The following is a 71,115-nucleotide window of genomic DNA, read 5'->3' on the forward strand; positions in this document are numbered from 1 at the left end:
AGGGCATTCGCAGAGAAGACAGGGGATGACAACTCAGGACCCAGATCTTGGAACTTTTGGTGAAAAGTGACAAGCTCCTTGCTCACCTAGCAATCGTTTATTTGCTGTCGGAAGGGCCGAAAGGTGGAGTGAGGCTGTGAGATGCTGCGAGAGGAGAAGGACGATCTCTGGCCTGGGACCCTCTACAAAAATCTGTCTCTGAGACTGAAGCTACACACAGGAGACTCCCCAGGTTCTCCTGGGCTCAAGAAGATTTGTTACTCTATATTTTTTTCGCTAAATAATTTTTTTAAATATAATTTCTTATCAAGTTGGTTTCCATGCAGAAGCTTTGTTACTCTATTTTTTTAACTAAATAATTTTTTTAGGGGCGCCTGGGTGGCACAGTCGGTTAAGCGTCCGACTTCAGCCAGGTCACGATCTCGCGGTCCGTGAGTTCGAGCCCCGCGTCGGGCTCTGGGCTGATGGCTCAGAGCCTGGAGCCTGTTTCCGATTCTGTGTCTCCCTCTCTCTCTGCCCCTCCCCCGTTCATGCTCTGTCTCTCTCTGTCCCAAAAATAAAATAAACGTTGAAAAAAAAAATTTTTTTTTAAAATATAACTTCTTGTCAAGTTGGTTTCCATGCAGAAGATTTGTTACTCTAAACTCCAAAGCCTGAGCGCCACCGAAAAGAAGGTCACGTGCCAGTAGAAAGTGTCATCTTTACCCATGAAAAATGGCTGTGGCATAAGACGAATTTGTTTGGATTCTTAAACGGCAGTATTTATCATACTTGATTCTGGGATTTGGGTTTGTGGCACTACAGCCCGGGTGGGGTTTTCAATGCTTTGCCTTGTTGTCAATGACTGTCAATATATATAGCACCCCAGAAATGAGAATGTGGGTGAGAGGGTCCAAACAAGGGGGGTGAGATGAGCCACAGGAACCACTGAGGACGCCGGGAGCAGTGACAGAATTGCAGAGCAGGGAGGCGGGACAAGGTCCAGCGGGGCAGTTAAACCCAAAGCATCCTTCTAGATTCAGGAGAGCCGGAGGAGTTATCCACCATTTCCCCCTTATTTAATGCCGTGGAAGGACCTGCGTGGGGAGGTGAAATGGCCCTTCAGAACCACATGGGGGTGGGGGTCTTCCGAGGTAAGAAGCAGAAAGGGAACTGGCCCGCGGGAGCCAAGGAGACAAGAAACCAGACGTCAGATCGGCTGGGGTGAAAACGAGCGGTGAGTGGGAGGCCCGGGGCTGCGGGAGGGGCGGCCCTTCTCTGCTGGGCAGCCTGAACCAGGAAGAGATCTGCCAGGTGGGAGACAGAGGAAGTCACCTCTGAGCGAAACTGCTGAGCCAGAGCCAGAAGAGCGGCTCTGAGAGGCAGCAGCTGGGTCCCCGGGGAGATGCTGCTTCCGTGGCTCCTGTGGCTTGTGGTCCTCTGCCCGGGGGGCGGCAGCGAGGCAGGTGGGCGACTGGCCAGCACCAGGAGGGGCTGTGGATAAAGCCCCGGAGGGTCGGGTGATCCTAGCACCACTGCTCCCCCCATCCGGAGGTGGGGTGGGCGCCCAAGGCCTTGGGGGCAAAGGTCTCGGGCTCTGTGTCGCTCCTCAGACTCCGGGTTCCTTTTCTCTGGATCTTTCCAAGTTTCATTCTTTCGTTGTCCCCGGCTTCTCCCTTTCTGCTCACTTTTCTTAACCTTCTGTCGCCCACAGCCTTTCAAGGGCCCACCTCTTACCACGTCATCCAGATCTCGTCCTTTGCCAACAGCAGCTGGGCGCAGAACCAAGGCTCAGGATGGCTGGGTGACTTACAGCTCCAAAGCTGGGACAGCAATGCGGGCAGGGCGGTTTTCCTGAAGCCCTGGTCCAAGGGCAACTTCAGTGAGGAGGAAGTGACCGGGCTGGAGGAGGTGTTCCAAGTCTACCTCAACGGGTTCATCCTGGAAGTACAGGACCATGCCCATGAGTTCCAGATGGAATGTGAGTCCAGGCCTCTCATCGAGGGAGGTTCTCAATGACTTGTCTCTCTCCTGTTGTAGGCCACTACTGCCTCTGACCTTGCCCCTCCTTCCCTCGGTGCCCAGCTGCACCCACAAGCTGGCCTGGAGTAGCCACAGCCTCTGATTCCACACCCCACAGAGCGTTCACACGCTCTGCTGACGGGTGAAGGTCCCCTTTGCAACATCTCCTGGTTGGTTTGGGTATAACTTGCATCTCTCACACCCCAAGCAAGAAGCCCCACTTCCCTGCCCTGATGCTTGAGCCATCTTTACCTGCAATCCCTCTCCTCGAGCCTCCTGCCTCCTCCCTGGCACTCTTCCCGTTCACCCTGCCCAGCTGCCCCCCTTTCCCTGTTCACACACACACCATCACAACTGCCTCACCACCGATGGTGACACGTGTGCTTCTCCCTGGTCCTAAGCTCTCCGAGACCCTGGCTCATCCTTTTACGCCTCACACCTTTTGCCCCACCCGAATCGCAAATCCCAGGTTCTTCTCCCGTCTCTCTCTTGGGTGCGGCTTAATAACCGTTTCTCTGTTTTCCTTCTTTCCAGATCCCTTTGAGATCCAGGGGATAGCAGGCTGTAGTCTGCATTCCGGTGGGGGCACAGTGAGCTTCCTGCGGGGAGCGTTAGGAGGAGTGGACTTTCTGAGCGTCAAGAATTACTCCTGTGTGCCCGCCCCGGAGGGTGGAAGCCGGGCACAGCGCATCTGCGCGCTCATCCATCAGTACGCGGGCATCCGGGACATCGCGGGGAAGCTTCTCTTTGAAACCTGCCCTCAGTATCTCCTGGGCGTCCTCGATGTGGGGAAGGCAGAACTGCAGAGAGAAGGTTAGTCCTGTCCCCCCCACTGAGGCTTTTCTGTTTCACCTGCTCCCACTTTCTTTAAGTTCAGGAGTAGGATGTATCCAAGAGAGGGGCTTAATCAATAAATTATCTGGTTTCCAAAGGAGGAGAAAGGGCCACCGTCCAAACTTGAGTTTCCAAATCCCTCTAGACTAGAGTCATAATCCATCGCTCTCCCTGTTCCTTCCTGCCCCAGTGAAGCCCGAGGCCTGGCTGTCCAGTGGCCCCAGTCCCGGTCCTGGCCGTCTGCTCCTTGTGTGCCATGTGTCCGGCTTCTACCCGAAGCCAGTGTGGGTGACGTGGATGCGGGGTGAGCAGGAGCAGCCGGGCACCCGACGCGGCGACGTCCTGCCCCACGCTGACGGGACGTGGTATCTTCGGGTGACCCTGGACGTGGCGGCCGGGGAGGCGGCCGGCCTGTCTTGCCGAGTGAGGCACAGCAGTCTAGGAGGCCGGGACATGGTCCTCCACTGGGGTGAGAAAGGGCTGGTGCCCCACAGGGCACGGACAAGAGGGTCCTCAGGCATAGAGGGAGGCACTGGCCGGGGGTGGGGCTTGATCCATGACCAGGAGGGAGAGGGAAGGAGGGACACGGCGAGGGAGGCATGGAGGGCTTGAGCATCAGGAGCACGTGACCATCAAGTAGGCAAAGGAAGGTCAGGAGAATCAGAGAATGGGTTTTCAAGGGACATCCTGTGTCCTTCCCCCCTTTTCAGGAAACCCCGTCTCCATCGGCTTGATATCTTTGGCGATAATAGTGCCCTTGTGCATCCTTTCGACAGTTCCTACATTGTGGTTTTTGAGGCGCCGGTGAGTTTTTACTTTTAGTCTTTCTTTTCTGTGCATCTGTCCGTCCTCCCATTTTATTGATTTACACATTAGCCTCAGTTCTTTTCCACCAGACCCTCCCCTTTCTCCCCAGTCCCATCTCCTTTATGTAAATCCATTGTTTAAGTTGTGGTGAAATGTGCACGACACAAAACCTGCCTTCTTGGGACGCCGGGAGAGGGAGGGTGGTGGTCAGTGGGTTGGCGTCCGACTGCGCCTCAGGTCAGGATCCCACAGGTCTTGGGTTCGAGCCCCGGGTCGGGCTCTGTGCCGACAGCTCAGAGCCTGGAGCCTGCTTCCGAATCTGTGTCTCCCTCTCTCTCTGCCCCTCCCCTACTTGCTCTCTCTCTCTCTCTCTTAAAAATAAATAAACATTAAGAAAAAATTTTTTAAAAATCTGCCTTCTTCACCATCTCCAAATGCACAGCTTAGAATGTACGAAGTGTGCTCGCGTTTTTGTGCAAGCAATTTCTAGAGCTCTTTTCACCTTGAAAAATGAAACCGCTACCCAATGAACAAGCCCTTCTCAGCGCCTGCTCCCCAGGCCCGGGCAAACACCATTTTGTGCTGTGTCTCTATGAATTTGGTGACTCTGGGGACCTCACCTAAGTGAAGTCATTAGTCGTTGTTCTTTTGTAACTGGCTTCTTTCTCTCAATACAACACCCTCACGGTTCATGCGTGTGGTTGCACGCGTCAGAATTTCCTTCCTCTTCAAGGCTGAGGAATGATGTTCTGGGGCATGAACAGGACACATTCTGTTTGTCATTCATCTGTCGACAGACATGGGGGTTGATGTCACGTTCTGGCTACTGGTGAACAATGTGGCTATGAACATGCGAGTGTGAGTACCTCTCACGTAGAGCTAAGTTTTGGTTGTGTTCTTCATAGGTCGTATCAGAGTATCTAATGGACTCCTCTTCCATTTGGAATAAACGCTCAGAAGCCCAGAAGCTCAAGTTGTCAGCCTGGGAGATGATCGTGTCATATTTCAGCAAATAATCCTCTTGGTTGGTCACATCAGAGTTCCCGTAGGATGCGAGATAAATCACTATTCATAACTGGCAGACAAATATAGAAAACCACAAATTTATTATGAGATGGTGTCAATAGAACGATTCACCCTGATCTCCTACGTGTGAGACGTGGGAAAGAATGTGTTTCAGAATAAATGACACGTGGTATACCCCTTACTGGTGACGTCCCTTTGGTTTCCTATTATAAAACTTTTTTTCTGCTTCTGCTGAAATGTCATTTGCCAAAGGAAGCTAACTACAATTATGCTGGGATCATCGTATTTGCAGAGATGCTGAGCATGTTTAACACCGTTTCTCTGTCTCCACCTGGATGACTTTCTAACCCTCGAGGTCCAGCTGGGACGTCTCTTCCTCTAGGAAGCTTTCCTTAGCAGTAGAGTGGAAATGACCCTCCCTTGTCCGGTGTCATGCAGTGACCTACTCCACTCTGTGCCCACAACATTGAGTTATTTTTGGTTTTCTTCCCCCTTTACTTGTGAGTTCTTTGGGAGAAGGGCTTGCTCTAGATGGATCTCTGGCATGATCTCTTCTGTGCCTACACATTTGCTCAGTAAGAATGGTCTGAGTGGATATAACTGCCACGTTGATGGTATTTTCCCCATGCTTGTCCCCAACCCCTTAGTTAATATTCTAGATTTCCCTCTTTCTAAGATATTTCTCACTGAGCAATCCTCTCATCTGCGCCGAAGCCTTCTAGAGAAAACCCCTTGCTCCCTTGCTGTGACTATAGCCCACTGGCAAAGCTTCATCTGGACAGGATCCTGCTCCTCGATTTTCCAGTGAGAATGATTAGGCAGGATGGGGGGGGGGGGAGGGTAATAGCACAGAGGGGCTGTTAAATATTCATGCAAAACGATCAAGAGGGCTTTTTAAAAATACCTGCGCTGTCACAATTTAGTCATATTTCTATTTACTTTTATATTTACTCATTCTTTTGCTTATTCCATAGTTTTCAAGAAACTCCATTAAGAAAAAGATTAAACTCATTTTGATTAAAACAGCAGGAGGAGGAGGGGGAGATTTTGAGGATATTTTTATTTTATCATGTTTATTTATTTTTTAAATGTTTATTTTTTCTTGAGAGAGAGAGAGAGAGAGAGCATGAGCAGGGAAGGGGCAGAGAGAGAGGGACAGAGGAGTCAAAGCGCAAGCCAGATGCAGGGCTCCAATGCATGAACTGTGAGAGCATGACCTGAGCTGAAGTCAGACACTCAACTGACTGAGCCACCCAGGTGCCCCGAGGATATTAAAAAAAAAAAAAATGTTTATTTATTGATTTACTTTGAGATAGAGGGCGTGAGTGGGGTGGGTGGAGAGGGAGAGAGAGAGAATTCCAAGCAGGCTCTGAGCTGTCAGTGCAGAGACCCACATGAGGCTCGATCTCATGAACTGCAAGATCATGACCTGAGCTGAAATCAAGAGTCAGATGCTCAACAGGTTGGGCCACCCAGGTGCCCCAAGGATATATATATATACATATTTTTTTTAGGACTTTGGGAGGGGAGGTCAGAGCAAGCAGAGACCTTGGCGAAGTGGAAGGTACTGGAAGCAATTCTCCCATATGGAAATGTTAGGACAATACAAACTTTAGGATTGAACAAAGATAGGAAATGGCTGAGGTATATAGCTTTCTCTCCTCTCCTTTAGCACAACTGGTTACTTCTCCAGAATGCGTTAAACCTTACCTCACCTTAGAGCAGAGGCACCTTCAGCTATCACCCAGGGCCCTGATGCATGTGTTTTTGGTGTGGACTGTGAATCAGCAGCAGGAATAGTGCCTATGAGCTTGTTAGGCAAAAGAGGTTCTCAGACCCACCCTAAATCTATTGAATCAGCAAAGCCAGGAATGGGAACCAGATTATCTGTATTTTCAACAAGCCTTTCTGGTTATTCTGGTGTATATATTTAAGTTTGAAAAATCCTTCTCTAAAGGTTTCTCAACCTTTGCACTATTGACATTTTGGGCCAGATAATTCTTTGTTATGGAGGGTTGTCCTGTGCACGGTGGGACTTTTAGTACCATCTCTGGCCTCTACCGGGTAGATGCCAGTAAAAAATCCCCAGTTTTAATGACCAAATGCATCTTCAGACATTGCCAAATGACTCCTATGGGGCAAAACTGACTATAGATGAGAACCGAGGTCTAAGATAATGAATGCAATTTCATCCCCCTGCTTAGTTAGAATAATTGGTTCATAGTGTGTATGTGACCTAATTTCATCCAATCCAACTGAAGCCTGAGTTTCTGTTTAGTGGTTGAGCGAAGAGGGGCTCTCTCTTTGTCTGGATGGTACGTTGCCTTCAAAGCTCAAGGTTGCAATGGAGTTTTCTTCCCAAAGTTAGGCTGGCCCAGCGTTGAAGTTCACAAATAAAACTGAACAATGAAAACAGGGCCAAAGACCAGATCAGCTGTGCCTGCAGATTGACCTCCCTCTGGGTATGACACCTGTAGGAGAAGACAATGGTCTCGAATGCTGGGTTTACCTCCCAGGACTTCTTTCCTTTCATGGATCATAGTCTTTCCATGCCTCACTGTCTTGAGAGTTCTCAGATGTCTTTAAATAGATTATATTTTTCAAAATCCGTCTTATGAGCTGTTCTTACGAGCAGGGTAATTTTCCCTAAACAATATAACTCATCATTGTCAGTGTTATTCTAGAAGTCAATAAAATTGGTTAGGATTGGCCTTGAAAGAACAAAGATTTAGTAATCAGGGAGGCAAATGGAAACTGATTGATTCATGACATGAGCACATTTGGGGGAGACATTATTGTTTTCTCAAGCTGCAGAGATCATCCTTGATGATGATTGTGATGGTGATGGCGATGATGATGATGGTGATGGTGACAGTGATGGTGATGGTGGTGATGGTGATGGTGATGATGATAATGGTGATGATGGTGATGATGATGATGATGATGGTGATGATGGCGATGGTGATGATGGCGATGGTGATGATGGTGATGATGGTGATGATGATGATGATGATGGTGATGATGGCGATGGTGATGATGGCGATGGTGATGATGGTGATGATGGCGATCATGATGATAATGATGGTGATGTTGATGTTGATGTTGATGATGATGATGGTGATGATGGCGATGGTGGTGATGATGATGGTGATGATGATGGTGATCGTGATGATGATGGTGATGATGGTGATGGTTTTGGTGATGATGATGATGGTGATGATGGTGATCGTGATGATGATGGTGATGATGGTGATGGTTTTGGTGATGATGATGATGGTGATGATGGTGATGGTTTTGGTGATGATGATGATGGTGATGATGGTGATGGTGATGATGATGATGATGGTGATCATGATGATAATGATGGTGATGTTGATGGCGATGATGATGATGGTGATGATGGCGATGGTGATGATGATGATGATGGTGATCATGATGATAATGATGGTCATGTTGATGGTGATGATGATGATGATGGTGATGATGGCGATGGTGGTGATGATGATGGTGATGATGATGGTGATCGTGATGATGGTGATGGTTTTGGTGATGATGATAATGGTGATGGTGATGATGATGATGATGGTGATGATGGTGACGGTGGTGATGGTGGTGATGATCATGATCATGATCAAGATGGTCCTGATAATTTTTATTGTTTCATGTGTGCTTTTTGCCCCCCACATTCCTCATTTAATCCTTACAATAGCCCCATGAGGGCAGTAATGTAATTGTTCTCATTTCACGTGTGGATGCTGTAATTCACGGAATTGTGCAATTTGTTCACGTTACATCCACACAGAGCAAGATGGCCTAATAATTCTCTTGTTTCAATTCTTTTTTTTTAATGACTCTTGGGGAAAAGATGAACTTACAACATGTTTAATGTAGGATTGGAATAAGGATAGAGATGGTTCTAGAGCTTTAATCACTCTCAGTTTGGGAAGGTGGTTTACAAGGGAAAGTATGGAAATGGATAACAGAGACAGGAATGGTCACTGACATGGGTAGGAGAAGAGGTGATAGCAGGTCTTAAAAATCCTAGTGAAACCCAGGGTGTCTGGGTGGCTCAGTCAGTCAAGCATCCAACTCTTGGTTTCAGCTCAGGCCATGATCTCATGGTTCATGAATTTGAGCCCTACTTTGGACTCTGCACTGGCAGCATGGAGTCTGTTTGGGATTGTCTCTCTCTCTCTCTCTCTGCCCCTCCCCACTCATGCTCTGTCTTTAAAAATAAACAAATAAACATTGAAAAATTCCTGGTGAAACCCAAAGTGCAAAATAAATATGCACAAGGCCCAGAAACATAACAAGTTATGAATAAAATTTTAAATGGGAGAAAAGGGATGCATCTTCCTTCCAGAAGAATTCCAAATTATCTATGTAGATATTTCCTTTCCAGAAGGTGGGGCTTGGTTCCCTGCCCTGGAACGTGGGCTGGACTCACTTCCAATGGACAGAGTGTGGACGGTAAAAGAGTAACTTTACAGTGGAAAAACCTGGCAGATGACCTCAGTCAAGTGATCAACGTGAACATTACCAGTCACAAGTCATGTTGATAGCACATTCCTCTAAGATCACGTGAAGACAAGGGCATGCCGCCTCTGTGGTAGTCTTCCTTCAAACCCACAAACCCAAACTGGTCACGAGAAAAACTTCCAATATTCCCAAAGTGAGGGAAATTCTACAAAATCTGACCAGTACTTTTCAAAATCATCAAAGTCGTGAAAACAAGACCAGTCTGAGAAGACTAAGGAGATGTGACATTGAATGCAGTGTGGCTCCCTGGATTGAAACTTTGAACAGAAAATAGAAATTAGTGGGAAACTTGGTGAAATCTGAGTAAATCTGTCCTTTATTAATTGGGAAATTAATTAGGTTAATTTCTTAGTTTAGGCAAATTTACCACAGTTACGTAAGATGCTCATTTTAGAGGAAAACAGGTAAAAGATATATAGGAACACTCCATATGATCTTTACACCTTTTCATTAAATCTGAAATTATTCTGAAATAAAACATTAAAGAAAGTTCTAGTACAGTCTTAGGAAAGCCCTGAGAAATCCAGAGTTCAGTTCCTAAAGTATATTCACTGATAAGATGTCTTACACAAGTGTAAGTGTAAGTGTCTCATGAAATAGCACTTGCTTGGAGAGTGTATATACTCTGGGTTATGAAAACTAAGAACAACTGAAAAAAAATTTCCTAAAACATGACCAGTAAAAAGAAACATTTAAATTAGAAATAGATGGACAACACATTGAATTAATTGGAACAAAAACCACACAAGTTGAACTTCAGTATTAAACCTGTTATTCAAGTATTTTGTCATTGGAGGGGTGCCTGAGTGGCTCAGTCAGTTGAGTGTCCAGCTCTTGATTTTGGTTTATGTCATGCTCTTACAGTCGTGAGATCAAGCCCTGCATCAAGCTTTGTGCTGAGTGTGAAACCTAAGATTATCTCTCTCTGTCCTTGCCCCCCACTAACATGCTCTCTTTCTCTTTCTCTCTAAAATATAAATAAATAGGGGCGCCTGGGTGGCTCAACTGGTCAAGCATCTAACTTCAGCTCAGATCACGACCTTGTGGATTGTGAGTTTGAGCCCCGCATAGGGCTCTCAGTGCAGAGCCCACTGCGGATCCTCTGTCGCCCTCTCTCTCTACCCCTCCCTGCTCTCTCTTGCTCTCAAAAGTGAAAAAACATTAAACAAAACCCACTAAAACAGGGGCACCTGGGTGGCTCAGTCGGTTAAACGTCCAACTTTGGCTCAGGTCGTGATCTCATGGTTTGTGAGTTTGAGCCCGCGTCGGGCTCTGTGCTGATGGCTCGGGGGCCTGGACCCTGCTTCGGATTGTGTCTCCCTCTCTCTCTGCCCCTCCCCAACTTGTGCTCTGTCTCTCTATGTCTCTCAAAAAAATAAATAAATGTAAAATAAAATGAAATAGCACTAAAACAATAAAAATAAAAAAAAATAAGAATAAATAAATGAATGAAATTTTGTCATTGGAAGTGTTCATGAGCCTACTGAGAAGTATCAGTTGTCCTGGCTGGAGATGGTCAGAGAAGCAGGAACGAAAGCAGGGTCGTGAAAAACCAGCTTTATGCAATGGTCACTCTGTCTTCTACTCTACTTGACTAACTGTGCAGGGGGTGAAGAAACAGTCATCGTTAGCTATAGAGTATGAGATATCATGAACTTAGTGGTGGGGATGGAGAAATATAGGATGTTGTGGTGATGAATCCTACAGACTCCTTAAATGAAGCACTGTGGTTACTGACTAAATTTGGGTGATGTGGGGGGGGGGTGTCTGGAGCCAACAGCCAAGAAAGAATTCTTGAAGATGTCTTTGGAGCAGAAAGGTGATTTTATTAAAGTACAGGGACAGGACCCTTGGGCAGAAAGAGCTGCACTGGGGTTGTGAAGAGTGACTGGTTATATACTGTGGAGTTGGGGGAGGGAGAGGCCAAAGGGAAGCCTCCAGAAGGACTTTATTCTGCTAAAGAGGACTCATAGGATGCCAGGGGCCTTGCTATTATCAGGCTAAGGTTGTTTTCCCTCTAGGAAGGCATTAATATTACGACAGTAGGGGCTTCCTGGAGGAATGTTACGTTCTGCATTTGCCACAAGTATTTGTCAATGGGCTGCAGGTCAGAAGGAAATTTAACTTCACCTGCCATTTCCTTCTAGCCTTTGTTCCCACATCACTATGGAGGGGAGGGGGATGTTGGGGCTCTAGGAAACCGAGTCTATAAGTTCCAGGAGATTAGGCTATTGATAAGATTGCCTTTTTCTTGTTATTTACTAAGACATTTGCAAACGGATGGAGTCTCCTGCATGACTGTGATGTCTGTCAGTTAACCATTTGTTTTCTTTCCTCTCCTTTGTTCTTGGGCAGCTGGGAGTGCCCGAGGAATGTCACGTGTCTCCCACCTAACGGGGAGGGTGTGCTAGCGCGTGCTTTGCCTTCAGCCTGCCTTATGGTCCCTCGTCAGTTCCCATGCCTGTCTTCAGGGGGCTCCAGTTTGGGCTGAACAGTGGCAGGACTCAGGATTCAGATGTGACGGGAAGGTCTGGTTGTTCTGTGAGCTGGACACCTTTGAATCATCGAAAGCCATAGCGACGTGGATAAAAACTGCAAAATCTTACTTTGTACTTTAGACCCTAAAACTGCACTTTCCAGAGTGAAATCAGATAACGTGGCATCCTAGATAGCACAGAGCAGAACACGGCCATTGTGAAAGTAGTTCTATTAGAGACCACTGCTGTAAGATGCGCTTGGCATAACCTAAGACCTCTTAAGATGCGTCAATAGAATGCAACTGAAAGTGCGGAGAAAGACAGATTTCCATTTGAAGCGAGCACTTGGAGGGCCTCACGGTGTACTGTCCTTTGGAGCGTGTGAGCCCAGTTCGTGTCAATGGCCACCACTGTCTTGGCGCATGACAGGTGGTGGCCGAGGGAGACGGGGCTGAGGAGCTTGCACCCAGGTTTTCAAAATGTGGGGGCTACACGGACACATTGGTGAGCTCACAGAAAATCGCCACCCTGCTCTTGGGAGACCTGAAGGCACGGCACCAAGAGGTAAGGGCAGTGATCTGAGCCATGTGGATGAATACGGCCAGGGTCCTTTTCATGTCCTTTTAACTGCGGTTACCTGAGACAATGTTGGCTTCCTCAGTTCACGTGAATGGAATTGCTATCGAGGGGACTCTCTTTGACAAAGAAGCAGACTCAGACAGAAAATGTCCCTGGGCTTTAGAATTCGATTAGGGAGGAAAAGAGCCGTAAGCTATAAACCTCCTGGAAATTAGCCATCGGAAGGAGCTGGCTAGCTGTGTGGGCAGCTAGAAGATTAAGCGTTTGCTGATACCTTATAGGTAAAGAAGGCTCAGGAAAGGCTTAGCTAAGTGACCATCTAGGGCAGTCTGCACCCTGGTCCACCTTCCTCTTGTAGCTGGGACGGAAAGGCAGCCCCTCAGGATGGAAAGATGAGATTTTGTTACACAAAACTGTGGGTGGCGACAGACATCAGTAAGGATTGATGTTATTTTATATTTTCTGTTAACGTTTTCTTAAGTTTGCATTGCTGATTCCAAAATCACTGAAGTTGTAAATCAGACTTCTTTGCAGGAAAAACAGGAAGGTCATCAGACGTTGGCAGAGTTTCCAGAGTAGATTTAACATTTCCACAAATGTATTCCCAAATACTATTTTAAATCAATTCTAGGTGATTCCCGCTGCTGCCCTCCAACCATTTTCTTACTTAGGAAGATTAATTTGTCTAGAATGTTTCAGTTTGGGCAAGAAGGTTAACAAAAGGGATCTGGGAGTTTGAGGGACAGACAGAAGTGTAGGAGGGGAAATTTCTTCTTAAGAGGGACCTGGCCCCAAACAGTAAGTGTTTTTAGTCAAAAACTGTGGTTACACACTAAGGAAATTTTGTCAAGCGAGGAGGAAATAATTATACCATCTTATGTAGCCCCAAAATAAAATTAATGTTAGATATTTTTCCTGCGGAACTTATCTCCTGCATGATTTCAATTTAGAGGAAATCTCCTTGATAGTTTTGTTAACTGTTGTTGGATTGCTAACAGGAATTTACTTCTATGCTCGGTCCATTGCTGTGACTTGTGGATTTGGTAACCCTCAAATTGCAGACTGGTTTGTGGTTATTTTCACCCATGTAATTGATGAGGTTCTGGAGTGGTGGTGGGGCCCCGAGCTGAGGGCCAACAAAGAATTCCTGAGCTGTCCGTGGTGCCAAAAAGGTGATTTTATTAAAGTACGGGGACAGGACCCCTGGGCGGGAAGGGCTGCACTGGGGTTGTGAGGAGTGAGTAGTTACCTACTATGGAGTTGGGGGAAAGAAAGGCCAAAGGGAGGCCTCCAGAAGGACCTTCATCCGCTAAAGAGGACTCTTACGATGCCCGGGGCCTTGCTGTGGTCAAGCTAAGGTTGGTTTCCCTCTAGTGAAGCATCAACATTAAGACCAGAGGGGGTTCCTGGAGAAATGTTACCCTCTGCATTTGCTAGGGCTGCAGGTCCTAAAGAAATTTAATTTCGCCTGCCATTTCCTTCTTGTCTTTGTTCCCCACAACACTATGGAGGGGAGGGTGATGTTGGGGCTCCAGGGAACTGAGTCTGTAAGTTCTTGGAGATTTAGCTATTGATACGATCGCCTTTTTCTTGTAATTTACTAAGATATTTGTGAACTGATGGAGACTCCTGTCCCCCATGACTGTGGCCTCTGTCAGCTAACCATTTTCCCCCCTTTCCTTTGTTCTTGGGCAGCTGGGAGAGCCTGAGGAATGTCACAAATCCCTCCTGGGGGTGGGGGGGCGGCTAGCTTGTGCTTTGCCCTCAGCTTGCCTTATGCTCCCTCATCATAACTGTGAGTTCCAGTGGGATATTGAAATTGTTTTATCTCTAACTTATTTTTGCTTCATTTTACTTTGTAAGTGATCCTAAAATCCCTCCAATTAGTACAGTTACTCATAACACGGGTGGTTGGCATGTCATTCTAACCTCTCAGAGGTAGATTTATTTGTATGAGTCTTTTTATTCACACTAAACTCTACCAGGACAAGGAGGTGATAACTTGCTTTCCTGCTCTTTTTTTATTTTTAATTTTTTTAAATGTTTACCTTTGAGAGAGAGAGAGAGAGGGAGAGAGAGTGAGCAGGGGAGTGGCAGAGAGAGGGGGAGACACAGAATCTGAAGCAGGCTCCAGAGAGAGAGGTGGGGGAGAGAGTGAGCAGGGGAGTGGCAGAGAGAGGGGAGACACAGAATCTGAAGCAGGCTCCAGGCTCCGAGCTTTCAGCATAGAGCTCGATGTGGGGCTCGAACCCAGGAAGTGTGAGATCTTGACCTGAGCCAAAGTCGGCCGCTTGACCGATTGAGCCACCCAGGCACCCCGAGACTTAAAAGATCTTCTAAGACACAGATAATAACACTCATTAAATTTAACTTCAAGATATAATTTGAAAGAGGGACAGATTTCTAGACATCTACCTACACCTCTTTGGATGGTGGCACATGGTCAGCAGGTTTTGTGAGGTCCGAAACCGCCCCGTGCAACAAGGCACACGCTGTGAGCCACCCCAGCACCTGCATCCCGAGCCTCAGTCTCCACGTGCCCCAGACTGAACTGTCCACCTCCACACGGTCCGTCACACCTGCGTCGTCTGCCTTCGTGAATGGCACTATCTCCCTCCTCCCAATCACATCCCCGGTTCGGTTAATCCTGTCACCCCCAGGCTATCTCTATTATCCCCACGCCTCTCCATACTCACTCTTCCTGCCTGTGTTCAGGTCACTGACATCGTCTGCCATCGTGGTGGCCTCAGGCCCTGATACACTCTCCTGTGACTCTCATTGGGGTTTAGGGAATTTTCCTAAATGCCATTCAACCACATCCCTGTCACATTCAAAATCCTTCCCTTGCTGGAGAAACAAGACAGATTTTCAGTGAGGCACACGTCATAGGGGCTTACCAACCAACGACTGCTGGCTTGGCTCCTTTTGCCCTTTGGTGCCCAAGCTGTAGTACCCACCTGTCTCATGGAACACGTTTCTATACATCTGTGTTGACGCTAACTTTCTAGTATGTGCTACTGTGTGGTAAGGCAAATACGCTCTTCATTACTATTTAGCAGAAATATGTAGGCTCTTACACTTAAAAAAACTTTTTTTTTTAATGTTTATTTTATTTTTGAGAGAGAGAGACACACACACACACACACAGAGTGTGAGTGGGGGAGGGTCAGAGAGAGAGGGAGACACAGAATCCGAAGCAGGCTCCGGGCTCCGAGCTGTCAGCACAGAGCCCGAGGTGGGGCTCGAACTCACAAACTGTGAAATCATGACCTGAGCCGAAGTTGGCCGTTTAATCGATTGAGCCACCCAGGTGCCCCTAGGAGCTTACATTTTTATTTTTTAAGATAAAATGTATTAAAATTTGTTTAATGTCTATTTATTTTGGTGGGGCGGTGGGGGGTGGGGGAGACGGAGGGGCAGAGAGAGTGAGAGAAAGAGAATCCCAATGCAGGACTCAAACTCACGAACCGTGAGATCATGACCTGAGCCGAAAGCAAGGGTGGGACACTTACCCGGCTAAGCCACCCAGACGCCCCTATGATAAAATTTAAATAAACTTGTCAGATCCACCTGACTTTCCGTAGAACGAGGAGGCTGCTACTCAGATTACACCCCACCAATTTCCACTTTGCTGCGTTTGTGATGCAACAGATCCTCGGGGTTCTTGAAAGAACAAAGGAGCTGCTGATGGGGGGTCTAGTTACCCTTGTCCCCGAAGGGCTTGTGCGGTGCCCCTGCGCCTCCCCGGGCGGACATGTGGCTCTGCTAAGAGAGCAGGTCCTGGGTCACTGTCCTACGACCAAGTGCTTCTCCAGCAGGAAGGCTCAAGAAAGCTGGTGTTAGGAATTCTCTGTCAAGTACGACCAAGTCCTGTGTTTGTTACCACATTTTACAGACACATTCTTCCGGGTGTGTTGTGTTTCTTCCGCGTGTGTCTTAGGCTCGGCACGTTGAACCCCTTTCTCTTGCTTTCTTTTTCGAAGGACTTTCAAGTTTCTCTTTGGAAGCTGGGCCTTTTCACCATTTTCCAGCATGATAATGGATTTATGTGTCTTCTCCTTACATACATTTTTTCAACATTTTAAGTGTCTCGGGACTAGGAGCTAAGAGTTTGTGCTCCCTGCCACTCGATGCAATCTAGTTTCCCATAAATGTCATGATTTCCCCAACTTTTCTGACTCCATTTTGCATTGTGCTCTTGGCCAATAAGATATGATTTGAAATAAGCCTGCTTCTCTCTTTCTTTTCATCTCTCTGTCCCGGTTCTGGTGAGGTAATATGGAACTCGGTCCTTTGATTATTACCAACTTTTTTTCTGAAATATTCCACGGAGGTGTTAAGTTTTGCAATCATGTTTTAAGCAATTATTTAAAGTTCAGTATATATTTTTAACACACTCTGACACTGGTATGTCTTGCATGATTTCTTGGGTTTTCCATTCAGGTTGATTGTGGTTTCACTCAGACAACTGGTTTTATGAAAGGAGTATGTGGCATATTTTTTGCGTTTTTGAGTGTTCAAATGTGGGTTAATTTTGGCCTTGTCAGAGAATGGTAATTTACCTGAGTAAAAAAACCTTATGGGTGATCTTATTACCTCAGAGTTCTGAAGTATTTCCCCGTGGCCTTGCACGTGACGTATCTGAAGCCAGGACGATTCTTCTATGAAGGTAGCGAGCATTTTGTCTGAAACTTTGCCAGATTTTTCTTCACCCTTAGAATTCAGAAATAATACCGGGATGAAAGGGGTGTGTGTGGGGGGGCCTTTTCCAATCATTGGCGGCTATTCTCTGGTCCTCTCTATAAGAAAAGTAGAGCTTTTAGGTTGTGTTTGTTTTGTTTCCTCCAAAGGACTTCTATCTCCAACATCTTTGTGCCTGGCACATTTCTTGGCCCCAGCTGGGCTCTGACACAAAGTCAGTTGGCGAATATAGGAAAACCAAACAGAGGAACAGAATTCCAACTGCCTCCAGGCTGCCCCAGCAAGCATCAATGCAGGCAACAAAAACAGAGACCGCACACAGTAGTCAGTTCTCCCAGTAACACGCCAGGCCCCTAGCGTTCCTTCCCTGCTCTCGTCAGACTCCTCCCAGGGATCACCAGTGCTCCCAGGCCATGAGCTGAGAGCCCTTCACACCCAGAGTGAGGCTTGCCACAGACCTGTAGACTAATCTGGAGTGTGGGAGGGCTCCAAGGCCCCTGTGTGTTCCCTCCAGACCCACTCACTCCCCAGTGCCAGGGCAAGCCCACCCTCAGACCCCCGTCAACAGCCACCGATGGTCTGATGGCAGAAGCCGAGCACGAGGGCCTTCTCTTGGGTTATTGGGTCGCCTGCATGGGCACTGATGCCCCTCTTCACGGTGGTGGTACAGCTGCACCCGAGGTGCCCTGTGTCTTCTGACAGTGGCTTGAGAAGAGCAGAAGGTGGAGACAGAAAGGGAGAGCGGGCAGGGCAGCAAGAGGGGCGAGAGCAGACTGGAGAGGGGAAACCGGGGTTCGTAGAAGATGGGGGTCGGGGGTCATGAAGAGGGAGAAGCTGCAGCTGCAGGACAAGGGGCCGAAGGCCACGGCCGCTCAGATCACCTGCCATGCCCTCTCTCCACGGGGGTGGGTGGGGGGCGGGGTGACACAGAGAACCCAAGTGTGGACTGGGTTTCTGCAAGGCCAGAAAGGTCTACGTTCTCCAGCGGGACCACAGGCTGCAGCCTGGAGTCCTGTGACGGTGGCTGTGCCCAGGGGTGGGGAACTCGGGGAGAAAAATCTGGAAGCCAGAGAGTGGCAGAGAGGGAGGGGAAATGAGAGCCCCGTGGGCCCACGGTGGGGAGGCGGGAGGGTTTCTCAGACAGGGAAGTGGGCAGAGGGTGAGGGTTGCCTGTGCGGGCGGCAGGGGAAGTCAGATGAAGGCAGGAGGGCCTGGAGGGCAGCACCATCCGTGTCCTGCTGAGGCATCCTTCTCCTGCCGTGCCGCAATGCTGCTCCCGCTGCTCCTGACTTTCCAGGGACTTCTTCTCCACCGTGCAGCAGGCACCGGGGGTAGGAAGGGCCCTGGGAAGACCCCGGGGGCCGGGGGCTGCAGGGTGACCTTCTGGGGGGCCCCGCGGGTGGGGCCTGTGCTCCCGCAAGATGCCCTGGGCGTCCGCGCGCCAGTCTGGCTCCTGACACCTTCTCTTGCCCCACCTCGCTCTCTCCTTCTGGTTTTGGGGAGGGCTGGCTGGCCCGGGGAGCGGCTGGGGTAAGGGAGTGCGTGCCATCCGTGCAACGGTCTCCATCCCTCCCCCCCGTCCCCATCCCCATCCCCAGCATCCCAGGCCCCACATCCCCCTGGTCCGGCCGCAGAGGAGCCGCTGTCCTTCCACGTACTCCAGGCCTCCTCGTTTGCCAACCACAGCTGGGCACACTCGCAGGGCTCGGGCTGGCTGGGCGACGTGCAGACGCACGGTTGGGACACATCCTTGGACACCATCCGCTTCCTGTGGCCCTGGTCGCGGGGGAACTTCAGCACCCAGGAGCTGAACAACCTCCAGAGCCTGTTCCGGCTCTACTTCCACGGCTTCACCATTGAGGTTCAGGCCTTTGCACACGAGTTCCAGTTTGAATGTGAGTTCGGGGTTCCCAGCTGGGATCTGCCTCGAGGCTCCGGCCCCCTTGCAGAGGGGCTCCGACCTCCTCCGACCTTCCAGACTTGTTCCCTATCCCTGCCCCCTCCCCCCGGGGGTGGGGGGGGGCTCACGCTCTCCCTTCCGTGCCCCCCCACCGTATGCCCCTGACGCCTTGCAAGGACACAGCCCGTCCCACCACCGCACACGCCTTTGCGTTCTGGTTCCTTGGATGGCTGTCTCCTTGTGATCTTCTGCCCTACACCCCTCCCATCCCCACCCCCACCCCTCACCCCCCAACCTCAGAAGACTTTCCCAGTCGGAACTCTGCCCTCTTTTCTCTCTGGCCTGAGAGTCCACCAGGCCCGGGTGTATCTAACCCCTTCCGAGTGAGCCCTCCCAGCCCAGCCCCCAACTTCCAGCACCTTCCCATCAGGCACCTGCACGTTCGTCATTCCTCAAGACCTTCTCACCTTCACGTTTTCTTCCCACAACTGCCTTCCCTTCCCTGACCCAACTCCAGTGTGCTGTGTGATTCCCTAGCAGATTCCCCTTCCCTTGAACCCTTTACTTCTAGACGGCTTACGCTTCCTCCCCGGGACGCTTTCCACATAGATTCTGTCCTCCTTGTCCACCCCCAGACCCCTTCGAGCTCCAGGTGTTAGCTGGCTGTACATGGCGCGCTGGGAAGCCCTCGGGAAGCTTCTTCAACGGGGCCTATCAAGGCTCAGACTTCCTGAGTTTCCAAGGAAACTCCTGGCAGCCATCTCCGGGAGCGGGGAGTCGGGCTCAGAAGGTCTGTGCTGTGCTCAACCGCTACCGAGATATTAAGGAGATCGTGCTGAGCCTTCTCAGCCACACCTGCCCCCGGTTTCTGGCGGGAATCCTTGAAGCAGGGAAGTCCGAGCTGGGACGACAAGGTGAGCATCCCCAGGGCTTAGAGCTTCCTATGGGACCTTGCACTCTTTACTGTCCCTTCGAAACGTATGACAAGAGGCGAGAGAGTGGGCTCTGTGGGTTTCAGGTTGTTTCCCAGATGAGAGAAGGAAGTGATCAATCCACCTGCTATGACCACTGAGTCGCTCAGCTCAGTCCCAGATGCCCCCTAAGATCCACATCTCCTTATCTTGTCTCTAGTGAAGCCCGAGGTCTGGCTGTCCACCGGCCCCAGTCCCGGTCCTGGCCGTCTGCTCCTTGTGTGCCATGTGTCCGGCTTCCACCCGAAGCCCGTGTGGGTCATGTGGATGCGGGGTGACCAGGAGCAACGGGGCACCCGGCGAGGCGACGTCCTGCCCTACGCTGACGACACGTGGTATCTTCGGGTGACCCTGGACGTGGCGGCCGGGCAGGCGGCCGGCCTGTCTTGCCGAGTCAAGCACAGCAGCCTAGGAGGCCAGGACATAATCATCCACTGGGGTGAGAAGGAGCCGGGGCCTGGCTGGGAAGTGACAGTCGTCCCCGGGTCCTGGGGCCGCTGAGTGAGGTGCTTGGGAGACAGGTGGGGGTGCCACGCACAAGAGAACAGAAGCAGGAGGATGGATCCAAACACGGGCAGGGAAAGGCTGCTGTCAAATTCCAAGCAAAATGGAAGTAGAGAATTCGAGGCGCTAACGAGACACAGAAGGACCTGGCGATTTGGGGGAAGAGATGTGGCAGGACGATGGGGGCACAGACGTAGGAGGAGCTGAGTTGAGAGCTCCAGAAAACGCAGAGGGAAGTTTCAGGAAGGACCGTGCCCCCGCGGCCCCGTGGAATGAGTGGCATCCACGGTGGCCGCTGCATAGAGAACCTCGAGGCCTGCGACTGACGTCCTTGTTTTACCCCCAACGAGGTGGAGAATGGGCCCCGTTGACACTGACGAGTCTCGCCGTGCTGGTCACCCTGCTCCTGCTGGCGGTCCTGTGCTCCTGGCTTAAAAAGCTCAGGTGAACCTCTTCTTCTCTTGCCGTCTGGTCCCCTTCTTGTCAACCCATTCTTCTTGCCCCCATCCTCCCCTCTTTCTCTCGGATTTCCCTTCATCGGGATCAGTACCCTCTTCCTGTCCTACAGCTCAAATGGGAAAGGCGCGGCGCCCGGTGAACCCAGTCCTGACTCCGCCGCAGCGGCCAGCGCCCGGGGACCCGGAACTTCTGGACGCCAGCTCCACGTGCCCCGGGAATCCTGGATCAAGAACAGACTTTTCAAGAAACTGGAAGCAAGCCTCAACCCGCTCTGGCAACGTTAGCTTTCCCTCCCCCAGAAAACCCGTTTCTGCTGCTTCTTACGCACAGTTCATACCTATAAACAAAGCGTAACTTTGATTAAAAAAAGGCTAATTGTGGCGGGCGTCTTGACCCCTTCACAAATCTTTATTTTGTTTTACGTTTTGCTTTTTCCCGTCTGCCGGCAATACCTTTTTCTGCATCGGCCGTGTCTTCATTGCTTTGGATTCTTCAAACTCTAATTCAGAAGCTTCTTCCTCATGGAAGTTTCCCTAGATCGCCCAATTGAAAGATCTTCCAAGATTGGAAAGATGGACCCAAATACGTTCATCTCTTCCTGCTCTGAACAGTGATTACTGAGGCTTTTGCTTTTCTGTGTGTGTGTGTGTTTTTTTTTTCTCAGTTGCTTGAAAGCAGGATACAGGTGTTTGTACTGGTACCTGTGACCAAAATTCAGGGCCTGCTCCGTGGGCGTTGCAGTCTTGAAACCCTTAGTAAAACTTGGAGAGACTGTGCTTTCATTTTGTACTGGCCCCACAAATCATGTAGCTGGTTTAGAGCAAGATGTTTGTCAGTAAATGTTGATTGAAATGAATCCGTTGTCAAGTTGAATGATGCTTTCTTAATCTATTCCCCTTTGACATCACTGCATCGCCTGGCCGTGTTCTTATTAAAACGCCTTCTGTCTCCCTGTGTCTCGCACCAAAGCTGAGGGAGGCAGGCGAGGGCTCCAGACTTCACAGTGATTGGGGTGTCTGTGCGTCTTCAGAGATTTTTCAAGAAAATAATAACACAGGAGATGTCTCCCGTCAGAATGAGGGCGGGGCTGGCCTGCGGTTCCCATTTCTCGGAGACCGTGTTGTGACTACGTGTGTCTTCGTGTTGTATGTACCCAGGGAAGAAATTCCTACTTTGAGTGGTTGGTCAGTAAGAGGACATGGGGACCGAGGATGGGCAGAGCCAAGGTAGAAAAGGAAGAGAGTGATCAGACACTACATGTTTAGTTTTCTTTATTAGTTTGGTTTATAATTATTGTCATCGTTATTTACAGTTTTCCCCTCACTTTTTAAAATACGGATTTAAAAAAAAAATTTTTTTTAACGTTTATTTATTTTGGGGACAGAGAGAGACAGAGCATGAATGGGGGAGGGACAGAGAGAGACGGAGACACAGAATCGGAAGCAGGCTCCAGGCTCTGAGCCATCAGCCCAGAGCCCGACGTGGGGCTCGAACTCACGGTCTGTGAGATTGTGACCTGAGCTGAAGTCGGACGCTTAACCAACTGAGCCACCCAGGCGCCCCTAAAATACGGATTTTAAAATTGTCTACCTCCTTTGAGACCCCTGTGGCCGAGCCCGTTGGGATGCGGGAAGCTGTTCAGGCACTGAGTTCACGCAGATGTCCGGCCGGCCGACACCTTCCCGTAGGTAATTGAGCAGATTGTGCAGATTTCTTAGTGGACACGTGTCTCTCTTTATATGGGGGCATTTTCAAGTTAAGAGACAGGGTTCTGTGACCCTGTGCCCAGGCTGTACTCTTACCCATGAACAAGGTCTCAGGGTCAGGCCATCACCTTCTGCATCGCATGCTCAGACGGCTTATACACCAAGTGTCTGGGGAGGAAGGCAGAATTTCACAGGGCTATTTTGAGCCCTCTGTGATGAACTTCAAGTTTCCCTCACATGGCAGAAGGCCATAGGCGGTGGCCTCTATTGAAACGAAGAGGCTCATGTAAGGACTTGTCAGTTTCTAGCTCAAGTGCACGGTGCAAATAAATATACAGTAAAACCTTGGATTGCTGGTGACTTGTTCCACAAGGTGAGCAAACATTTCTGATAAAGTTTAACTTGATAAAAGAGTGATGTCTTGCAATATGAATAGTACAGGACGCCACAACGTCACATGATTACAACTGAGCCATTGGTTCTTGAAATTCACTTTGATATACAAGTGCTTTGGATTACAAGCATGTTTCTGGAACATATTATGCTCTCAAACCGAGGTCTTACTGTATTTCCGATGTTTCCTATCTGGGAGGACTACTCCCCACTACTCTAATTTTGTGGTCACAATAATTCTTCAACTCCTATGATGCCTCGAGCTAACTTGCCTGGCCTCTCACCCAATCTTCACCCAACTGTGTGTTGTGCCTCCGTGACACATTTCTTCTTTCTGTCCTTCCCTTGAGCCGAGCTTTTTCTCAGCCCAAGGCCATTATAGTTACTCTTTCCTCCACCCGGGACATTCTTCATTCACCGTGATCTCCTACGGATGATTTTGGGACAGCTGTTGGCTCTGAGCTCGAGCATCGCCTTCATGGAGAGGACTTCTGCGGTCAGTGTGGTCAAGGCGGCCACTCTATCTCCATCACATTCTAGTTGAACGTCCTTTATTTGTTTTGAATACTGGAGTTGGCTGCAATTCTCTCATTTGCTTTTAGGTACTTAGTATCCTTTCCATCTAAAATGTGAGCACTGTGACGTCATGCGTATTATCTGTCTTGATCACACGTGTGTCACAATGCCTAGATTGTAGCTAGACATATAGTGGGCGACTAAAACTATTTTTGTTGAGTGAACAAATGGTATAAACTTTGGCTTTCCAGGAAACATCTTAGAGACGCCAGTTCCCTATTTCGGCCCTAGGTTTTCAGGAACTGACATGTTTCCATTGTGCTGGTGTCGCTGAAGGATGCAGATTGATCATTGATATTGTGCAAATTGATATCGTGGTAAGATATATTACATATTGTGGCAATACGGTCACTGGCAGCTCTTTCTTTCAGGTTATTGTCTTTATAAGTGTGGCTAGACCCTAAAAATGCCGATAGAAAGGAAGGAAGGAAGGAAGGAGGAGACATCAGTAAATCTGGTCAGAGTCCTTTATACTGTAGGCAAAGACCCCCGTTAACCACAAAGGTTTGCTCTGGGTTTCTCTGCTGCTGAATTGTAGTGAGGCTGAGGGAATCTCTTAGGGAAGGATGATTGTGGAGCACAGCAATTTTCAGGAAACTCTGGGTTCCTGAACATCATACCCTAACATGTCCTCGCTCTACTTCTCACAAGATACTGTAGTTGAGAAGTGAGTGTATATTTGGGTGAGGCACAAGATATACCCCCAAAGAAGATGGATCTGGGCCACCTATACACATGCATCCTCTTCCCCCAAATTGGCATAAGTGGGTTCAAAGAGGGCCCTGAGGGTATATGACCACGAGGCCAGAAATGCCAGGAATTAGGGAAGTTTTAAGGATTGGTTCAGGAGGTTGTCAGAAAATCTCTGTGTCATCCCTGTGGTGTAGACCTTTGGGCTGGGTAGTTTAATAGAATATAAGCTACAGGGTGAGGATCTAGTTAGTATCCAAGACCAAAGTGTGCCACTAAATCACCCCAGATGAGAGTTGTCACCTAGTACTGTTAACCATGTCATTCTGGCTGAAACCCTGGAACATAAGCTTATTTCTATAAAGGGCCAGGGTGGTGTTTTCAACAGTTCAGGATAACACTTTCCATCCTGTGAGCTATGAAACCAGGAAGGAAATCTGCTTTGCTGTTGGTACAAACCCAGAGCTCACTGTATTCTGTTATGCACACAAATGCAGTAGAAACACTAGGTGATCTTTTGAAAAAAGAAAATGAAGGTGCTACTCTGGGTTGTTACTGACTTCTCCAGAAGTGGTAGCGATCGTTGGAGCTTCAGTAGGACGGGAGGGATCGGTACATGCTGGGCCAGGCCTGGCAGAGCTCAGGAGTCATATGCCCTTGGCCAACCGTGACTGAGAGGATGCCTGTCTGCCGTCTTTCACCCAATGCATGGAGAAAGCTCAGCATGTGCACCACTTGATTAGGTGGAGTGAGGTAAAGTGGGACAGAGATCCAGGCTCCAAGAATATCCCCTGTGGGGGAAGAAAGATATTTGTGCCCAACCTGCTTTGGAGCCTGTGTTCAGGGGGAGAGGCCATGTTGAAGGCTTCTTCGGGTTACCCACAGGAGGGACCTATAGATATTGGGGACTTGGACTTTGCCCCTAAGGAATTAAAATTCGTTTATGATCTTTTCTTTGTTGACTCCTCTCCCTCTCTCACTTTCTTCTGTAAATGGGCCCGTCATTTGTTGGTTCCTAAGATCTAAACTTTCTTCTCTTTGCCTCATCATTGTTCCTGAACAGTGAGGCAGCAAAACCTTCTTTATGACTTCTCTTACATTCCATTCCCCTTTCCATGACCCTGGTCCAAGTGTGAACAAAATGTAATGGAAGTTAACACTCCCGTTGTTGATAATGTGATAATGACCGCACACTGACCATAAGCTCAATTCTTACAGCGAATAGGAGAAGTAGCTATTTTATGGAATGGTTAAAACTGATTGAAAAATAATAAACATTTAAATGGATCCTGCTGGAGAGAAGACACTCTCCTACATGCTTTATACATATTAACTCACGCGATCCTCACGACAGTTCTCAGGTAGGCACCATCGTTCCCATTTCGCTTTATTTTGTTATCATTTTGTAACGTTTACTTATTTATTTTTGAGCAAGAGAGAGAGAGTGGGGGCTGGGGCTGGGGGACAGAGAGAGAAAGAGGGAGACAGAGGATCCAAAGCAGGCTCTGCACCATCAGTGGAGAGCCTGATGCGGGGCTCACACTCATGAGCCATGATATCATGACCTGAGCCAAAGCCGGGCATTTAACCACCTGAGCCACCCAGGTGTCCCCATTCTTCCCATTTTATAGGGGAGGAGACAAAGGTCACATAACTAGTAAGCATTGTAAGTTCTGCTCCCAAACCCATGCTTAAACACTATACTCCACATTCAACAAATAATTATTGGAAGCCTACTTCATGATAGGTAATGACATACAGCAGAGACACAGGGTCTCTTACACATAGAACATACATGACAGTGGAGGGCTGGGAGGCAGACAGTAAGAGAATAAAAATACTTCATGGGAGACAGCAACATCTAGTAGGATCCCAGACTGATTTGGGGAAGGAAATCAAAGAGGAAAATGGGCTACTATTGCAAAGATGGTGGACAGAATGGGCCGCTCTGAGAAGGTGGCTTTGGGGAGAAGACCTAAAACAGGAACAAGAACCATGCCACGCAGTGTCTGGGAGGACCACGTTCATTCCAAGCAAAGGAACAAGACGAAAGCAGGGTTGTACTGGCTGTGTTCTGGAAACTCCCACATGGCTGGCTACGATGGAATAAATAGGGGAACATGGCAGGAGGTGAGGCCCGTGAGTTGGGGTCAGATCATAAAGGGGCCTCACAGGCCACTCCACCGGGACTGAAAGTCGTCGGAGAGTTCAGAATGAATGAAGAGCAGCTATTCGGTAAAGGGAGATGAACTTGTAAGCACAGGTGGTGTGTGGCCTCGACATTGGATGACTGCAAAATGGCGCCCACTTGCGTGCCCACTCACAGCAGTGACCCTGGTCTGCGTGTCTGCGCTGGCACTAATTGAAAGTGTGCCTCACCCATGCTCACAAACTGTTGTTCAGCATTGCTTGCCAAGTGGCACCAAGCCAGTTGCCCTCTCCAGTTCACGCCCCCCATTGGCTAACTGTCTGTGGCCCACGGGGTTGCTTGGAACAGCTTTGGGACTTCCACCGCTGCTGGTACCCAATGCCTCCAACCAGTTGTCAGGTGCCTGTACAGAGGGGTGTTCCACGTGGAGGCAAGGGCGATGACTCCCTCCCAGTTCTTTGTCTCAGCTGATAGTTCCAAATTGGCTACTTACATCATCGCAGCGAAGGAAATCGTATAGGTTACTGGGGATTCGCATAAACTCAGTGTGAACTCAGTACGTTCGAAGACGTAGAAAGTATTCTTAATCTCTATCACAATAAAACTATTGCCCATGTATTAGTAGTGACATCGTTGCTTACCACTGAAATGCCATATGTGCCTCAGAACCCATTTTTACACTTAAGGGGAAAAAAAGGAAATTCCTATGGGAGAGGTAGTTACTTCCATTTCCTGTGTCAAGACAAAAGTAGACTACCAATATTCTTTAAATGAAGAACAACGATTTTCAAAATGTGAAATGAAAGTGGGACTCCTGGGTGGCTCAGTTAGTTAAGCCTCCGACTCTTGGTTTCTGCTCAGGTCACGATACCAGGGGTTTGTGAGTTTGAGCCCCGCATTGGGCCCTGGGTTGACAATGCAGAGTCGACTTGGGATTCTCCTCTCCCTCTCTCTCTCTGCCCCTCCCCTGCTAGGGCACGCTCTCTCTCTCTCAAAATAAATAAATACATTTTAAAAATGTGTTTAGTTACAAAGCGAAATATGTTTGAATATTATGGTATATATTTAACCTTTTATTGATTTTAATGAGTGGTAGTGTTAGATACATGCATATCTACTAATTATAGTTTCATTTGTGCGCACGTCTATTTGCGTAAACAGGCAAGACTGAACAAAAGGCATAATAAGCCAGGTTATCACAGAAAAACTATACACTAAATCAAATATAGGAAAGATTGTTTACCAATAATAATCGCCACATAATAACCAGGTGGAAAAAGGGTCCTACGGTTAATCATTGTAGATGGTCACACATAATAACGAAGCACTAAGAAAGTTGGGAAGTGTGTTCCAACAAGATGATTGAGTCAAAATTTTAAAAAGGAGAAGTAACTCTTCAAACCCAGTTTTCATATCCCTGGAGACATATTTTAGATATCTCTGAAAGATATTAATTATATTATTTTAAATATGTTTTATTAAATTATAATTTCTGTTATATTAAATACTAGGAACTTCTGTATAATAACTGTAATGAATGTTGTAATGTATAAACTGTAAATACCCCACAATGATAGTGTAATAGCTCCTCGCAAGTTAAAGAATGATGATTTCATTAAAAAAATTAAAATCAGTATGGCAGTTACAGACTTGAAATCCCCCCGGTAAAATAATTAGATTTTTATTCTCGGGTGTACTCAGCTGAGTCTTCATTTCTTTAATCCTTGTTCTTACTCATATTTTTATTCTTAGTGATTTCCTCCCTCCATTTTTATTACAGAAGAAAATATAAATAAAAAATCGAAGTGCTACCATTTTATTAAAGGAGAAACACACAAACACAATTTTATGGAAACTCCTAGGCAATTTTCCTCTTGGATTTGCCTTCCTAGGGTTTCATTAATTTTACTAATTTCAAATATTTTCTGCTCCATAATTAGTTGTGTATTTAATGCTTAAATATAGAAAGATTGAGAGGGTTTAATGTTTGGGGAAAACAGTTTGATGTATTTATGTTGTCACTAAGAGGGCTTCAAGCCATTCGGACTTTAAGCCTGTGCGCATTTTAGTGAGTTTTCCCATCCGCACACAAGAACCTCCCTGGACAATAAAAGTACACGTATCAACAGGTTGAAATTCAAACTTAGGCAAGGAAGCAGGTGAGGATCAGATGTGAAGCCTTCCTTCCCAATGCCCTGTGGTCCCCTCTTGTCCCCTGTTGTCCCCTGCAGATCTCTGCTCTGAGAGTGGCCGGAGGGAGGCTCCAGATACCTGTTCGTACTGCAGGTGACTCCGAGGCGGCTTCCCTTCCCTGACGAGGACGGGAACCGCGGGGAGGCTTTGACCTGAGGAGAGATAGACTCTGGACTGTTTTTCAGAGGATCATCCTGACCGTTTTGTGGCAAACAGACGTGGGAACAGGGGCAAGGTTGGAAGTAGCAATGTGCGTGTTCAAAACACATTTAGGAATCACTCTGGGTTTTTTTTGTCCCGAGAAGCTGGAATCCCAGTCGCAATTACGATCAACTAAGAGAGGCAGGAATATGAAAGGAACCGAGTTGGAGTACAGACTGAGAATTTGGTTTGGGATGTTTAATTTGAAATGCCCGGGGGGCGCCTGGGTGGCTCAGTCGGTTGAGCGTCCGACTTGGGCTCAGGTCATGATCTCGCAGTCTGTGAATTCGAGCCCCGCGTCTGGCTCTGGGATGACAGCTCAGAGCCTGGAACCTGCTTGGGATTCTGGGTCTCCCCCTCTCTCTGCCCCTCCCCCATTCTCTCTCTCTCCTTATTAAAAAAAATTTTTTTTTTAATTTGAAATGCTTGTGAAAATACTCTGCAGTGAGGTAGCCGTATGATCAGAGGGCTGGAAGCCAGTGCTGGGGCTGCGGGGCAGAAGCAGGTTCTCTGTGCTGTGCGCTGGGCTGGGGGCAGGAGGGAGAGAATGGCATTTTTTCCTGCTGGATTACGAGAGACATGGTAGAGATTTCACCGAAACTGAGAGCTGGCTGACTCGTGGGGGGACTCCAAGCCGAAAAATTACAGGCCCGCAGATGGGCAATACTTCAGTTTTGAATGTTGTGGGATTCCAAGTATTTTGGAAATACCAGCAATGCCATTCAAAGCGGGGTGGAAGGAACCGGATGAGAGCAAGAAACATTGTTACTTATCTCTGACAAAAGAAGCGTAGAAACTGAAAGCAAATACCTAGAAAACTTTACAACAATTCAACTGAGTAATTTTATGTGTGTTAATCTAACAGTAAGACAAGAAAAGTTCTTGTGCGTCCTTTTGATTTCGAGTTTACATCATTCATTTTCATTGTATTTTACAAAGTCGCTGGCACATAATAAATTTGGGGGAAAATTAGTCTTTTGCCTCAGAGAGATTGAAAAGCACAGTGGTAGAATTTTAAGGGAGCACTTGGCCATAAAATAGACTGGAAATAAAAGTCTTTGCGGGTCATGTTGCATTACTTGGATGTGATCTCATGAGAAATATACTTGAAAAAACTCCCAGAAACATTTAAAAATTTTGTTTTTACATTTATTCATTTTTGAGAGACAGAGCACAATCAGGGGCGGGGGGCAGAGAGAGAGAGGGAGATACAGAATCCGAAGCAGGCTCCGGGCTATCAGCACAGAGCCCGACCCGGGCCCCAAACCCACAAACTGAGATCATGACCTGAGTCAAAGTCCAAAGCTCAACCAACTGAGCCACGCAGGTGCCCCATCTCTTAGAACAAGCATGTGTTAAAATTCACTAATGTACTAACAAGTAAGTCAGCAAGTGGTTCAAACACTAAGGAGTGTGAGTTTCAGGGGTGTTGTGGCCCTGGAGGAGAGACCAGTTTGGGAACCAGAATATTCGCAAAGTCAGGGTGGTTGCAATTTTGTTTCAAATGTTCGTGAAAATACTGTGGCCAAGTGGGTTTTTGGTTTTGGTTTTTTACAAGAAAGTCTGCAGGGGGATGATCTGATGTGCAGGTGTGCAGACACTAGGTCAGAAGAAGAAAAACAGAGAAGCAGCTTCAACTGGAAATGGGGTAACAGGCTGGCTAACAGGCAAGCAAACCACAGGGGCGCCCTGAGTCCTGAAAGAACGCAGCTTCTGATTTTCAACATCCCCCGGGGGTTGCCCCTCGCAAGCTGCGGACAGATCATGCGGGTGACCCACTTCACCCATTTCTCACTTTGAGGCTATTTTATGTTACTTTTTGACCCAGGCAGGAGTGTTTGGTCGGGATGAGCTACAAGGTTTCATTTGAGAAAGATAAGGGGGTCTGCGCCGTCGGGGATGGAGTCAAGGACGTGTTTTCAGGGGTTCCTGTGTGAGTTGAGGGCTCAGCTAGAGCAAGGAGAGAAGGTAAATCCTGGCCGCACACTCGGACCCAAACCAGAAGTGAAGCCGCACGCTTCTGGGTCAAAAGCCAGGTTGCTTCAGGACGAGGAAGAAACCTCGTCTGTGCGCCTTGGTTCCCTCGTCTCCGGACCTTGGCGGGGGTCATGCCAACGGTTACGGGGCAGGGTTGTGACTGTGAATTAAAGAGGGACAGGGCTAGGACCCGGGGAGTACACGTGTCGGGAGCCTCCACTAATGTGGGGCATGCGGAATAACATCCTTCCAAGAGCCACGTCTCCCGGGAAGCCCTCTGCAGTGGCGCGGGCACCAGCCCTGCCCAGTCCTGCCGCATCAGCTCGGGAAGGGCACCGCGCAGGCAGGGGACCCGCAGCACAGCGAACCCGCCTGCGCTCCGCTTTGTCTGGAGACCCTTCGGACCCTCTCTCTTTTTAGTTTCTATTTTTTTCTATTTAAGGTTTATTTATTTTAAGAAAGAGAGAGAGAGAGGAGGGGAAGGACAGAGAGAGAAGGAGAGAGAGAATCCCAAGTAGGCTCCGCACGGTGAGCGCAGAACCAACGCGGGGCCCCGAACCACCAACCGTGAGACCATGACCTGAGCTGGAATCAAGAGTCAGATGCTCAATCGACTGAGCCGCCCAGGCACCCCCTGACCCTCTTGTTAAATGTCCCCGAGTTACTGAAAAATCCAGCTTAAGTAACCTCAAGAAGGAAGTGGCGAATTTCTGGCTAACCAGGCATGTGTGAATTTGGGCTACAACTTGGGGAAACAAGGGCTGTAACTACAAACACGCCTGAAGCTAGGGCACTTCTAAGGTTGTATGGCCTTAAATAGCTTTCAAGGACAATTGACCAACTATGCGCCCCTCCCCCCCCCTTTTTTGGCTTATCATGTCTCTGTATCATCCAGAAGAAAAAAAGGCTTTACATCATTGAAAACACAAAAGAGAAACTCTCTCACCCGACCCCAATAGGGTCAGACAATAGGGTCAGATTAATTCAAAAAAGTCTGTCAGGGCAGAAAAGTGGGAAAAAAAATGATGCTGATATAATTGAACTGCTTTATGAAGGCTCAAAATGCTTAAATATACACATATTTATAAATATTTTCACTTAGGGTTAAGGCTGTTACTTTCAGGGGCGCCTGGGTGGCGCAGTCGGTTAGGCGTCCGACTTCAGCCAGGTCACGATCTCGCGGTCCGTGAGTTCGAGCCCCGTGTCAGGCTCTGGGCTGATGGCTCAGAGCCTGGAGCCTGTTTCCGATTCTGTGTCTCCCTCTCTCTCTGTTCCTCCCCCGTTCATGCTCTGTCTCTCTCTGTCCCAAAGAATAAACGTTGAAAAAAAAAATTAAAAAAAAAAAAAAAAAAAAAAAAAGGCTGTTACTTTCAGTATTGGCCCCTTTAGAGCATATGTAGCAGAAGTCCACCCATAATTCATTTGAAAACTTGTCATGAATTTGCAGATGGACAGGAACTTAGAGACTTGCAAACTAATCTGAGCAAATAACACTTCTAGATTTTCATGATTTCCTTTTCTTCTATGATTTTCTTGCTCATACTTAATTTTTCCAGAATACTCCATCTAGGTGTATTAGAAATGAATAACCTTTATTGCAGTCATACTTCACCAGGTTCTACTACAAATTACATTCCACAAGCAGAATAATTGAAGTAATAAATAGAACCATCACAGATGGTTTTGGGAGGAACAGACAGACAATTTCACTTGTAAGGGCTGAAACATACACACACCCTGGAAAGTAATGTAACAGACATAAGCGTTTATTACACTAAGGGAATGAGCCAGGGGACTTTCCACAGGGAAGAGAGTATGTTTGTTATATAAAAATATAAAATCATGTTCCCTGTTTTAATTGTATGATGTAATTTGCACAGTCATACAATTAATGATAAGTGTTTTTCCATCAAATTGTGATGAAACACAATTTGAACAAATCAAGAGATTAAAAAAATTTTTTTTAATGTTTATTTATTTTTGAGAGAGAGAGAGAGAGAGAGAGCATGAGTGGGGCAGGGGCAGAGAGAGAGGGAGGCACAGAATCCAAAGCAGGCTCCAGGGTCAGAGCTGAGAGCACAGAGCCCGACGCAGGGCTTGAACTCATGAATGGTGAGATCATGACCTGAGCCAAAGTCGAATGCTCGACTGACTGAGCCACCCAGGTGCCCCTGGGAGATTTTTATTCTAGTATAAGTTGGGTCACTGGGCAGAAAAAAAAGGTTTAATTAACAGTAATCAGCTCTCCCAATCAGAAGACAAGCTCTGTGTTCACTAGATAATTCACATATACATAGGGAAAAACAAACAAACAAACAAACAGTGGTTCAGATGAAAAAAGAAATCCAAGGCTCATCAGTTTGAAGAGTTTTAAATACCATTGCAAATTACATGGCTTGAAATAATAGATTTAAAATAATAAAATAAAATAATAGATTTAAAATCAGTTCTATTTAGTATTTGTAGGTCCAATTATTACAATAAAGTGTTAGGTTCATGTAAGTTTCACATTATGACCATTGCAGGGTCGGCCAGCTGCAAGATCTGGGCCATTTCCAACTGCAGCCACCTTTCAATTTGAGTATTATCTGCCCTTAGAAAAAATTCTGCTTTTTTCTTTTGCCCAAGTGTGAATTTTTTTTTTAATTATTATTTTTTTTAACCAGGTGTTGGACAATGTAGCCTGTAGATTCACTCATGTTTTTTTTTGTTTTTTTTTTTGTTTTTTTTTTTTCTGGAATGGGAGGAAAGAAACAGGGAATAGCGGTCCCGGTCCTTGCAAACACTGTCCACGTCAGGACTGGATTGGTAAAAAGACAGAGAAAGTGTCCCGCCTTTGATTTCTCCTGTAACTTCCCTCGTTAATTTTAGGGTTTTTTGTTAGATCACCTTGGTGGTTCCAGGGCTTTCCCAAAAATCTTTTCGGGGCAGACTTCACCTCCTGATTCCTCAGACTGTAGACCAGAGGATTGGGCAGGGGAGTGACCACAGTGTAGGTCACTGCCACCAACTGATCCTTGTCTGAGGCAGACTTGGATCTGGGCCTCAGGTAGGTGATGGAGGCACAGCCGTAGTGCACGAAGACTACCGCGAGGTGGGAGACGCGTGTGGCAAAGGCCTTCCCTTCCCCTCAGCCCAGGGGATCTTCAGGATGGTGTTAACGATGAAGCCACAGGAGATCAGAATCAACAGGAAAGGCGCCATGATCACCAGAATGCTTCGGCTGAATGGGGCCGGTTCTTTCACATGGGTGTCCGCACAGGCCAACTTAATGACGGGCGCCATGTCACAGAAATAGTGGTTGACTCTGTTGGACCACAGAAAGTCATGTCACAGATGAGTTTGGTGGCCAGCAAAGCAATGAAGAAGCCTGTGACTCCGGACAGGGAAACCAACCCCAACCCTACCCTCTTGTTCATGATGAGCGTGTAGCTCATAGGGTGGCAAATCGCCACCTAACGATCGTACCCCATCACAGCGATGAGAAAGCAATTGGTGCAGGCAAAGCCAAGGAAGAAGAGCTGCGTGGCACAGGCCACAGAGGAGATGCCCTTGGTGGCTGAGAGCAGCTGGGCCAGCAGCTGAGGGATGATGCCAAGAGTGTCGCAGGATTTGGAGAAGGAAAGGATGAACAGGAACCCATACGTGGGAGTGTGTAGAGTCCTGCTTCAGCGGATGACAGCCATGGTGGTGGCATTGGCCAGCAGGATGGTCACGTACAGGAGAAGAAAGAGGACAGACAGCAGCAGCTGGAGTGCCCCCAGGCTAGAGAAGCCCACCAGGGTGAACTGGGTAACCACGGTGGTCCTGTTGAAGCCTTGCGTCTGGATGACTTTCTTCTATGAATGAGTTTGGGAGAGACAAAATGATAACCATCTGTGTAATAAGAACATTCTCCCAGTGCCTTCACTTTCATTATCATATTTCCCGGCTCAGAATATTGATAGATCTCTCTCTCTCTCTCTCTCTCTCTCTCTCTCTCTCAACAAAGATATTCCTTTTGACAATTTTTAGAAGAAATTTTTAATCTCCAGTAATGGGAGAATGATTATATTAGAGAAATACACAACGGTTAAAAGAACCAACCACAGAAGCAAGTTTGATATTTCCAAAGGCTATATGAAGTTACGAGAACATTCTCCTACTGTAAGAGAAAAAGCAAGATATGAAGCCATATTTATAATAAGATTAGAGGTGATTTGGGTTTGCTTTCTATTTTTATGTTTTCCAAATATTTAATGAGAAACATATTTTAACTTGATGATTCTAAATATACTTCACTTTTATGTAGCCCAGAATATTTCCACCTCTTTTTGGCTACTGTCCAAACAGAAATAAGAATAATTTGCTACTTCTGAATGTGGTGCTATTATTTTTCTTAAATAAAAAAATGGCTTTTAGGGGCATCTGGGTGGCTCAGTTGGTTAAGCGTCCGACTTCGGCTCGGGTCATGGTCTTGTGGTCTGTGAGTTCAAGCCCCGCGTCGGGCTCTGTGCTGACAGCTCGGAGCCTGGAGCCTGCTTGGGATTCTGTGTCTCCCTCTCTCTCTGCCCCTCGCCCACTCATGCTCTGTCTCTCTCTCTCTCTCTGTCAAAAATAAATAAACATTAAAAAAAAGGCTTTTGAAATATCTACATATCTAAATTATGCATGTAATTTATAACATCTGCCAGTGCACGTGATTATTGGTAGCAGTCGTAATGGATGGCCTGTCCTCTGACAACAGGCAGTTGTCGTAGATGGCCTGCTAGGAAGGGGGCAAGCAAGAAAGCATGTCGGTGACCAAATACAATCAGCAGATGGGTGCAATGATAAAGGCGAACATTATTATTATTATTTTAAGTTCAAGAGCAATTCCTGGTGGAGAAGAGTCTGAAAATCCAACTCATCATTCGATCTACATCAGAAGGCACCTTGGGGAGTTGGGAATGGGGGTGGGGAGGTGAGGGGAAGGCAGATTTCTCTTGCTGTGATGAGGAAATGCATTTCCGCTGTTCCCGTTGAACGCGGCTGTTTATGGCACTTTCGTTATCAGAGGCAGAGCAGTGACCTCACAGGCCCTGGTTTCCTTCAGGCGACGGACCATCTCTCCAGTGCTCTCTCCACATCACACCCTTGGAAATCTTTCTACCGGCGCATAGTTGAGTTAAGACAGCTCCTATTTCACACTGCAATAACATCCAGAGCCCTAATCATCTCACTCTCAGAATCAGTTCAGAAATTTAGGAGGAACCCGGTTCACGCGTACCCCTCGACATCTCTCAGCTTGTTGGCCTCTCTAATGGCTGTAGGTGGAAGGAGTGGCTTCACCTGATGCACTTGTGCAAGTTCATTCTTTATCATCTCTGCCGAGGCTCCTTCGCTTGGGTGGTTCCACCCACCTGCCGTCATGACCCTTTCCCTTCGTGTGGCACTTTGCAGAAAACAAGAGGGTTTCACGGTAGCCTCACCACCCGGTAGACAGCACAAGTGTCTTTGTGTCCTTGTTACAGGCCACGTGAGTGCACGAAGTGCTTTCTCCTGAGCAGAGTAACCTGGAAGGATCCTCATCTTTGCACTTACGGTGTTAAATTGAACTCATCTCCTATGTTTGGCTCCCTCTGTAGATTATTAGCTTCTGTTTACAGGCCGGGATGATTTTTTTTATTAATAGCTGAATCCCTAGCATAAAGTGTGTGTCCTAGGCTCAACATTTTTTGCCTGAATCGAATAGAAAACAGCTAAATAAGATGCTCAAGTAGTAGGGTCAGTGGCAAAATTTAAGTCTTTGAACTTCTGATCTACTTTCTACTGTGTCTTATGCCACTGCCATTTTATGTCAGAATCTGCCCCCCGCTTTTTCCACGGGACTAAAGCAAGCATGATCCCATGCGGCTCATTCAAGTAAAACTCCTTTTGCCGTTTCTGACTTTTCTGGAATAATCTGATTGTAATTTTCAAATTTTCTTCAATTATCAAATTTTATATTTTTATAAAATATATTATTTTTTATAAATAATATATATATTATTTTAAAATATAATATATTTTATATTATTTTAAATAAAATTTATTTATTTTTTAAAATATATTTATTTGTTTTTGAGAGAGAGAGAGAGAGAGAAAGAGACAGAGAGAGAGAGAGCGCAAGCAGGGGAGGGGCAGAGAGAGAGGGAGACACAGAATCTGAAGCAGGCTCCAGGCTCTGAGCTGTTGACATAGCCCGATGCGGGGCTCGAACTCACAGACCGCGAGATCATGACCTGAGCCGAAGTCGGAAGCTTAACCGACTGAGCCACCCAGGTGCCCCTAACCTGTTGTTTTCTGCACTCAAATCCCTATCATGTCTCACATTCTCCAATAAACCTTCCTATTAGAATCCACATAGATGCTTTTCCTCTTCCTAACATTTAGAGATTTTGAAATCATACTTGTAAGTTGAATAAGTTGGATATTATCTTGTAGTTCTATCTATCTATCTATCATCTATCTATCGAGTAGTACTATATACTATACATATAGATTATTATATATACCATATATTCTAGACTAAATACTACATATTATATAGTACATTATACTATATTCTATATATATTCTATACTATATATATACTATATATACTATATATATATATATTCTATACTATATATATACTATATATACTATATATATATATTCTATACTATATATATATATACTACATATAGTATAGGATGTATATAGAACATAGTACATGATACCACATAGAGTAGAGAATATATATAGTTTATAGTAACACACACACATTCACATACACACCTTCTATACGCTGTTTCTTTGAGGCAGGGGCCATGGCAATGTCTGTAGCACCCACCACACTACAGGGCACACAACAGGCTCTATAAACAAAAGCTTAATAAGTGATGACATGGCTTAATTCTCCTTTTGTTTCTGAGCTTTCTCATAGACTATGATTTTATTTCCCCTAGAATGTGCTCTCTGCTTTTCTATTATAATCTATATCATTCCTAAGTTTTTTGTTATTCTCCAAGTCACCCTTTTAAAAAAAAATCAAAATCTATGCTGATGCACTTTCCTGCCCTGCCTCTGTCACTTGTCTTGCTTCGTTTCTCGGCATTTCAATTTGATGGGAAATGTGCTATGTGTGCATATGTGTTTCTGTGTGTGTGTGCATGCACACGCCATCAGAGTGGATGCTTCCTTCATTTCAAGAAAAAAGCAAATCAAGTTTTACTTCGGTGCAGAATCTTTTCCATAATAATAAAAAATTATTGTGCAAATCCATTCAAATTTGAAATCCTTGGTGGAAAATGTTTCCTTCTTCAGACAGTAACTGACACAGAAGATCCACTTACCCACTTATGTTCAAGTGATCAAGAAAGTTGACATAAGACTTTGAGTTTCATGGCTCACAGTCTTGTAGGTTTTTCGAATGTTGAAAAAGGCAGCAGTAGAAGGTCACTTGTAAAAGCCATGATGTCCGTCCTGAAAGAAGAAGCAATTGGGAAAAAAATGCCCTGAAACATTTCCTAAAGTGTTAATCTAGACACTTAGATGTCCAAACCTTTTTGAGTCTTAAATAAGAGGTTGAAAATAGCCCATTCCATATTCATATGTCAATTCAGATTCTATAATTAAGTTGGAGAATATTTACAACCTTCTGGGATTCTAAGGACTAGGGTCCTCTAGGTCTTAAGGGGAGCTAATGGGAGAAAGAAAACAAATGGCCGAATTTACGCAAGGGCATCTTATCTAATACAGAAGAGAATAATTCAGATTGCAAAAAACGTTCCCACTCTGTAAAGCACTAAAATGGTAAATAAGTATTCTTTTAGCATGGGGGGAGTTTAGTTACTTTCTGACAAAAAGGTTACAAAACACTGAGATGTCAAGAGAAAGCAAGTTTTCCAACCCCAAGAAGACTGATTTGATAAAGTGGAAGAGGTAAAGGCAAGGGTTGGTGATTATGTGGGAAATCTCCATCTCCCTTCTCTACTCAAAGCCGGAATAAAAATCAGACAACTGGGTTTTTAAATGACCTTCAGGGAGTTATTGCAAGGGAAAGACTTTTATTCAGCAACCACTCATAGAGTGTGGTGATTTGGAAGGCATAACATTAGGCATCACAGTGATTCAAAGATAAATAGATCACACCGATCGTTCTAACTTAGCAGGAAGACTAATACAAACGTAACAAGAGGCGTGCTAAAGCATGTGCCAGTGGACATCAGGACGGCTAGAAAGATGACAAGGTCCCAGTGAAGACCCACGAACACAATCAGGGCTGAGATTCATCCCATGACTTTATGAACAAAAACACTGGGAGTAGGAAAGCTAGCTGGAAACTACTGGATGTCTCATGCCAGGACGTTCAAGGGAAAACAAGTGAGGAGGAAGGCTGAGCACCCCTATTTCTGGTAGTAGCCAGTCTGGATATTCCAGCAAATCATCCTTCTGAAAACAAACTAAAATTGCCGGGGGAATATTTAAAACATATATATAAATATGTTGACAAGCTGACAGCATAGCAGGAACTTTCAGATCAAAATCTGAAGCAAAGCAAGAATCTAGAAAGATGAGTGGAATGTTGGAAGTTCCTTCCACACTGAAGACATTGACTTATCTGGAAGGAATGACAAACCCACGATGCTGATTTGAGGGAATCAGAGGAGGACGATGTTTGCAATTAAACTCCAGTGCCCACCAAATGTGAGTCAAAAAATAGATCTTCTACTTTAAGCTCTAACTCTGAAGGATGGTGCCTTAGGATAAGCATGAAGCACAACTAAGCCTGCCCCTCAACTCACTGTTCAGAGACACTAATGGCAAAGTTGCCCCTAGGCTGACCAAAGACCAGGGACAGGGTGGGGAAAATAAATCCATTTCAGAGAGATTGTGAGCAGTAGGCCTTCATTCTGATTTGCAGTTCAAGTTTGCATCTCTGCTTGGTTTAAGAAATTTGAGCCCTGAATTTAATTTATAGTGGATCTAAACTGGTAGTCCTTCTAAAGATCTGCCGGACAGAAATACAGATTATCTCTGGAGAAAGGAAACCTGCTTAGCTTCTACATAAGAACAAAATAGAAAGTATAAAAATAAAAACAAGAAGAAAAACATCTCTTCACACGTGGCACGATGGTCTACATAGAAAATCCCAAAGACTAGATCCAAAAACCCCTGAAAGTAACAGATGAGATTAAAGCAAGCTGCAGGATACAGAGTTAATATACAAAAGTCCGTCTTATGAAATTATAAAAATACTGATGTAAGAAATAGAAGATTTCAATCAATGGAAAAAGAGTCCATGTTCATGGATAGGACGACACAGTATTGTTAAGATGTTAGCTCTCCCCAACTTGATCTATAAATTCAAGGCAATCCCAATCAAAATCATAGCAACTTATTTTAGGTATATCAAGAAACTGACCATAAAGTTTATATGGAAAGGCTAAAGACCCAGGATAGTCAACGCAGTATTGCATGTTAAGTACATTTTCTAGTTTCTATACCTGTTGTTTTAACATTTGGGGCCTTGACCAGGGAGAGACTGCCCTCCTAGGGTTAAAGGCTTCCAATTCCTGGCGATAACTTAGAGCATGACTTTCATGTGCAAACTGAAGAGTCTAGGGCCCTTACTCTCAAAATGTCTGCTTTTTCAGGCTTTACATCATTTCCCTTTGCTGGTTATCCCAAGGCCATGTTTCAGACAACTAGGGATGGCCCCACACTCAGGAGCTCCCTGAAATTATCAAACTGGCTAGTCCTAAACCTGCTTAGCTTGCTTACCCTGCCTTGCCCTTTCCTTCCCATGAAAACCAAATAAAAAGGTGGGGAGGGGGCAGGCGGGAGGGGAGATCTTTCTCATTTCCCCTTGTCCTCTCTGCCTGTGACCCAACTCAGTGTTCCTTGGTGTATTGACTTGAGTGGCATGGTGTGACTCCCCACCCCCACCCCCGTCATAGGAATTGTAATAAACTATCTTTTCAATGGCAATTAGCTCCTGATCTGTTGGTCTATCTGAATAAAAATGAATCTACATTTTAAAACACGTTAAAAGAGAGCAATCAAATGGGAGGACTGATGCTACCTGACTTCAAGACTGACTATAAAGTAACAGTAATCAAGACGGCATGGTCTTGGTGAAGGAATAAATAAATAGAAAAAGAAAGAAGCTATCCTATCATGAAAAGACATTGAAGAACCTTAAATGCGTATTGCTAAGTGAAAAAAGCCAGTCTGCAAAGGCTATATACTGTGTAACTTCCACTACCTGACACTCTGGGTAAAACCAAATTATAGAGACAGTGAAGAGATCAGTGGTTGTCCGGGGTTCAGGGAAGGTAGAGAGGGATAAAAAGGTGGAGTCTTGGGGATTTTTAGGGGGCTGAAACTGTTCTCTGTAGTATTACAATGGCGGATGTGAGACATTATGCATTTGTGAAAACCTATAGAACCTATATACAATACAAAGTGTGAACCTCAATTTAACCTATAGACTTCAGTTAATACTAATGTGTTGATATTAGTTCAACAAATCCGACAGATGTGGGCTGCCTGGGTGGCTCGGTCAGTTAAGCATCTGATTCTTGATTTCAGCTTGGGTCACGATTTCACGGTTCCATGCTGTCAGTGAAGAGCCTGCCTGGGATTCCCTCTCTCTCTCTCAAAATAAATAAACAAACATTAAAAAAAACCTAAATTTGACAAATGTAGTCCAATATTTCAAGATGTTAGTCATAGGGGATGCTGGGTATATTGGTTGGGGAGGGTACATACGGGAACTCTGTGTTTTTATGCATTATTTTCTGTAAAGCTAAAGATACTCTGAAAAGATAAAAACATCAAATTCTCACACATGGTATCTGGAGAAATTAACCAGACACACATAATTTCATTGTATATTGACCAAAAAAAGGGTGAAAATTATGGTGACAGAAGCCAGGGTAAAGGTTAGGTTTGGGCGATAATGCCTGGGAAGAGTCACAATGGAGCCTTATGAAGTTCTCACAATAATTTATTTATCTGGTGTGTTTAATTAATTAATTAATTAATTTTTAAATTTTTTTTATGTTTATTTATTTTTGAAAGAGAAACAGAGTGAGAGGCGGAGGGGCAGAGAGAGGAGTCACAGAATCGGAAGCAGGCTCCAGGCTCCGAGCTGTCAGCACAGAGCCCGACGCGGGACTTGAACTCACAGAGTGTAAGATCATGACCTGAGCTGCGGTCGGACACTTAACTGACTGAGCCACCCAGGCGCCCCTGGTGTGTTTAATTTATAAAAACTCCTCAAACTATACAACTTCTGATCTGTGCACTTTATGCTTTAAAACATCTACTTTAGTTAACAAAAGCAAAATAAGAGTTCCTCTTTTGGGAATAATAGATGAGGAAATTTTGACTCAACCCACCCACCAGGAATAACCAGAAAAGCTACAAGAAAATATTGGAGAAAAATTGGTTTGAAGACATCAGGGCCCTAAGGAGCAGAATCCAGGAAAAGCAAGAAACCTGGAGAGATTGTTCTAGTACATGGGGAGCATCCACTCGCCAGAGAACCTGGCAGTTTTGGAAGAGACTACCAAAAAGTCAAGAGATTGAGACTCATGGAGTTGGAGGACAAAAGACCACAACGGAGTGGTGAGCTGGTGAACTCCCCAAGCGTTTCAGTTGAGACCCACAAGAGGAACATAATAGGAATGAGGCAAAGAAAAAATAAACCACCAGCCTTCTCAGAGCCTGAGTCCAGTTTCAAAGAGCTTCAAATCCTGGCAGATCTGAACGAACCAAGACTTCACCTAATATCTGCCCTCATTAGTTTCTACTCTGACCAGTAGATCATAGTGGCATTCTGAGTCTCTCGGGATGTACCTAAGCGTACGGACGGTATCTAAGAACCTCCACAAGGTCTGAATGTTTTCCTCTCTCCAGTGCACAGGCACTTTGGTAAGTGGTGGAGATCTCTCTGGGAATTACTGGGTCAAGATTTTCGGGATACAATTGTGGCCATGTTGTGTGTCCTTCCTCAAAATTATCCATCTTCTTTTACAATCAAGGAGTTTCAGGTTTGGGAATTGGTGTCGTATTGAAATTTAGGTAAGAGGCTATGAATTACCATACTGGTAACTTGCACAGCCATCCATCAGACATAGACTACGATCAAACAGTTCATTGATTGGCTGCTCATCTATTTTGTTGTCAGAAATCCCATGGTCAGCTGGCCGTTTCCACACATCTTTGCAGTTCATAACACTAATCATCATCACATGCTTCAGTTTATATTGTTTATTGTCCACATTGTATCTCTGACAGTTTTGTGTGACCCCCAGGCTTCCATTCTCCAGAATACTATTACCCATCACCTCTAGTCTATAATAGCAATCACCACAGAACTCTTTAAGGATGTTGATATTCACTACTGCCTTCTGTAAATGCAACCAGGTCCCCTGGGTGTTGGTGGTTAATGTTGTATATGGCAGTTTTCTATAGTGTTTCTATCCCAACACATTCATTTCCCAGAGCTTTTGGATTCATTATGGTGTGTTACAAAAGCTGTGCCCTTTCCAATGTATTAACCATAGGTCAATATTTAGTTCAGGCTTCAATTAGTTATTCTAGCAGACAATGCCTTTTCTGGAGGCGTGAGTCCACCTATTAAATTCTGAATCCCAGTTGAGGGCTCCTGTATCGACGAATGTAACAAGATTGAAATTGATGTGTCTTCCCATTTGGTCTAAGATCTTCATAGTTCTTTTTTTGCATAGGGACATGGCCTCCTGATCCCCACTGATACAAATTGGCAGGACTGATAGGTTTTTGTTTTTTCTGTCTAAGCTACCTCAGAGCTGGCCTTCCACCCTTCTATCCAGATCGCGTTGTGATCTTGATCCTGTTGGGGGCCTGTTAGGTGAAGGGGCAACTAGCCCAGGTGCAACCACAGAGTCTTTTGTGCAGAGGACGGTTGATTCCCACGGTGTGGGGGTTGGGGTGGTATCTTCTTCAACAGACAAGGGTGGTTCAGGGGAACTGGAGAATCAAGACCTCGGCCTCACTTAGGTCATCTGAAATGTATTCATCCCACGTCTCATGTCTCATTTAGCATAAGAGCTCTCGTCAGGTTTATGTTTAAAAGCTAAATACACATCCAGACTGTGGACTTCACCCTCCGTGATGGCTGTTGTAAGACTCCAGATGATGTGGCCTCCTTCAAATTTGTTAAGAGGGCGTTCTGATTTTCCACGTCTTTTAAATTGTCTATTCATTACTCGTAACTTATTCATTCAACTAATTCAACTAATTCATTCAACTAATTCATTACTCGTTACTCTGTGTTCACTCACTCTCTATCATTGTAAGAATACCAGGAGCTTAAAAATTCTGTATAGTCACTGTGACTGGCATGCCATCTGAGCCAAAGCACATGACTGCCTGATGCTGTGGTCTTCCTCCACAACTCAAACTATGCCACACTGATGCTTATCCGAGCATGAACTCCTCCCTTTTCATACTAGTAAGGAGGTTATCTGTGTCTTCTTAGATAGATAAGTAACTTCATCCTGGAAACCCATGTTTTTTAGTCATCTCTGTTCCTAGTCATTGCATCAGTCAAGGTCCCAACGGAAAATAAATGGCACATTAAAATTGAGGAAGTTCGAAGCATAGGAGAATTGCATAGACAATGGAGTTACTTGGGATTAGAGGCATCCTAGTTTTGATGTCCTTCATACTTTTATCCAATTACTGTAATCGATAAGTCAGCTTTCTGGGGAAGAAGGTAGGGTCAAAGATCTGGAGTGAATGGGTGTATTTTGAACACCAGCATGATATTAATTCCTGTTCTTGACAAGGGGAAGAATAACAAAGGAAAATATAGCGAAAGAAAATTTCAGACCATTATCTTCACCATAGATTTCGCTTTCCACGTAACGGTAATAAACGCCTCGGTGCAAAGCCATTGGATCTGCAGTGCTCCCTGTGGGGAAAGTGTACTTAGCTGTCTCATTGACATCAAGCTTGACCATGAGACTTGCTTTAGCTAGGAAACGTAAAAGCTGGCGTGGACCACATTTTAGCAGAAGCTTCAAGAACTATGGCATAGATCTACCTACCTCTTTCCCTTCCACAACCAGAATGGCTGGCCACAGATAAGGGCAACTTCTTCAGCCTGGATTGCAGAAAAGAGGAAACAGAGCCTGATATCGAAGTGGAACCACCTGGTATCCAAACACACCTGGCTCAAGAAACAAACCTTTGAAGTTGTCAACCCCTTAGAATTTAGAAATGTCGGGGCGCCTGGGTGGCGCAGTCGGTTAAGCGTCCGACTTCAGCCAGGTCACGATCTCGCGGTCCGTGAGTTCGAGCCCCGCGTCAGGCTCTGGGCTCATGGCTCAGAGCCTGGAGCCTGTTTCCGATTCTGTGTCTCCCTCTCTCTCTGCCCCTCCCCCGTTCATGCTCTGTCTCTCTCTGTCCCAAAAATAAATAAACGTTGGAAAAAAAAATTAAAAAAAAAATTAGAAATGTCTATTATTACAGCGCAACTTAGTAAAATTTGGCTAATATGACGCAAAAGAAATACTCAAGGCTTACAAAGACCAAACAAAGAAATATAGTGCTAGTTGTATTAAAACGTGATATTTAGGCTCTATGACAAAAAACATTACCAATGGTAAAGGAGTTTGGTTTATTATATATATATATATATTTCTATTTCTATTTCTATATATATATATATATATAATATGGTTTAATTCATTATTAGGAAGCTACCATAATTTGAATATATATATACATATTTATAATATTTATGTAACATGTATATAAATATTAATAGACTTAAGGGAAGAAACAGAAAATCCAGTCATTGTGGGGAGTTTAATACCCCTTTCTTGGTAAGTCATATAAAAAATAGAGTACAGATTAGTAAGGACACAGAAACACTAAACAATGTTAAAGCTTTTTATTTAGGAAAAAATAGCAAAATCCTTCAGCTAACAATTGCAGAATGTATATCTATACACTGGACAATAAAGAAAATTTCAACTGACATCAAAGGATTCAAATCACATAGAGCATGCTTTTATTTATTTATTTATTATGATTTTTTAAGATATAATTTATTATCAAATTGGCTACCATACAGTGTGTAAAGTGTGCTCTTGGTCTTGGGGTTAGATTCCCGTGGTTCATCCCTTGCATTCAACACCCAGCGCTCATCCCAACAAGTGCCCTCCTCAATGCCCATCACCCATTTTCCCCTGTCCCCCATCAACCCTCAGTTTGCTCTCTGTATTTAAGCGTCTCTTATGGTTTGCCTCCCTCCCTCTCTGTTTGTAACTATTTTTTTCCCCTTCCCTTTCCCCATGGTCTTCTGTTAAGTTTCTCAATATCCACATAGGAGTGAAAACATATGGTATCTGTCTTTCTCTGACTGACTTATGTCACCCAGCATAATGCCTTCCAGTTCCATCCACGTTGCTGCAAATGGCATGATTTCATTCTTTCTCATTGCTGAGTAGTATTCCACTGCATATATAAACCACATCTTCTTTATCCATTCAACAGTTGATGGACATTTGGGCTCCTTCCATAATTTGGCTTTTGCTGAAAGCGCTGCCCTTCAAATCAGCACTCCTCTACCCTTTGGATAAATTCCTAGTAGTGCTACTGCTGAGTCATAGGGTAGTTCTATTTTTAATCTTTTGAGGAACCTCCACACTCTTTTCCAGAGCGGCTGCACCAGTTTGCATTCCCACCAACAGTGCAAGAGGGTTCCCATTACATAGAGCATACTTTTAGCCTACAGTGCCCATATCAATAACAATGCCAAAAACATAAAGCCCACAAAGGTCAGGGATGTTTCTTCACTTTGCTTCTGATCCATATCTGGTCCTAGAAGCATGCATGGTACATAGCAATCAATAAATATTTCCCGAATAAACAAATAAATACAAAGTATAGCTAGAAAATCCCCCATATGTTGGGAATTTAGGAAGTATACATAACTGCTAGTTAAAGAAGAATTCTCTAGTGAGAAAATATTTTTAAAATATTGCATCTGAGAGCTTGTGAGATTCAGCTACCATAGCACTTAGAAGGGAATCGACAGCCATAAATACCTACAACAGGAAGGAAGAAGGACTCAAAGCTACTTGCACAGCCTTGAAATCATGTATTAGAGAAAAGATCTAAAAATAAACATTAGAGGAAAGAAAGGTTACAGTCAAAGTAGGAATTGAAATAGGTGAAACAGAAGAGAAACTTAATATATAGACAATTAGCAAAGTCAAAAATTGTTCCTCTGAGCAAAACCAATGTGATAAATCTCCAGTAAGCCTGATCAGAAAAAGACAAATTCAATGTACATTATTAGAATTGATAAAGGGGATATGACCACAGATGATGTGGGGAATAATATGTTAATAAAAGCACACTGGGGAGAGTGTGATATCTACATCTATAAAAGCTAGATGAAAATCAATGAAGTCTCAGTAAAATAAACCTTCACGTGATCCATTCTGGAAGATACGAGTGTTTATTTAAACATTAAACAATTGAATCGTTGATAAGCCATTCAATAAAGAAATATCCAGGCCCAGATGGCCTCCACAATTTCAATGACTCACATGAAGAGACAATACTCCCCAAGTCATTTTGTGAAGCTAGTGTCATCTTGATATCAAAACTCAATGATAGATTATATAATGCCAAATGGAACTCCTCAGAGAAGTAGAAATTCATACCTTGTGTATATAGATGCACACACACGTGCATGCACGCATTCACCAGCACGGGCACACACACATACGTGCACGCATTCACCAGCACGGGCACACACACATGCATGCACACACACACACACAGGAGCACATAATGAATATTAGCACATGTTTTAAAAGATAAGACAAAATGACCTACACTGAGTTTAGCCCCAAAATGCAAGGGGCTCTTTTTTTGACATTAGGAAAATTGTAATAAAATTTCCCACTTTAACCAATTAAAGAAGGACAATAATATAATCATTCAAAAAAAAAAAAAACTTGTATCAAATGAGAAAGAGAAAGCTATCTCTTAATCTGGTAAAGTTTATACACAAAGAAACTAGAGAAAATTTCAAATTTAATAGCGACACGTTGGAAGTTGTTCCTTTGAGATAAATACCAATAGCCCATCCATCTCACTTCTATTCAATGTTTCACAGGAGGCTCCAGAGAGTAGAATAAGAGGATAAAAAAAAAAAAAAAGATTGGAGGGGCGCCTGGGTGGCGCAGTCGGTTAAGCGTCCGACTTCAGCCAGGTCACGATCTCGCGGTTCGTGATTTCGAGCCCCGCGTCGGGCTCTGGGCTGATGGCTCAGAGCCTGGAGCCTGTTTCCGATTCTGTGTCTCCCTCTCTCTCTGCCCCTCCCCCGTTCATGCTCTGTCTCTCTCCGTCCCAAAAATAAATAAACGTTGAAAAAAAAATTAAAAAAAAAAAGATTGGGAAAGAAGAATCAAATTGTCTTTACTTGCAAATGATGTTATTATGTGTGTAGGAGTCCAAAAGAATTTACAAGAATTTATTTGAAGTAATCACAATATTTAGCAGTTCTGTTAAACTTTAAAACATTGCATTACAGATCTCGTGCATTTCCAAACATTGCAACAAGGGATTTGAAAAAAGAAAAAAGAAAGATGCTATGTACAAAATCCTCAAAATAGAAATAAGTTTAAAAAATTCATATGCCAGACTTCTGTAGGGGGCAATTACAAAATCTCATCATGAGCCGTTAGAGAAGGAGCTACATAAAGGAAGGCAGGGCAGACCCGGTGCTCGAGAGGACACAGCACCTGATTCAAGCCTATTTCCTATCAGCGGGTGACAGGTGGGTTCATGCCGTGACGCGTAGGGCAGATGGTTGATATGTGTAGAGTAATTCCAACAGCATTTATACAGAATGCACTATATTTAGGCATTGTTACAACCTTACATTTATTAATGCAATATAATCCTCACAGTAGTTGATCATACAAATAATATCATGTCACAATTTAACGGATGAGGAAGGCGATGAACAGAAAGATGAAGTAATTTGCCTACGGTCACACAGTCGCGAGTGAAGGAGCTAGACTCAGTGAGGCTACGAATCCACGCCCTTACCTAGTACACTGTTCCCTCTTCGCGCGTGCGAGAAGAAAACCAAAGAAAAAGGAAAGTATGAGCTAGTGAGACAGTGCAAGGTTGCGAACACACACAAGAATAGTCAACCTCTAGGCGGAAAAGGCCAGCAGAACAGGACATGAGTAATAGCAACAGTATAGACTAAATATCTTCTGCCTTTTACTGGCGAAAGTAGCAGCCGATACTTTTCATTTCCAGCAGGGACGCTGAGCCTCGACTCTCGCGTGTTGCTGGGGGTGGGGCCAGGTGACACTTCTCCGGAGTCAGTCTGGCATCAGCTCCCTCAGACCTCGATGACCCTGTTCCTGCACTCAGCAGCCCGGCTGCAGGAACCCCGGCCACTCTGGGGGTGCGGGGCGTGCAGAACACCGGCTGTCGTTTGCTGGCTGCCATGGGTCAGGAGATTACGAACAACTTCGCCCTTGTCGTCTCACGTAATCCTCGTGACCGTCCTTGGTGCTATTTCGGTGCTAATTCAGTTCCTTACCCACTTGCACATCTTCCTAAATGGTTTCATAGAGTGCTAGGTTTTCTCTTTTTTGAATTGCTTGTTCACTTATATATTTTATTTTTTGAATTGTTTGGCTTTATGTTTATGACCTTTAAATTTTTTTCTATATTTATATTGCTATGAATGAGTGATTGCTTTTATAAGTGCTTAAATAGTTTTGCTCATTTGGCCCTTTATTTTATGTCAAAACATCTTTTCAAGTTTATTATTTTTTTTGAGACAGACCGAGACAGGGTGAGTGAGAGACAGAGAGATGGAGAGACAGGGAGAGAGAGAAAGAGAGAGAGAGAGAGAGAGAGAGAGAGAGAGAGAGAATCCCAAGCAGCTAGCACAGAGCCTGATGCCGGGCTTGAACTCACGAAACCCCAAGATCGTGACCTCAGCTGAAACCAAGAGTTGGATGCTTAACTGGCTGAGCCACTCAGGTGCCCCTGTCCTTTATTTTAATTAACAGCTAAGCGATATTGTATAAATCATTTATACGTTAAAATAATTTCCTGTTTACTATTTCTGTTTTCATGTTTAGAGAGCTCCTCAAGATTGACTGTATTTACTTAAGTTTTCTTTTAAATTCACCATATTGTAAAATGTTGTGATAGCTGATCAATTTTTGGAATAAAAAAGTGTGAAGTAAAATCTTATTGGCATTCTTCTAATATTAAATGATGTGCATAGCTCCATTTCCTTTAAAGATAACCCTTCCTCAATTATTTGGCTGCATAATAATGTGACTTTTGGATTTTCCGTTCTGTGCTTTGATCCGTGGGTCCAGTTTGCTTTACTGTCACACTAAATTAATGATTGTCATTTTATGGTGCGTTTTGCTTTCAGCAGGGCAGTTTGTACCATCATCTGCCATTAGCCTTTCATTAGAGATGCAGGGGTGTTTATCACACTATTGAAAAAGAGATATTGGCATCGATTTGAAGTTAAAGATGCAAAAAGGATTACTTGGTATCTCTACAGAATTGAGACACCTTATCCTGGTGCAAAGTGTACATATTTACACAGGTTTTATTCTGTATCCCTCAGAAAAGAGTCTTTATATTCTAATAAAATAAAAATTTTATTTTACTAGAGCTCGACTAGAAATTGCTAAATATATTGCGAGACGTTTTGCGAGATCAATAATTTATCGTTCCCATTTTTTGCCAACACCTGTTGACCTTCTCACACAGCTGTTTTGAGCTCCCAGAGGGACACATGTATCCCAGACCTGACCCTTTCCTCTTGGTCTCCAGGATGCATGGTGTTTAAGGATTTGATCTTAACCCTTCAGAGCCCTGTGGACGCACCCAGTGCAGCCATCGACTCTCCCCCGCCCCCCAACCCCCACGTATCCCCTCTGCAGAGTTCACTCCTCCTATAAATTCATCCTGAGCGGCTGCTCCCCCGGTAGCTGCCAGCGACGTCTCTCTGTCTCTTGCCCAGCACAGACACAACGTCTGCCCTGTTGTTGTGCTATCACACCCCCTGGGAAAGATTCCTGCGTCAAAGTCCTTTCCACCTTGCTAATAAAGATTCATCAGGGGGAATGAGCAACTTTCTTGACGGAGACACCGGAGGGAAAAAGCAAACAGCAAAATCGTGTTCCAAAAGGTTTTCCTTTTGGCAAGGTCAAGATTAAGTGGAATAGTTCAAGGAAATAGTGCGGAAAGTCATCTCAGGAAGTGCAGACGTTTTTTGGGGGAAAAGATAGAGGAAGCCATGTCATGGAGCGCTGAGCGAGTTTGAATTAATAAACAGAAGTTGAGCAGGTACACAAGGCATCGGGATAATGTGCTAAGAGATGGGCATTTCTGGAACCCTGTTTTTGCCGTGAGCTGGTCTCTCTCGTCCTGTTAGACAGATGTTGCCTGTATGTCTGGTCACTGGGCTCAACCCCTCACTCAGACCGGTGCACTTGGGCCATGGCCACATTTTAATCGCCAGGAGAGCAGGAGGAGGGACTCACGGCACAGGAGTGTGCAGGACGCTTTTCTGAGCGATTGTCTTCTCAAAGGAAAGATGTCCTGTGGAGACGTGCAGAACTGACCCGGGCCACGCAGAATCCCATCTTTAATTTCACAATGGCTGGTTTTCTGAAAATGTGTGCATTTGTGATATCTCATTAAAATCATCAAGGGAGATGAGAAAAGGATAGGGAGTTCAGTGTTGGATTTTTTCTCTGAGTGTAAATACCCAATCGGATCAATTCTCGATCCTTGTGAATGTTAATATTGTTATAGATCAATGAGTAGGAAAACTAAAATTGCATTTAAAAATAATCTTTCACTGACTTATATGGAACAGAACTCCATGAGGTGGGAGAATCTTGTTGGCGGGGCTCACGCTAACTCACCCTCCTCAGTGTGGATGCCTCTGTGGTGGGGGTTTAACCGCTGTCTTGCCTCCAGCTGTAATTCACTCTCCTCTAATCTTTCTTTCTAATCTGTAAATACTTTAGGTTGACATGCTTAAAGTTATATTTTCTTAAGTTGTGAATTGAATTGTGATTGGCCTGCTTAGTGCTACTCAGGGTCTTAAAAATCAGTCTTGGGGCACCTGGGTGGCTCAATCAGGTAAGCATTGGACTTCGGCTCAGGTCATGATCTCACAGTTTGTGAGCTCGAGTCCCGCCAGAGAGAGGCCGCTTCTCTCTCCCTCCCTCTCTGCCCCTCGTGGGGTTGTCTCTCTCTCCTCTTCTCTCTGCTCCCTCGCTCACTTGCGCCTTCTCTCTCTCAAAAATTAAAAAAACAGAAAAATTAAAAAAGCAAATCAGTCTTAATACGCGAGACCAGCCGAGAGGCCACAAATCCAATCGTATTGCTCTATATTGTCTTATCGCCAAGGTCACAGAAATTCCCTGATCCCTAGTTCTGCCTTGGTTTAGCCTTCCCCATGATGTATTCATGGATGACAATCCTGAACAGGAAAAAACACCCCATGAATTTATTATTACTGGCTGAATTTATGCACTCAGCTCGAGTAATAGCTTAATCTGAAGGCCTAAGGAGCTTTGTTTCTCACTAAGGCCAACCCCAGATCTGAAGATCTTGCCACTTTCCTGCAAGTTACACAGGACTACAGAGAGGAGCTGCAATTAACCAGGAGCGTCTGTGTGTGTGTGTGCGTATACATCCGTGTGTGCATATGTGCATGTGTATGAGTGTGTGCACGTGTGTGCATGCATCTATCTGTGTGTGCATGGGTGTGTGAGAGTGGACACACGTGCGCATGTGTTTATACACCACGTGTGCACGTGTATATATGTGTGCACGTGAGTGTGCACACAGGCATCTGTGTGTGTGTGTGCACGTGTGTGTGTGTGCGTGTGTGTGTGAGTGCACATGTGAGTATATGTGTGAAAGAGGCGGAAGGAGAGCAGGATGTTCAGTTCTAGCCCATGAGGTCAGGCCCAAGGTCAAATGAATTCTCTGGTCACATAAAAAAAAAAGTAAGGACGAAAAATTATATAGGATTATACAGGGATAATGGGCTAGCAAATTATCCCAGGAAAAGAGTCATTCTAACACACGTGACCTTTCTACCCACTTATCAGGGTTCTGCTATCTGACTCCAAGTTTCAGTGTCCACGAGTCTTGGACAAGACCAGAGGAAAGCGGGGGAGGTTTTCTTATGCCACGCCCCCACCCCCCACCTATACTCAAATCCCCTTCCGTTTTAGAAAGGGGATTCGCCACACAGTGTGATGTGCAGGCCATTTATCCCATCGGTGAGAGTTCGACTTACGCCACATGGTGTCGTCTGCTGCTGCCGAAGACGAATACTTAACGCATTTTACCGTCTACTAATTAATTAAAAAGGTCCTTCTTCGCCAGGGGTCACGTGAGAGCACTGAAGGCAAGCCATTAAAGGAGGCAGATGATGGGGGCTCAGCATTGGCCCTACCCACCAGGGGGCAAGACGTTTTAATTCTCCGACAGCTGGTTTCTTACCTACAAAGTACAGATCCTACCGCGTGACCTCTGGGCTGCCCCAAGGGCACACCGAGTAACAACCTTGAAACAGCAGCGCACCCTGCAGGTTTGAACAATTAATGCCTGAGGCTGACTCCTGGGGGTTACCAGTTTATTTCCTTTTCGTGAGTCACTTGATAGGCTGGGCCTTGGCTGCACAACAGACCCAAGGGAGAGAGAACCTGATGGCCAAAGAAATGAACTTCGCTTTAGTCTCTGTGCTTTTCAGGCCCCACCCTCAAGAAATGGAAGAAGTGAAGTTGACCTAACAGCCCTGCAGGCAAGCTCACCATCCCGCAACAAACCGGGAACTGCAAATGAGACATCCGGGTCCCCTCCCTCCTGCTTCAAGCCCAGGCAGGGATATGTCATGGATGAGCATCGGGTGGAAGGAAAAGGAAAAATGCGGAAACAGATAACTCAGTTAGAAGACCTTAATTGACAGGTGCATCTCAACACCTAAAGCCAGAAGGCAGCTTTCTGCCCAGAGCCGAGAGCCCTGTTTGCTCTCACTCCTGCAGGAAGGAGAGAAAACCAAAATGTCCCAGGCAAGTTCTGGTCTCCAGTGCACATGCAGACTCCTTAGCTGCAGGGAGAACAGGAACTGTTTGCTCCTTACACAGGGATTTCTATTTGCCGAAGAGTTAGTGAAAAAGGTTGAAGCTTAGCCTCCTTTTGTCGGCCACGCTGTGACATTTTAGGTGTTCTCTTTAACCCACGCTTCCGACGGTATCTTCAAGAGATACTAACCAAGTTTACGCTTGTGTCAGTGCGTAGAAAATTAGAAAAAAGTCAGCTCCCATAATACATCAGAAACACAGAAACAGATCACTTCTTGCAGAATTTTCTTGCTTGAACTTTAGTTGGATGCATCTTAGGCGCTGAACATGGTCCCGTTCATTGCGCAAACATTACCTCATTGAAACGTTGTGGTCTGCCGATATTGAAAAACTGAAATTCAGGAGATACCCAGAAAGGGAGAAATATGGAAACAGGAACTTCCGTGTCCCTGAAACAGAGAACCAGGGCTACGCAGTATTTTTCAGGTCGGCTTCTCATCTGGCTGAGACCGAATGACAGTATTTGCCAGAGCCTAGAGTTCTGGACACACCCAAGTTTTCCTATAATCGCCATCTATTATTTTTCCCTCAGCTGAAAAAACTTCAGTGAGCAATATTTAATGTGATCACAGCAAGAAGATGCGTTTTTCTGAATTTTATACTTGGAAATGAAGGAAATGATCTCTGCTCTTGAAAACTGTGCTCACTTGCTCAATCATTTCTGCTCTGGGAATTTTTCCTGGTATGCCTTGTGCTTTAATGGCTTGGGAAGAGCAGGAGCTCGGTTAACATCGTGGCGGGGAAATGGTTTTTCCCGCAGCTCTACGAAGAGCTGACTTGAACTCCTTATTTCTCAAGCTGTAAATAAGCGGATTGAACAAGGGAGTCAGGATGGTGTAGGAGACTGATACGAGAGCATCTCGGCTTGAGGAGTAGTTGGACTTGAGCCGTAAGTAGATAAAGGAGGCACAGCCATAATGGATGGTGACAACAATGAGGTGGGACGCACAGGTGGAGAAGGCTTTGTACCTGCCCAATGTGGAAGGAAACTGGAGTATGGCAGAGATGATGTGAATATAGGACACCAAAATCAGTGACAGGGGGATAACCAGGACCAGTGCACAGAGCATGACGATGACAATCTGACTCAGGTAGGTATGATGAGATGCCACCGTGAGGACAGGGGCGATGTCACAGAAGAAATGATGGAGCTGGTTGGAGGCGCGGAAGGGCAGGTGGAATACCACGGACGTGATAATCTGTGCAATAGTAAAGCCACAGGCACAGGCAGCAGCCACGAGTCCCACACACACCCCGTGTCCCATGAGCTCCGTGTAGCGCAGAGGGTTACAGATGGCCACGTAGCGGTCATACCCCATGGCCGCCAGCAGGAAGGAGTGAGAGCAGCCGAGGAAGAGGAAGGTGAACATCTGGATGGCACAGCCCAGGAAGGAGATGGTCTTCTTCTGGGCCAGGAGGTCAACCAGCATCTTGGGTACGATGACGAAGGTGTAGCAGGTCTCAGAGCAGGAGAGGACAGCGAGGAAGAAGTACATGGGGGTGTGAAGGGCTCTGTCTAGCACGATGGTGGAAACGATGATGGCATTGGTGCCCAGAGTGAACAGGTAGAGGGGCAGGAAGGCAACAAAGAGCAGCCGCTGCAGCCCGGCCAGAGAAGAGAAGCCGAGGAAGACGAACTCTGTCACCAGGGTCCCGTTGCCCCGCTCCATGGAAGGTACATCATTCAGAGACAATCCAAGAGAGGCGGAGATAGTGTCAAGAGAGACCTCTGAAAACAAGTAGAATCACAAGAAATTGGCCACGATAGAGCAAGTGTTAAGATCTGTGCTCTAAATTCATGATTCCCCCTCCATGCGGTTTAATTTTAAGACAAAAAGGTGCCTAAAATCAGCCACGTGGACAACCTGGTGAGTGTCCAGAGTCATCCTAACAGCATAGGCAAACCATTCTTGACATTTCTCAGACCCAGCTCTCCCTCCGTCTTCTCTTGCAGGTTGTGGCTGTTATGCACATTCGTAACTCTGCGCTCTGTTTATCCCACAGACCTTGCCATCGGCTTCTTGTCCCCACCCTCTCCCATACCGTCAGTTGCAGAGTGAATCATCTGAACACACTACACGGAGAGGTGAATTTGTCTATGACTCTCAGCACCTTCCCCTTAGCATTCTCTTTACACTCCGACGTGTAGCTCCCACCTCCCCACGACCTGCACCTGCGTTCTCCCCGCCCCCGTTGGCCACACTCTCTGGTGTGGTCATTGCCTCCACCTTCTTGTACTCTGATTACTCGGACTCTTGCTTCCAAGCCTTCATTCTGTTCTCCAATCTGGAACAAGTTTTCCAGGATGGAATATACCTCTGCATCCTCCAGTGCCCACCTCAGAGTCCTTCCTCCTGCAGAGAGAACTGCCATCTTCCTTGGGACTCTTGTCCATTTCCATCACTTCTCTTAATGCCTACAGATACCCCATTGAGCCCATCCTTCCCATCCCACCCCACATCTCTCCGGTCCGTCTTACCCCTGATGCCCAGTACAACTTCTGAAATATAAATGGTATCATGTTGCTCCCCTCCTCAAAATTTTACTCATGGCTTTATACTCCAACCCCTTGTTTTGGAAACCAAAATGGTTTTGTGATCATCTATGGTTCTGTATGTGATGCCTCACTATCGTACAGACGTGTTGCGTCTTCTCTGCCTCTATTCCTTGCTGATATTAACTTGTTATCCATTTTTTTAATTTAGAAATGTTTTACCATTGCTCTGAAGCCCCAGCCAAATCACGAACTTTCTTGATCTCTCCCCATAAAGGAGATGTTTCTGTCTCAGAATTTATATAAGACATTAATTGCCAATCTGATTTGTTGTTTACTTACTTTTGAAATATTGTATTGCATTTTTCTCATCTCTCTTTTCCATTGGATTTTGTACCCTTGAGGGGATGATGTAAATTGTATGTATTTTCACCTGAATTCTCCTCAGTATCTAGAACTGCATTAGGTACCTAACGGCTTCTCAATAATTCCTAGTCATACAAATTAAAAAGTTCACTTGACATGTTGTTACTTACCTCATGATGTCAGAAAGCCTTCCTTCCTAGAATTTGCAGAGTAAGAATCCTCACCATTCTTTCATCCTGGGCATGAGGATTGTACAAGACCAATAATGCCTAAGGATTTCTGTGCTACAGGAGCTAAGTTTTATCTTTCAAGCCAAAAAGAGAAATCTCAGTTTACAATAGGAATATAGTACTGAAGAGAGCATCATTAGAATTCTATGTATTCCCAATCCCTTGGACATTTGTTACTCTCTAGAGCATACTGGAATGTAAATAAATGGGAGGGGAATTATAAGGTAGACTTGTGTTTATCCCACTTAAAGAAGCATATCATTCAAAATTATTATCTTAGCTAATACTAATGATAAAGATTAATGGCAGTGTACCCTACCTTACCCAAGAACTCCCAAGTCAAGAATTTCGGGTGCTATACAACAAGTGTTAAGCAATGTGATTATGACCAGATGCTGTGTGTTAGGGACACACATATGAGTGAGATCCAGTCCAAGACCTCATGGTTCAGGGTGAGACGTTTGCAGAAGAAGAGATTATTATAAAATGATGTAGTGATTGAAATGACAGATACGCCCCTGTGACTGAAAGCACCGAGGGGACAAATCTTTTGTACATCCTTGGAAAAGAATATTTTTTGTGCTTATTTCTGGGTTTCTTTATATCTGTAACAGAAATGTTGAACTACAGCATTCTTGGAGAAGTATCATGAGTTTCTATCATTTTCGTCCAGATGTACAAATAGTTCGAGGAAGCACAGTTTTCCGACCTGCCCCTGAAGTTTCCTGTTTCCATAGTAACCCTTTCCCCCCTCCCCCACATCAGACCTTCTCTTCCTCTACGGTATTCCCCTGGTTCTTTGTTCGATGCTTGACACAAGGGTTCTTATTGATTAGAAGGTTTATTTATTACTAATATACTCTTATCTAATTGCAGGCTCCCCGATTCTCAGGGCTACTAATGAATTTCCATGGGTATGATCTCTTATAAACACATGTAAAGTTGAGTAATGTAGGAATAAAGTGTGTTTGGAACTTAGACAGCTGTGGACTTTAATCCTGACTCTGGCATATTCTAGTGGCAAGATCTGAAATTCTCTAAGTCTCATTTTCTCACATGTATGGTGAGAAAAGCAATTCCTGCCTCCCAGGGCTGCAGTGAACATTCATTGAAATTATGTGTATGAAAGGGTCTAATTTAGTAGATAGGAATGCTCAACAAATACTTCCCTTTCATTACTTTAGGGTTGTTTGATGGAGGTTGGGACCAGAAATCTTTTCGTCAGTGAGATCATGAGCATTTAACTCATGGCAAGTAGGTGACATTGCCTTTTCTATACTTTCCAAGGGAGGGACAATTAAAGAGGGATTATCATTCCCCTGAGGCTCCCCAAGCCTGACTGAAGGTAATCTGGTTTTCTACGCAGTCCTGCCCTGTGCTGGAGGAAGCCAGGGCTAGACCTTGAAGGACGATGCCAGCCCTTCGGTGTCTCGGTGCTCTGTAGCCAGAGTCATCCATGCGGGTTATTTACGCCTAGTAGAAAGCAAAGGAGGTTTCCTAAATTTTCTATTTTGTTGGGGGGCAGTATGAGACCAGCTTAGAAGATAAATTGTAGTTAATCTTTGTCACATATGAATATAAACTCAGGAATTTCTCCTTATGGATGTTTTATAATTATCAATGCACATCTTATACACATTTTTAAACAACTGTGTATCTAAGTATTAAACTCAACTATTTATTGAGCTCCTAAAGACTGAAATACACTGTTCCATAATTCTCATGTTTTATGATTTCAGGATTTCTATTAAGTCCTAAGCACTGCAGATGTAAACATGAATGTGGGGCGCCCCTGGGGGGCTCAGTCAGTTAAGCGTCCGACTTCGGCTCAGGTCACGATCTCACGGTTCGCGAGTTTGAGCCCGGCGCCGGGCTCTGTGCGGACAGCTCAGAGCCTGGAGCCTGTTTCTGACTCTCTATCTCCATCTCTCTCTGCCCCTCTCCTGCTCACTCTCTCTCAAAAGTAAATAAACATTAAAAAAAATGTTTTTTAATGTAAACATGAATGAAGTCATTGTTCCTTTCTCTGGGAAGAGAGAATCACACAGCAGGCATATTACAAGACAGATCATCATAAACGTTATGAAAGACGTACAAGCAAAATGTCCTGAAAATAGTGAGGAGAAAACAAACAATTTCTGGAGGCTTTGAAGAACAAACTGTATTTGAATATCACCTGTAAGCATTTTGATAAAAATATGGGCATTACTGGAATTACTCATGTAAACGCTGTGATTGAGCTGAATGTTTCCCTTAATGTCGACTGGCCCTTTAGAATTTTTGAACAAACGTGTGCCGTTCTGTTGTATAAACGGACACAGACTTCCTGTTTCCAAAGGAAATGCATATGTGTATACAGGTCTGTGAAGCAAGAGACACTGCCTTTCTTCTGTTTCTGTACCATAAATTTCACCATGGGGTCACAAATGAACCCCACCCAAAATCTACTTCAGTTAGTTCCTTGGCGGACCGTCATCCCAATCATTAGTCAACAGTATTCCTTCTCACATTTCCAGGCAGAAAAAAATAGAACATAATTTGGGTAATAGTTTATCAACTAAAATTCAGAGCCATCTTTTAGCGATATAATACGAGCTAACATTTACATGTTCTCCATCTTCTAGAGTGCAAATATTGTTTTATATATAATATAAATATACGCAGTCTTATTTGGTATTGATAAGGAACCCATGAGTAGATATACTGTTAACATCTCCATTATAAATGATAAGCAAAGAGTTTGAGGAAACCTCTCAAGTTCACACAGCCAGTAGAACTAACACTAGGCTATAGATCTGCTGAGTGGCGTAGGGGTATTGCACATGTGTGCGTGTGTGTGTGTGTATGTGTGCACCCGCACATGGGCTGGTGAGAACAGGAGAGCAGTATTGTGTCACCCTCCTTCCATATGAAGGTACTTAAAGACAGAATTTCTGTTACCCTTTTGCTGTGGGCTCCAGTCCTGACCCCACCATATATTAGCTTTGAGACTTTGATGTGTCTGAATCAATTTACTCATCTTTGTATGGGGTTCACTCTGACAATCAGCCAACTTACCTTTCAAGGTTTCTCCAAACTGAGCGAGAAAATACTGTTGCAATGGCTAAGTATTATGCAGATATTTATTCTGTAATTATCATTTAGAATCAAAATGAGGCAGATGGTTTTGAGACCATGACTTTGATAACTGCCTGGCCCACTCCGCCGGCATCACAAAAGATTTAATAGGGTAAAGATGGTTTCCCTTCACGGGAGAGGGAAAGATATGCTGCATTAACCCTGTCTCTTACCCAGGAGCATCTGCAGAAAGCCAGAGTCATAAATGTCATAGTCCCTGGGGATCTTGAAGCTCCCTACCAGCCGTCTCATCTGAGAGATGAAGGAATCGAGCTTCAGAGAATGCTGCAAAGTCCCCAAGACCAGAAGGCACCTGAGTGGCTGTGTTAGCAGCAGAAGAGAGGTCTTTTGCCTTTCAGAATGTGATTCTCACAGTGTTATGAAGCCTCCTCAACATGCTTATTATGTAGGTACTAACTTGCTTTTTGTGTATCTGTGTGTATAGGAGTTAGTTCCGTGTTCTGTTCCTGACCCACCTGGTCTCCAGGAGCTTGTGCTGTAGTCCGTGTTTCGGACTGGCTCTGACTTTGTATTCCTGGGGGTTTCTGTGTCTTCATCTCTGTCAACTATCATTGTTTGCAGGGCACTTACTAAGTTCTAGAACCTGTACCTAGACCCCACTTTATACAACCATTTCTGAAAAAGGTTGTTACTGAAGATTTTGTATACATAAACACACACACACACACACACACACGTGCGCACATGTGCGCGTGCGCCATGGATTGTTATTCAGCCTTAAAAAATGGAAATCCTGCCATTTGCAACAACATGGGCCTGGAGGACATTATGCGACGTGAGGTAAGCCAGTCACAACAGAGAAAAGCCTACTTTCAGGAGGGAGCTGAAGAGTCAAACTCCTAGAAACAGCAGAATGGAGATTCCCAGGGCCTGGGGGAGGAGAAGTGGGGAGTGGTTGTTCAATAGGTATGGATTTCAGCCATACAAGAGGAGTATGTTCTAGAGATCTCCTGTACAGCGTCGCTCCTGTACAGATACCACGGTATTCTGTGCTTAACATTTATGAAGAGGGTAGATCTCCTGTTAAGTGTTCCTGCTGTAAAGAACAGAGATTGTGTGATTAAAATATTGTTGAGTGCCCTACTGAATTAAATCAGCACCGAGGCAGTGTCTGTGTAAATCTAGGAACACCAGTGAGTCAGTTGATTTAGAATATCTATAAAATGTACACACATAGCTTTACAGAAATTCATTTTAAGGCCTGAATCATCCTGGTTAACACCAGTGAGTCAGTTGATTTAGAATATCTATAAAATGTACACACATAGCTTTACAGAAATTCATTTTAAGGCCTGAATCATCCTGGTTAACATTATTTGGAGTTCACATCCTTCCTTGCGACAGTGTCTGTTTCCATTGGCACTGCACCAGCGTGGGCCCATCGCCCTTCTCTGTGTCTTACCTGAGATGTAAAACCATGGGTCCCACTTACTCTCACTTCCTGTGCATTGTCCGGTTTCTCAGCGTGATGGGTGTTCTGTCCAAGAGGATGTCTGTTATTCATTGATGGGCTCCCGTCTGCCTTCCCTCTTCCTCAGAGGAAGAGAGGCACAGAGCCTGCCAGCGACAGAACCCAAGCGAAGTGGAGAAAGAGGAAAGGTCAAAATGGGGCCGAGGCTACTGATCTCTACTCAGGGGCAGGGATGGGAAGATGGTCTGGGGACTTAGACCCCGACCAAATGTAACCAGTTTCCTCCCGCCATTTGTGCCACTTGACCAAAGTCCACAGCCCACATTGAACGGTGGCCACTGAAGAGTTGGCACTTTCATTGTATTTATTGGCAGCGGGTTGCTCTTCACTAGGTCTCTTGACGCCAGAGTTGTTGTCATGGCGACGTTACACTGGGTTCAATTAACGGATGAGTTGATTGTGGAAAATAGAGGCAAGTCACTAAATGCCAAATTGCTCAAAATTGGGGCCAGGCATTAGAGCTTGGGGAACTGGAGGCTCCCTGCCACTCATAGATGCAGCATGCAGCAATTTTAGAAAATTTGACTAATTTTAAGTTGATTTCTCCATTTTACACATTACTGAAAGGGCAAAGGGGAAATTTATGCAGAGAATCCATGATGATAGGTAAATTATAAAACATGTTTGTTTTGCCTAAAATGTGCTTTTGTACTTAAATTAGGGAAGTCTTTTCCTGTCAGGCTGAGAGGGTGGATTGAGCAATGTTGCTTTTTATAGAGAAGGCCCTGGTGGGAGTGAGCTGAGAGGAGATGCGTTTCACCCCTCCAACCACGTTCCTATTTCCTGCCTCTCTCCTCCATAACCCAGAAACTGATATAGCGCACTGTTGTACGTAGGGGATATTGAAGCAATATGTGCTGAGTGTTGGGTGAATCGATGGTCACAGAAAGTGCCACCCCAATGGCACAACGACTTCTCCGTTTACACAAAAATACCTAGAGGTATTTTCTGATCTCCCAAATCTCTGGTTTCCCGCAGCCTTGTGGCCATGCTGGGAATGAGGGTGAGTTCAGCCTCACTTTCCAACCACATGTGGATGGAGGTTGGAAACCCCAAACAATGACACAGCACAGAGCAGGACCCATCGAGTATCTGGTAGATGAGGAAATAAGGATATGGAGGACAACAGGGAGGGCAAGAAATAGCTGGGAACAAGAAAGAATGCCCAGGAAGAAGTAGGAAGTAAGAAAAGTAGAAGTCAGTATCTCTGAATTTGAATGCTGAACTTTTTTGGTTATCAATGCCTACTGTTCACTTCCATGACTTTGAAGAAACTACTTTATCAACGTATTATTGACATGTGAAAAGCTGTATATATTTAATGTGGACACCTCAATGAGTTTGGGGGTAAGTACCCATCCGTGAAACCATCACCACCACCAAGGCGGTAGACCTTCAGCTCCCGAATTTCCTCCCGTCACTATTTTTATCGTCGTCGTCGTCATCATCATTTTGTGGTAAAAACAGCTAACATAAGGTCTAACCTCTTAGCCGGCTTTAAGTATCAATATAGTATTGTGAGTTGTAGCACTATGTGGCATGGTAGACGTCCAGAACTCATCTTGCACAACTGAACTTTTGTACCCTTTGGGCAACATCTCCACTTTTCCTCTTCCCCCTAGCCCCTGGCTACCATCCGTTTGTTCTCTACTCTCTTCTATGAGTTTGACTACTTTAGGCTCCCTTATAAGGAAATTATACGGTATCTGTCCTTCCGTGACTGGTTGATTTCACTTACCATAACGTTCTCTAGGCCCATCTGGGTTGTTGCAAATGACAGGATTTCCTTCCTTTTTAAGGCTGAATAATATTCCATTGTACATATATGCTATATTTGCTTTATCCATTCATCCTTCCTTGTGGACCTTTAGTTTTCATATCTTGATTCTTATGAATAGTGCTGCAATGAATATGGGAGTGCAGTATCTCTTTGATATCCCGAGTTTGATTCCTTTGGATAAATACTCAGAAGCGGGATTGCTGGATCATATGATTGCTCTGTTTTTAATTTTTTGAGGAACCTCTATTCTGTTTTTTGCAATGGCTATACCAAGTACCATCCTGCCAACAGTGTACCAGAGTTCCTTTTTCTCCACATCCTTGCCAATACTTATCTTTTGCCTTTTTGGTAAAATTCATTCTTTTAGACATTTAGTTTAGGTGTGAGGTGATATCTCATCATGCTTTTAATTTGTATTTCCCTGATGATTATTAATGTTGAGCAATTTTTCATACACCTATTGACTTTTTTGTGTATCTTCAAAATGGGAAAAGGATAGTCTCTTCAAAAAATGGTGTTGAGAGGGGCCCCTGGGTGGCTCCGTCAGTTAAGTATCTAACTCTTGACTTTGGCTCAGGTCATGATTTCACGGTTCATGGGTTTGAGCCCCATGTTGGGCTCCACACTGATGGCGCCGAGCCTGCTTGGGATTCTTTCTCTCCTTTCTCTGCCCCCCTCCTCCAAATAAATAAATAAACTTAAAAAAATGGTGTTGAGGGGCGCCTGGGTAGCTCAGTCGGTTGAGCGTCCGACTTCGGCTCAGGTCACGATCTCGCGGTCCGTGAGTTCGAGCCTCGCTTCGGGCTTTGGGCTGATGGCTCAGAGCCTGGAGCCTGCTTCCGATTCTGTGTCTCCCTCTCTCTCTGCCCCTCCCCTGTTCATGCTCTGTCTCTCTCTGTCTCAAAAATAAATAAACGTTAAAAAAATGGTGTTGAGAAAAACCGGCTATCTATATATGAAAGAATGAAATTGAACCCATATATAACACCACACACATTGACCAACTCAAAATGGATTCAAAATGTAAACATAAAACCTGAAACTCTAAACTTCTCAAAGAAAACGGGAAGAATATTGTCTTGGTATTGATCTTGGCAATAATTTTTTGGGTATGACACCAAAAGCACAAGCAGCAAAAACAAAAATCAGATATATCAAACTAAAAAGCTTCTGCACAGCAAAGAAACAATCCACAGCACCAAAGGGCGATTTACAGACTAGGAGAAAATTTTTGTGAACAATGTATCTGATAAGCGATTAATCAAAATGCATAAAGAACTCATACAACTCAAAAGCAAAATACCAAAAGCCAAATAACTTCATTAAAAAATGGGTCAAGGACCTGAATAGACATTTCTCCAGACAAGATATTTTAATGGCCACTGTTACTGCCTTTAGTTTTTCAAATTTTGGCCTCACTTTCATTCATTTGCTTCATTTTAAAGTTCCTGTGGGGAACTATGAGCTGGAGGTGTCGGGAGACTTGAGTTTAGGCTAAAAATGAAGCCACGTCTGAAGAAGCAGGGCTCTGAGACACATCTTGAAGACAGTTTGAGGACGACCTTCTGGAACTCTGCGCCAGCCTGTGCCCGAAAGCATTGCGACACTGGACTTTTCAACTTACCTGAGCCAATAGGTTTATTTTTCATTAATATTAGTTTGAGTTGGATTACTTTTTATTTATAACCCAAAGATCTTAAATTATAAGACCTTGTCACATTCCCGGATGGAGTTGAGATGACTTAAGTATGTGCTATTCAGGCAGGCATAGCTATATTAACATGTAAGAAATTAGGGCAAAAATAAAATAATAACACATTAATAAAGTGAATTGGCGAGAGGGAGTCATTAAGGACTCATCTGAAAGGAGGGCACAGAAATGTATACACTGAGGCCACATATATGTATTAAGTTTGGTTTCAGAATTAAGCACCAAAGTTTACACTGGGTCATTCAAGAGATGATGAAAATAATTAAGCATCATGTTATTCACAGACATGAAACATATGAGCCCTGTGGTTTCCAACATGGAGGTACTGATCATATTAACAAAGCCATAATTAATTACTGGACATCTAAGCAGAATGGAAGAAGGTCTTTAAAACAATGCGACCATATCACACCTAAAACCTCAGTGTCGGAGCCTAAATGAAAAACGGAACTGTATTTTCTTCGTCTCAGCCCACCTGGGTCATGAGTCTGGACTAAGACTGTCCAGACCCTCGCCCTGTGCAGTTCACACTCAACTATCTATTCAGGGCCTGGGAGTGAGGGACGACAAAAGGAAACATCCCTGCCCACTTCCTGTCTCTCTTGACCCTGCCATACCTCTCACCCCGCTTCATCCCTTTTGCTCATCCCGTTCACCCACAAGATCATAAATATATTTTTAAATATAAATATATTTTTAAATATAAATATATTTTTAAATATTCTAGAAAATGTACCGCTTAACCTTAAACACTTACTTCTAAGATGCACGTGGAATCGACTTTGTGTACGATACGCGACACAGTTAGATTCTCTTTTTCTGTGGCTATCCACCGATCCTGCACTGTTTTTGCAAAGATCATCTTTCATTCCAGATATGAGAGGATGCACTTGAACTTTTGCCATATCACCTTTGCCATCATAGGATGAATATATAGATATTGGCTTATTTCTGAGTGATCTTTTCTCTTCCATTGTTCAAGGCATGTGTTTTTGCACCAGCGTTAGACTATCTTTATCACTGCAACATTATTATATAGGTTTGTTCGTTGGAAATGTAAGTCTTCTAGACCAGTGCTTTTTAACGATTGCTTCGACTTTTTGTTCTTTTGCATTTCTGTATTTCATATTCCTAGACATAGGGATTTTCTTTTCCGCTGATTCAGAGAAATACAATTATTTTTTTTGTATGATTGACTTTGTAGCAGGTAACCTTGTAAATAGGTTCATTTATTAATTCTCACTTTCATCTGTATATTCTTATGTAATTTCTGTGTTCCTAAGAATATTTTCGATGCACACTTTAATTTCTTCCTTTCAAACTACTATTATTTTGTTTCCCTTACGCTAGGAAAGACCTCTAGTACAGTATTGAATAGAAGTAGAGAGAGTGGACATTGTTGTTTCATTTGTGAAATCAAAGGCACATTTCCTCCTGTTTCATCATTAAAAATGAAATTTGCTATCAATTTTTAAACATACTCTATCAGATTAAGAAAGTCTGTTTTTAGTTTTATATATTTTTATTTATAATTGCGTGTTAAATGTTATTGAATTTTTCTGCATCTATCCAATTATATCATAAATATGCAAATCACATTTTAAAATAAATTATATATAGAATTGCCTTGACAAACACAAAAAAATTACATATATACAATTTATATCCTGTATCTACTCCTATCTGTTCTACATACCTATCTAATTTAATCAATAAATCTACCATTCTGTTGGTCCTTTTTTGGTATGAATGTAGTCATTTTGAAATGTAAAGTATGTTAAGTCAAGCAACCTTTGGATAAACCCCATTTGTTCATATAATTGGGTTCAATATGGCTGCCTTAATTTAATCTGCAAAGTCCTTCCTAATAGGATTCCCTTTCTGCCTTACTTTTGTTACCTCGGTCTGTCACCTTGGAGGTCTATTTCTGGCACACGGAACACATACATGTACTCATCTAAGCTATACAATCCTTCTCTGAGTCCGTGCACCTGCCCAAAACACTCGCTGCCGCTCTTCACTTCCTTAGTTTTTACTTATTTTTCAGGCCCCAATTTCAATAGTACTTACTCCAAGATTGAGTTAGATCTTATTATTGTTTGTATTTTTCTTTCTCCAAGATTGAGTTAGATCTTCACACATATGCAGGCACTGCGTCCCAAGTAATTATCGCACTGCGCTGTAATTCTCTTTTTTTTGTCTACAATGTTTCTCACCTCTCTGTCTTGATTACCCTCACTGTGCCTATTGAGTGGCAGATGCCAAATAATTCATTGTTTGATAAATGAATGAAAGTAGAAAACACATTCTGAGTCGAGCGTATATAATGAATCTTTATTCGGTATCTCATTAAATCAATGAGATTTAGTAAAGGTACTGCTGAAGATCCAGAAAAAAATCCATTCAGTGATGCGATTATTTATATTTACAGGTAAATTAGAAGACCTCAACGACCTGCCTCTTACTATCATTTATTAATTGAATAAACATTTTCGAAAGCCTAGTGTGTGCTCAAGTGAAAGGCTGAGAAATGAAAATTTGTGAAATTATTAAATAAAATTCACTTGTTTTATTGAAACTCGCCTTCAACCAAAACCACAGTAAATTCAGTGGAATATATATGAGGTACTGAAACAGGTGACTGAAATTTGGTCACTTCCTATAATAGGACATGAAGGGAAGAAGGGTGCACCTCACTCTTTGCCCACAACACTTTACTGTTTTGCACACAGTAGCAGGTGCATCAACAGAGCTTTCATTTCATTTAAAAAATTTTTTTTAAATGTTTCTTCATTTTTGAGAGACAAAGACAGAGACAGAGCGCGAGTGGGGAAGGGGCAGAGAGAGAGAGAGAGAGAGGGAGACACAGAACCCAAAGCAGGCTCCAGGCTCTGAGCTGTCAGCACAGAGCCCGACGTGGGGCTCGAACCCACGAACTGCGAGATCATGACCCTGAGCTGAAGCTGGACGCTCAACCGACTGAGCCACCCAGGCGCCCCAACAGAGCTTTTGAGTGTTTAGCTTAAATTCCCACTGTATCTGACATTTAGTACAATCATAGTTTATGGAAGTAAGAAAGGAAAAGGAAGGAGAGGTGAAAGGGAAGGAGAAATGTGAATACCCATGCCTTCTATCAGACAAGCATGGGATTGCTTTGCATTTTTAATTTATTGAGTTCTTAAAATGCCCCACCGAAGAGGTGCTAGGCGTCTCATGTTACCCAGGGGATAACTGACCATAAGAGAGGTTAAACCTGCCTCAGGGCATTTAGCTGGAAAATTATCCAAATCAAGATTCAAATCCAGGATTTTGTGAGTCCAAAGGCTGTGTTTTCTACTCTACCATTGGTCTTTTAGAACTTGAATTCCTTTCTCATTTATCTATAAGTGAATTCATTTCTTTTCACCTATAAATTTTTCTCTGTAAACCCCAAAATATATAGAAAAGCATCCAGAAACTTAAAAGACCTTTGCCACTGGTTCCTTCAGTGTGAGGAGAATATCACAAGGCTGGGCATTCTCAGAAGGATAATGTATCATTTGTCGTGAAAGCCAAGAAAACCGACATTTCCAGTGCACACAAATTGCATGACTTGAGTGCTTAAGAGTTTCCACATTCACATAACTTTCTGGGGACCGATTGGCATAACCTCCACAGTGGATAGAGGCTAACCATGAAGAAGGACTTTCCAATAAAGAATCAAGGTACCTTGAAGTCCTCATTTCTTCCTTTTTTTGTTTTTTGGTTTATCTGTTCCTGTTTTGTTTTGTTTGACAAAGGAGAGTGACGGATCTGTTTATGAAGTTAAATTTCTGTCCAGGACACTTTCACGAATATAACTGTCCTGATTTACCAACTCATACAGTTTTGGGAAATGAGTACCTGCTGAGAACTTTACCCAGAGACGTCTTTACTTCTTTATTTCTCAGTGCGTACACAAGAGGATTGAGCAGTGGGGTGATCACGGTGTAGGTCACTGCCACGAGCCGGTCCTTATCTGAGGAGTACAGGGACGTGGGCCTCAGGTAGATAAAGGAGGCGCAGCCGTAGTGGACGACGACCACCGTGAGGTGGGAGGCGCAGGTGGCAAAGGTCTTCTTCCGGCCCTCAGCCGAGGCCATCTTGAGGATGGTGGAGACGATCAGGACGTAGGAGATGAAGATCAGCACAGAGGGAACCAGCAATACCAGAATACTGAGGAAGAAGATGACCATCTCCTTTCGGTTGGTGTCCGTGCAGCCTAGTTTTATGACCGGGGAAATGTCACAGAAAAAGTGGTTGATCCGATGGGAGGCACAGAAAGGCACGCTAAACACCAAGGCATTGACCACCGCAGAGATGAGGAAGCCACAGAAGCCGGAGGCGAGGACCAGCTGAATGCAGGTGGCTCGGCCGACAACCAGTGCGTAGTTGAGAGGGTTGCAGATGGCAACGTAGCGATCGTAGCCCATGACAGCAATTAGAAAACAGTTGGTACAGGCAAAGCCCACAAAGAAGTAGAGCTGAGCAGCACATCCGGAGAAAGAAATAGTCTGGCTTGCGGAAAGCAGGTTGGTCAGCATTTTTGGTACAATGACCAAGGTGTAGCAGGTTTCAGAGCAGGACAGGACAAAGAGAAAGAAGTACATTGGGGTGTGCAGAGTCCTGTCCAGACGAATGACGATCATGATGGTGGCATTGGCCATCAGAGTGGTCAGGTAAACCAGGAGGAAGATGAAGAAAAGAAGGATCTGCAGATTCCCCTGATTTGAGAAGCCTACGAGGATGAACTCAGTGGTCATGCTCTGGTTCTGTCTCTTCATTGGTCAGTGGGAATCTGATCCAGACGTCCTGAAATTGCGAACAAAGAATTCAACAAAACGGAATGCCCCCCAAAGAGGCGATGCGTTTCTGCACAAAGCTGAAAACACTAGTTTGGAAAAACGAGTAACAAACCCTAATCACACTGATCATGGGGTCGGGGAAAGCAGGAGGTGTGAGGAGAAGTGACCTAAGATGTCCCACTTCAAGGACATCTGACGGGTCACACACAGCGTGTTAAATCAAGAGGTGATGATTGAGAGCTCATCTCACCTAATCCTGTCATTTTATGGAAGAAGAAATCGAGGCTCGAAAAGATTAAGCCATTTACTTAACCCACATGAGAGCAATAGCCCTCGAAAAAATCACTTACCTGAAGAATCATCTTATGAGAATCTGATTCAGAAAAAAACCAAAAACCAATGAAAAGAGTTCTGTCCAGTCCCTCAGATGTTTAGCTCAAATACTATTTGCTTACATGTGATATTTCTTATTTATTTAGAAGTGTGGAGATTTATTGATGCTAAATAATCAACTGCGAAACCTTTGGGATGGGCTTAGAATGATCCCACATACTGGTGTTTTCCTTGTCATGAGTGCATGGGAATTTGGGATTAAGAGCCTAAGTATACAGCTCATACTCTGCACAGAGGGTGATGAAGCCTCCATTCCTCCAGCACTGCCTTGGTCTCTATTGCCTCCAGAATGTTCTAAGAACAGCTCTCACCATTATTTGGGGGTAGACCTGTCGTTCGATCTAAGAGCACACAGTACTGAAACGTGAGACAACCAGACAGACAATCTTTATGTCAGAGAAAGCTCAGGGGGCACCTGGCAGGGGGGGCTCAGTCAGTTGAACATCTGCCTCTTGATTTCGGCTCAGATCGTGATCCCAGGGTCGTGGGATCGAGCCCTGAGTTGGGCTCTGTGTTGAGCGTGGAGCCTCCTTAAGATTTTCTCTCTCTCTCCCACTGCCCCTCTCCTCCACTGGCGCACTCTCTCTCTCTCTCAAAATATAAAATAAATTAAAAAAAAAAAAAAAAAGCTCGGGAACCTCCTTGGTCAATTTGCACGCAATTCTGTGAATGTTTGGTGGAAATCTGGGAAGTATGTCCTGTCACTACAGTCAAGGTCCAGTTGTAAGAAGCCCACAGCCACAGTGCAGGCTGCTCTCTCGCTAGGCGCCTTAATTGTCGAGAACCTCCGGGTTCGTAGAT

At 44.8% G+C, this 71,115-nt stretch overlaps 4 protein-coding genes and 1 pseudogene across 4 annotated transcripts; 2 read left to right on the forward strand and 3 right to left on the reverse strand.

The window, feature by feature from the left end:
* The first annotated feature begins 611 nt into the window (after positions 1–611).
* LOC123585997 (T-cell surface glycoprotein CD1b-like) lies at positions 612–4,849 on the forward strand. Its single transcript, XM_045454796.1, has 6 exons — positions 612–1,445; positions 1,694–1,960; positions 2,536–2,814; positions 3,026–3,304; positions 3,546–3,639; positions 4,548–4,849. Exons 1-6 carry the CDS (start codon positions 1,385–1,387, stop codon positions 4,564–4,566), a joined length of 999 nt encoding a protein of 332 aa, XP_045310752.1. The 5' UTR covers positions 612–1,384; the 3' UTR covers positions 4,567–4,849.
* Positions 4,850–17,884: 13,035 nt separating this feature from the next.
* On the forward strand, positions 17,885–21,654 carry LOC123586010 (T-cell surface glycoprotein CD1e, membrane-associated-like). The gene is made up of 6 exons (XM_045454816.1): positions 17,885–18,295; positions 18,563–18,859; positions 19,500–19,778; positions 19,996–20,274; positions 20,690–20,783; positions 20,908–21,654. The coding sequence occupies exons 1-6, from the start codon at positions 18,058–18,060 to the stop codon at positions 21,080–21,082; spliced, it is 1,362 nt and encodes a 453-aa protein (XP_045310772.1). The 5' UTR covers positions 17,885–18,057; the 3' UTR covers positions 21,083–21,654.
* Positions 21,655–33,415: 11,761 nt separating this feature from the next.
* On the reverse strand, positions 33,416–35,769 carry LOC123585780 (annotated as a pseudogene).
* Positions 35,770–54,633: 18,864 nt separating this feature from the next.
* On the reverse strand, positions 54,634–55,652 carry LOC123586328 (olfactory receptor 10K2-like). Its single transcript, XM_045455399.1, has one exon. The coding sequence runs from the start codon at positions 55,576–55,578 to the stop codon at positions 54,634–54,636; it is 945 nt and encodes a 314-aa protein (XP_045311355.1). The 5' UTR covers positions 55,579–55,652.
* Positions 55,653–68,955: 13,303 nt separating this feature from the next.
* On the reverse strand, positions 68,956–69,900 carry LOC123586466 (olfactory receptor 10T2-like). Its single transcript, XM_045455702.1, has one exon. The coding sequence runs from the start codon at positions 69,898–69,900 to the stop codon at positions 68,956–68,958; it is 945 nt and encodes a 314-aa protein (XP_045311658.1).
* Between the last annotated feature and the right edge of the window lie 1,215 nt (positions 69,901–71,115).

The sequence above is a fragment of the Leopardus geoffroyi genome, chromosome C3, assembly GCF_018350155.1.
Source record: "Leopardus geoffroyi isolate Oge1 chromosome C3, O.geoffroyi_Oge1_pat1.0, whole genome shotgun sequence".
Taxonomy (NCBI): domain Eukaryota; kingdom Metazoa; phylum Chordata; class Mammalia; order Carnivora; family Felidae; genus Leopardus; species Leopardus geoffroyi.

Excerpts from the sequence above, each read along its gene's own strand:
- LOC123586010 (XM_045454816.1), top strand. The coding sequence starts at position 18,058 with ATGAGAGCCCCGTGGGCCCACGGTGGGGAGGCGGGAGGGTTTCTCAGA. Across the intron at positions 18,296-18,562 it reads CCGTGCAGCAGGCACCGGGG|CATCCCAGGCCCCACATCCC; the intron begins GTAGGAAGGGCC and ends CCCCATCCCCAG. Across the intron at positions 20,784-20,907 it reads TCCTGGCTTAAAAAGCTCAG|CTCAAATGGGAAAGGCGCGG; the intron begins GTGAACCTCTTC and ends CCTGTCCTACAG.
- LOC123586466 (XM_045455702.1), bottom strand. The coding sequence starts at position 69,900 with ATGAAGAGACAGAACCAGAGCATGACCACTGAGTTCATCCTCGTAGGC.
- LOC123585997 (XM_045454796.1), top strand. The coding sequence starts at position 1,385 with ATGCTGCTTCCGTGGCTCCTGTGGCTTGTGGTCCTCTGCCCGGGGGGC. Across the intron at positions 1,961-2,535 it reads CCATGAGTTCCAGATGGAAT|ATCCCTTTGAGATCCAGGGG; the intron begins GTGAGTCCAGGC and ends CCTTCTTTCCAG. Across the intron at positions 3,305-3,545 it reads GGACATGGTCCTCCACTGGG|GAAACCCCGTCTCCATCGGC; the intron begins GTGAGAAAGGGC and ends CCCCCTTTTCAG.
- LOC123586328 (XM_045455399.1), bottom strand. The coding sequence starts at position 55,578 with ATGGAGCGGGGCAACGGGACCCTGGTGACAGAGTTCGTCTTCCTCGGC.